Raw genomic sequence first — 65157 nt, 5'->3', positions numbered from 1 at the left:
AGCCCCGAGCACTCTCTCCTGGATACGCCCTTTCTTGGTCCTCGGGGAACCGAGTGCTCAGGGGCCACTGTTCACGGCCCCGAGCACTCTCTCCCGAAACTGACTGTTTGGGGTCCTCGGGGAACCGAGTGCTCGGGGGCCACTGTTCACGGCCCCGAGCACTCTCTCCCGGAACTGGCTGATCGGGTCCTCGGGGAACCGAGTGCTCGGGGGCCGCTGTTCACGGCCCCGAGCACTCTCTCCCGGAATTGACTTCCCTCGGGTCCTTGGGGGACTCGGGTGCTCGGGGGCCACTGTTCGCAGCCCCGAGCACCCTCTTTCCGGTACTTGGCTTTTCTTATCATTGGGGAACTTGGGTGCTCGGGGGCCACTGTTCACGGCCCCGAGCACCCTCTTCCCGGTACTTGGTCTTCTCGGGTCATCGGATAACTCGGGTACTCGGGGACCACTGTACATGGCCCCGAGCACCCTCTCCCGGAACTTGGTCTTCTCGAACCTCGGGAAGATAATCCCCGAGGGAGGGCGCCACGTGGCACTCTGCTGTTCTGACCTCGGGACTCGGGGACCCCCGGTTCCTGTGTCACCGACAATGGGTCTGTAGTGAGAAACAAAGCTAGACTTGTGACCCAGAGTTTCACTCAAATAGAGGGAGATAGAATTTGAAAAGACCTTTGCACCAGTAGCTAGACTAGAAGCTATTAGGATCCTCATAGCATTTGCGGTATCCTAAGGGTTCAAGTTATATCAAATGGATATCAAAATTACTTTCCTAAATGGTTCCATAGAAGAAGATGTCTATGTTAAGCAAATCCAGGTTTCGAGCACTTCAAATATCCACATAGAGTATACAAGCATCAGAAAATTTTATATGGGCTTAAGCAGGTACCAAGGGCTTGGTATGATTGACTTAAATCTTTCTTGCTAGATCATGGATACGTGATGGGGTCGGTGGATAAAACTTTGTTCACTTTTAGGTATGTCAATAATTTCCTTCTTGTTTAAATATACGTGGATGGTATCATTTTTTTGGCTCTTCTCTTGCACTTGTGGCCCAGTTTGCATATACTATGAGCAAGGAATTTAAAATGTTGATGATGGGTAAGCTCAATTCCTTCCTTGGGTTGCAAATCAAGTCATGCAAGCAAGATACATACGTGCATCAAATGAAGTACACCAAGGATTTGCTGAAGAAGGTCGACATGAGCGTTGCGAAGCCAATGGTGACAACGATGGCTACCTCGATCGTGCTTGATCTAGATGAAGATGGTGAGAAGGTAGACCAGCGAGAGTATAAGAGCATGATTGATTCTCTCCTGTACCTGATGGCGACAAGACCTGATATCCACTTCACCGTTTGTTTGTGTGCCCGCTTCCAAGCATCACCAATGACTTCTCACCGCTAAGCGGTGAAGCGCATATTGAGGTATCTCAAACACACTCTTGATTATGGTTTTTAGTTTTATGTATCTTCTTCTCTCTCTTCGTGGTTTTTCGGATGCGAATTTTTCTAGTTGTAGAATTGACAGGAAGAGTACTTCTGGTACTTATCATTTCTTGGGTATCTCTCTTGTTTGTTGGCCTTCTCGTAAATAGTCTAGTGTTGTACAGTCAACTGTTGAAGCTGAATATGTTACTGTCGCTAGCTATTATTCTCAAATGTTGTGGATGGTTGCTACCTTGAGGGATTTTAGTTTAGATTTTAAGAGAGTGCTACTTTTGTATGACAATACCAGTGCCATCAACTTAGCCAATAACTCAATCCAATACTCGAGAATCAAACATATAGATGTGAGACTCCACTTCTTGAGAGATCACAATGAAGAGAGACATTGACTTGAGATACATTGATACCCAACACTAGCTTACCGATATTTTCACCAAGCCTCTAGATGCAATAAGATTGCTTATTTAAGGGAAGAGCTTAGAATGTGACATCCCTATGGTATTGTGGGAGTTGGAGTTTTAATTGTACATGCTCTATTTTACTTTTGTTGTATTTGTATGGCATCCCATGTTGTAAGATAATCATAGTAGTTGAGCTTTGACGTGCATGTCTTTAACATTTTTGATTGCTAGACTTGAATTTGAACTAAGTTGAATAGTTGTATGGAGTAATGTTTTAATCTTAGTCTCCTCTTGATGCTCTGACATTAAATATTTCAAGAAAGCTAGCTTTTCTTAAGATGAAATTTGGCAACTTTATAAATCATGTGGACTATGAAATGCTAAATACCTGATCACCATATTCGTAATTGCTTTGGCTTAGTCAATACTTGTATTAAGGCTAGTTTGATGAATATCTTGTTCTAGACTTCTTAATTTAAGATAGTGGACTGGAAAATATTGCACTATATTTTCTACCTTTGTCAAATATTTAGCTCATGATAGAACCTTAGGGGAATATGTTCCTTGTATCGCAAAGGTACTACTTGACTTGATCATGTGAAAACTTGATCATGTATGCAAATTAGAACAATTTTGAGAAATCTAGTTTCTTATGCTAAAATATGATCCAATACGGTTGTCTTGATGCTTCATGTGGTTTGCCAAAGAAGTGAATCCATGATTGCTAAAGTCAATTTGAGGATTAAATAAATTAAAAGAAATATGCGTGAATGTTTAATTTTTATTAAAACAATTGATCTAACTAAGTCTTGGTTTCGTATGTTAGCGTTTGCAAAGCCTACTCTTATGAATGCTCATTTGCCTAGGTTGAGATTGAAGTTTGCTAGTCCTTAATGCTTGTATTGCCTCTGCACGAGTGGATGCTTATGTGGTGATCATTTTTATCATGATTCGGCTATGTGAACTTAAGTAAGACATTAATTCTTCAGTTTAGCTTATCGCGCTTCATATTCTTATGACACTGTATCTTTTTAGCCTTTGTGTGATTGTAAGCTCCGCTTTCTACTCTTCATAGTCATTTGATGCTTCTAGCTCTTGTAAATGATTTATGGTATACTTGTGAAACCTCATTAGGATTGCATGTTTATGCATTGCATGATATTTTATCCTTGATATTTGTATTGCCAAAAGAGGAGAAAAAATATGCACTAAATCACAAAGAAGAATCTTGCATAATGAAATGTGAAGAAAATCTAAAAATATGTGAAAAATGTGTATTCATCAAGGGGAGCATTTTGTGCATTTTTTAGTTTTTGAGGTTCTTGGCTAAGTCTTTACCTCTTTTCGTGTTTTTGCATTCCTTATATTGCTAAGTGATATTTTTTTTTCTTTCTTAAGTCTTTGGTCACTTGGATGAGCTTCTCTCATTGAATTTTATCAAACCAAAATCTTTGTGCTTTGAAGGTTGTCAATGGAGAGATTGAGAAAACAAGTTGAAATGTGCCTTAGTTTATTTGTGATAAGTGATTGACAAGATTGTAGTATTGTTTTGATGAGTTTTGGGTTGCATGAGCATGTCTATATGTTACAAATATAATCATGTTTGATTAAAGGTGAGAAGGAAATGGAGTTTGTGTTTTTATATCTGATTCTAGGGAAACTGTAGTCACCGGAATGGTCCAGTGTGTAAAAATTAATACGCAATGGATAGTCCAATGATTAGAGGCAGTGCACACCGAAGCTTTTTCTATATATAGGCAAAACTGGGACTGCGCACCGAATGGTCCAGTGTTCAAGGGATGTGGACACCGGAGTATTTTATAGAGAGGTACGTTTTTGGTGCCAGGTGGAGTCTAACCTACCAGATGGTCCGGTGATGAAGCTCAGTACACATCCGATAATTTTCTAGAGAAGCCTGTTTTGCTAACAGAGAGAATATGTACTCATCGGATAATTCGCCAATAAGCAGAGTGAACACCGAAGGGTACATCGGACCATTTATTAGAGAGGTTGCAAAATGAGGTGTGATGCAAAAACACTCACCAGATAATTCAGTGGTAGGCTTGGTATACACCGGAGGTTTTATCAGAGGGTTTTCTAGAAGATTTTCAGCAGAGAAATCAGTGCACACACCGGATGATCCGATGTTCATAGACGGATACACACCAGAACATTCGGTGTTCATGATTTTTCATTGATTTGATCCTTCAACAAGGATTTTGATGTTGGGCTAATTGGAGATGTTTTTGGTGGTTTGAAGAAATATGTTTGCTTGTCTAATGTTGTGCATGTGATGGATGCAACTTGACTGTCGACGGTGGAATGATCAGGGCCAAGTGGGGAGTTTAGTGCCGGATGATCAAGGAGGCCGGACAGAGTCAAGAGTGATCCTAGCTGTGTACATGGAAGTCAAACAAAGCATAGAAGGAAGGATAAAGACGACATGATGACAAAGTCAAGCGAATGGGATGCCGGTGCAAGTGACAAGATGACCTAAGGGATCGGGAGTGGGAGAGACTTACCGACGGTCAAGATCGCAGGACGGAGTACACATGTCGACATCGGGATGATTGCTTGGGGTCAAAGTAAGTAGGAGTGAGTCACGCTTTGAGAAGCGTATAAGACGGTTTCGATGTTTGACCTCAAAATCATGGAGGGATAGAGTGCACGTGGTATCATCACGAAGCAAGCGTCGAGGCAAAGCTAAGTCGTGAAGGTAATACGACTGTTTGATGAGCGAAGCGAAAAATAGAATAAAATACCTCGATAGTAGGTAGGAGACCATTAGAATATATGGGTATTTTAAGAACAAGTAAACTTAAAGGCTAAGCTGCTTCTCTAGGCTTATAAATAGAGTGATATGACTGTTGGGATAGTGTAAGCCAGCCATTTTAGAGTCTAGTGATAGGTTTTAGAGAAGATGAGATGATATGTTTAGCCTTTGTAATTGGTTAGAGTTTTTGTGAGAAAAAATATTTTGTAATTTGTTAAAATAGGGCTGATCTCTGTGTTTAATGGAGTTAATTTTCTTGTATGAGTTTGCTTTCATCTTCTTCTAGTCTAATTCTTTTGGTTTCCTTGCTTCTTTTGTAAGTTTTTTTTTCGGTTTTGATTTTCGTTTTACTTTTTGAGCAACAGTTTTTTCACCCTTGTGAAGTTGATTTCTTTGTTAATATGGCATAAAATGTGCGTACAACATTACAAATTTTGGTCTCGCATTCCCTTTCCTCCAAGTCATCAAATTGGAGAGTTTCTTCAACCGGTAATCATCTTCTTCAAATTTTTTTAAAGTTACGGACTTTTTGTGACTAGGGTTATGAAATAGTATTAAATAGAACCTTGTGCTTATATCACATCCATAGAATCAAATGTTATCGATTCTTTTTTTATTTCTTTCTATTTATTTTAATTTAAATTTTTATATACGTTGAGTGAAATAAAAGAAAAGACCATCCAATTAATTTTTTTGATAAATCAACTATTCACCCTTTTTATTCTCCAATGTCGATCGTATATACCGGGACCGGACGGCACTAACAATCCCACGACGACTTATCGGATGATCGGAACATGTCTTCCAAGCCTAAAACGACGACCGGTCCGCGCCGCAGTTGGGGCACAGAGAAAGATCCTACGCATTACGCAGTCTAATTTCCTGTTCACTAAATACTGCAGCGCGACTAGTATTCCTATCATCTCCGTCTGCCATCCTGTCCTCCTCGATTTCTCTCTAGACCAGATACAGAGGCAGGCCGGCCGGCCGCCGCCGAGAGAAGAATACTTCTAACGACGCCGGCCGCGCGGCCGGCCCAAGTTTAACCGAAAGTTGCCCCATGTAATTAAGGAAAATAATTCTCATATAAAGGGTCTATATGCGATGGTTGTTAGACTAAAAGATTAAGAATTATAGAGTTGATCGAAACACCCTCTCCTGTTCCTTCCATCGTTACAAATTCGTATGTCCATTATGGATTAACCCAAAGGCTAATCGATACTCTAGTACATATATTAAAGCATTGTGTGTAAATCAAAAGGTTCAAAAGTGTATGCACGTGAGCTGTAGGTGTAGCCAAAATATATGTGCATATATGTGGCAAAGAAATCAGCATGCATGCACTGATGGATTTGCATTCAGCTTTAAGACGGGCGGCACATTGCGTGAAAGGAACTGAATGCATTAAGCATTTGTGACCAGCTGCATGCACGCATGCACTAATGGATGCTTGAAGTGGATGTTAATTGCTTCAGTTAGCGATGTTCATTAACGCATTGCCGGTTCACTTCAAGTGCTGTGTGAACGTAAAGGCTCGTGGAGTACCTATTCATTGGGTATATATAGGACTCCTGGACAGAGGTGATAGCACGCAAGCAAGAGAGAAAAGAAAATAAAAACACACATGAGAGTACTTCTCTGGTCATCAAAGAGCAAATATATATATATATATATATATATATATATATATACGGGTAAGTTTTGTATGATGTAACACATAAATAGTTGAGTTAGGAGAGATGTGCACGTAAAGTCTGCTTTGTTATATTCAATTGAATCAATTTGTGCTAGTATGACTTGTATAGCTTCCAGCACCCTGACTGAACTGGCCAGCTCCGGCGTCTGTAGCCAACTCGTCTCCCTGGCGCACTGGCACACATGCAGAGCTGCAGAGCCTTGCTGTGCTCTACTGACTGGCCGCGTGGCTGCTCACGAGCCAGACGAGTCAAGTAAGATGGCCCGGCATCCCAGCAGTCAAACATAGCCCAACATGCAACAGCCAACGCACGTTTGCACTAGTATATATATATATTTAGCGCAGCAAGTACATATATTTGTTTTTCTACATTTACAATGTTGCAGGTTAAATGCATACACTGAACTAAACCCATTAACTCGTTCACTTGGGCATGAGAAGTTGAGACTCGGGAGTAGAGAGATGGATCAATAAGAGGTTCAAGGAGTGCTTAATTATCTATTTCACCTTTTTGGCTTATATCTAATTTTCATATTATGTGTAATATCAATATGTTATGCCATGTCGGTGGACATGCAACGCAGTGACGCCTCTATTTAGAACTTGGAATATTTGAGCTGTTTTCTAAATGTTTAATTTCATGTTTGAGCTATTTAGAACATATAATATTTTTGCTAGTTAGAAATTGCAGTGTTTGAGGTTTTCAAGTGTTGAGCTCATGAGCCTAATGAGCTAGCTCGAGTTTATAAGTATAATCAGGCCAGATTTTTAGCTCGATATCTTTAATGGACCAAGCCAACCCAGCTCGACATCCCATACTATGTGTGTAGTCTGAGACCCATCTCGAAGTAAAGCTGACCAACTAAATTGTACCTACTGGACCAATACAAAGCTTGTTACTGTAGGCATGGCTCAACCCTACTACACCGTCTTGTTAGCGTCGATCTGTCGCCCTGCCCTGCCGTCACTATCCCACCATCGCCGTCCACCTAGCCGCAATCGTGCCTATCGTGCCACGGACCGGCACGATATGATCCGACCTTAAATAGATCGTCCCTGAACCAAAAGCTCGGCACGCGGACCAGCACAATATAACCCACTTTACAAACGGGTATAACCGAGCCGTATCTAAACAGATCAGATTATACCGTATCAAGCTGCCTATTTAACCAGATCTATCTCGAAGTAACCGGTCAGGACCTAGCCCAGAGGAAAGGTAGGAAATCCTGGGATCGACCGGAATCGAACCCGGACCGTTGGCTGGCAAGACCCGAGCTCAAGCACTGTGCTGTCACTCTGCTACACGGCACGTAGCTTTTGTTCGGCCCATCCGAAACTACATTTTTTTTAATGCTGCATATGCACATTTTTAAAAAAACAAGAGCCGCCTGTTATATTGATAAGAAGAGGTGTTCGAAACAATACAGCGAAAAGAGGAAAAAATGCTGCATATGCACATACATGAATGTACAGGTTTCAGGAACAGAATTATACCAAAAGCCGAAGACGACACAAAAGTAGAAACAAAACAGAAAAAAGAACCTGAACCCGGCCCACTTTGCAATTCATGTCGGCCCTACACGGCCCAATATCAAACTATCCCCTCGAAATCGAAATCAATTCTTTCCCCTTCCTTTTGCTCTCAATCGCATCCAAATCCGTCGAAGGGAACAACGCGAGCAGGAGCAGGAGCGGAGCGGAGCAGAGGCAGCACACAAGCTGGCGCAGAAAGCCCAGCCCTTTATTGTTTCCAATCACCAAGTCGATTCGGGAGAAGCGGCGGCGGCGATGGCGGCGGAGAAGCCGGCTCCGGTGCGGGTGCTCTACTGCGGCGTCTGCGGCCTCCCCGCCGAATACTGCGAGTTTGGCCCCGACTTCGAGCGCTGCAAGCCCTGGCTCCGCGCCCACGCGCCCGGCGTCTACCCCGACGAACTCATCGCCTCCTCCTCCGGTCCGCTGTCTTCCTCCCCCTTGCCGCTCTCCGCCGTCTCGGCTGCTGTCTAATCTTAATCTGTGTTTGATCTGGTCGGCCGCGCAGGCGGCGGCGGCGACAAGGACGTCGAGAAGGTCGGCGAGCGCCTCCAGGGCGTCGGGATCTCGGACGGCTCCACTAGCTCCGCAGGTTCGCGTCACCTCGTGCCCGTCTTGTGTTGTTAATTACTTGAGATTTTCTTAATGAGTAGGGGCTAGAGAGAATGATGGATGCCAACCTTCGATCTGTGATGCTATCGGAGGAAAAAAAATTGATCTCTGTGTGCTGCTCTGTGGTTTCAGGGGGTGCTTCCGCATCTAAGCAGGAAGAGATGAAACGCCTGCCGGGTGGTAAGATCAAGAAAAAGGTTGGTTCCCTCGTGCACTTCCCACAATTCACTTGGTTTGAATTGAACTACTGTCATTTACATTTTATTACTAGGTGTCTCAATTTACAATTACACTCTAGTATGAAATTAAGAGGTTGCACGTGATGACTTGTAATTTGGTAACCTATTTGGCTATTGTGGTAGTTAGTTTGGCTTGCAATGTGCTCATTTTACGATGAACTGCTATTGTACTAATGTATTCTGATCTGAGATTAAGCCAAATGAAGTATCTGCTTAGAGCACTTTCCATTTTTTTATGGATAAAATTTCATTGATGACAGCGTTCCCTTTTTACATGCAGGAGAAGCAAGAGGTTGTGATCGAGAAGATTGTCCGCAACAAACGAAAATGTGTTACTGTGGTGAAAGGCCTTGAATTGTTTGGTGAGGGGTGTTCTGATAAATCTTTATGAGTGAAATGATTGCATAGAAACACTGTAGTAGGGTTGTTATGTGGATGTTGAATCTAGGCTTAAAACGATATTGCCTTTGAAGTTTCATAATGGCAGCTGTTTACCACATAATGTTGTTATAATATGTTATTTCCTTAACCTTTAGGTGTAAAGCTGAGTGACGCTTCAAAGAAGCTTGGGAAGAAGTTTGCAACTGGAGCATCTGTTGTGAAGGTACCTTATTTTTCATGATGTTACTGTGGCTTTTGATTTTAAGCATTGTTGAGACACCTCTTCTTTAATCTGTTCCTCAGGGCCCAACTGAGAAGGAGCAAATTGACGTGCAAGGGGACATATCATATGATATTGTGGAGTTTATTACAGATACATGGCCTGATGTAATTTGCCCATCATCTCTGCATTTTATTATGGTTTACATGTTTTATTTTTATTCATGTATGGTAGTTTTGTGTACTTTATTCTCTTTATAATTCATTTGGTTTCAGAACAATATGTGGAAATACATCCACTACATATTTAATTTAACAATTATATTTGCATTGAGGAGTGAAACAAATTAAGTTCGATAATATACTTCTAGACTGATAAATTGGAATAGTATTACTTGCTGCTCACCTAATTCATTAGGTGATCTTGTTTTCTGAAATTGGTTAAATGGGGGTGCTGGATACAATGAGGTTGGCCTATGGATTGTTTGTTCATGTTGTCATTTTCTATCAGAAGGTTTAAGGTAGGAAGTAGGAACGTCTCTTATCGTTTAACTCATGTTCCCATGCACAAACACTGCAAGTTTTCCTTCCATAAATCCAACCTGGTTCCTCTTTTTAAGGAAAGCATACGTATGTTGTTCATGCAAAATAGTGTTATTATCTTGAATGCCGATCATGAGCACTCCTTTTCTTAGACTAATAAGGAGTAGATTCTGATGGTAGTGTTGTGTTCTCTAGTGAACTATTGCTCAAGTATGACCAGATATAACAATTTGCTGAGTAAAACTACTGATTTTTGAGGATTTCGTCAGCATAATATGATTGTTCTAGTCACTACATGCTGGAAAAGGTTAAGAATATTTTATTACTGAGTTATCATTGCTTTTGTTCTTTTCAGGTACCTGAGTCGGCCATTTTTTTCATTGAAGACGGAAGGAAGGTTGCTGCTGCTTGATGTTATATGGTTTACAAGGCACAACACCAGTGGATTTACAAATATAATAGAGATAAGGCAAGAGCATGGCTGTTAAGGCATGCATCTCCCATGAGTTGTTCATCTCTGGTCCAAAATCATCATCTGTTGTTTGAATTTCTAGGCTCAGATCACAAGTGGTGTTTTATTTACCACTGGCACCTTGTTTCCATGTATCAACTTTATATAATACCTAATTTCCTGTAAGTGAGTGATAATCATTGCATTGTCTTTACGTTGCCTGCAAATCTACTGGTATTTGCATCCTCTATCTTAGATTCCCGGAAATCACAATTGTAATGCAGCTGCTACTTTACAAGTAATTCGCCATTTTATTATTGTTTCCACTCGAATATAGATTATTAGCTTCTTGTTCAGTATAATCAAAGAAGGTCGTGCAAGTACTAGTTGATTGCACGGTGGCATAGCAGTTGTGCTGTTTATTCAGAGCTGGTGTAAAAATATCTGATTCGCACCCTCTTGCATAGACCAGGTATCTTCTGCAGAATAGCTTATGTTGGGAGGACACAGCTGCCATCTTATGCGTTGGAAGTGCCTCTAGCTAGGAGTGCACAGGGACTGCGTTGGAATTGCCCGTCTCCAGGTTCAAACGTAGCACTGATGGTGATCAGGCGCTCAACTTTGATGCTCTGCCCCTCCAAGTAAACATTCCAAAATCACTTTAGCACATAGACGTCTTTCATTCTCGTAAGCAGTAACAAGAACAGTAAGATAAATACGTCCGCTTTCCCAACAAACATTACAAGATCACAGGAGTTTCCCCTCTACAAGCACGAAATATATAAATGCTACAGAGGACAAAAAATATTCTAGGCTGCAAATGTGCTGTGAGGGGTGAATGCTTCCTAATGGATAAGCCATCCTGTCCCTTCAGTGTACATCCGAGCGTGGAGAGTGCAGGGGAGCACGGGGGCACAGGATATGTTTTCCAACTTGGTCTGTAAGGCTGGTATCTTTACTATTACTATTACTATCTTATAAAAAATTAGAGTCGGTGGCTAGGATGATGGTGCTTGGAGCATGTTTGGTTTGCTTCCCACCTCTACCCTACTAAATTTTGGCATGCCTTTAATAGGTAGTGTTTGGTTTGGCTCCAATGCACAAAAAATTGGCAACTCTATTAGGCCACTCTGTGTGCACAGTGTCTATGCTTATTTCTTCGAGGTGAGAGAGTGCATAAATTAATGTGTAGAAAAAACAACCTAATGCATAGTGTCTATATGTGATGTGTAGAAAAAACATCCCAATGCATAGTGTCTATATGTGATGTCTATGTGACTTCTCATGATCATTCGTAAGCATGAATATGTGACTTATTTTGGCCATACGATAGGGTGGCTTATTGGTGACAATTGAGTGAATTGAGAAAGCGATAGCTGTATGGAGTAGAAATGATTTGAGTTACAAGCCAAATTATTTTGTTGATATACTAGTTTGACTGTGTTGTCAAATTGTGAGTATTTTGTAAAAATACTTGTGTGTACATATGTACACTAATATCGTTTGCTAGGTACACCCATGGGATCAGGAACATGTTCAGGGGTTGGAAGCGTTCGATATCTTGCCTTCTAGGTGAGGACTGCATGCTTTTGTCTTTCGACGGTCATTCTAATATAGTTCTATCTAAAAATTGTGAACGAGGTCAGTATTAGATTTTTAATGCATTTTTGTGTAAATTAGAGAATCTACAGTGGTTTTTATCATAATTGGATTTGTCTGAAGTACTACGTGTTTGTTTGGTCTGGCTAAGACTACATGATCTACTTTGATACCTGCTGAGTGCAAGATAGTGATGAGCACATGGGAAAGAACTTGAAGCTTGTAATGAGCTTCTGGAGCCAAACCATTTTGAACCAGGCTACTTTATTATCCCCTCTAGTCTCAAATACTTAACTTTTTGGACAAGGTTCAGTCAAACCTTTAAAGCTTTGACTCTCAATAAATTTTAAAATATTTAGTGTGGAAACATAAAAATCATTTGCGTAGATTTGTCCTGAAAAATACTTTCATAATATCATAAAATTATTGGATTAATATATTCTATTAAAAAATATTGGTCAAATATCTACATTGAAAATCGTGTCATGTTTAAAACATCAAGTATTTTTGACGGGAGGGAGTAACCCTTTACACCATTTAGGCTACTCCTAGTGCAGGGTATCATGCCTGTAAATGAGGTGTCATGTATGATTTCTTGTTGATGTGTTAAATAATTAAAGAAGAGAGAGGAGATGTCAATATCTTATAGAAGATATAGCTCTGGCACGATATCATAGATGTTATCCTAATCCCCTAGGCAGATTGTGAGGGAGGAGTATTTATTAGATGAGCCAGCTACAGAAACAATGCACTAGGTGATGAGTGTTTACTGCTATGTCAACATGATGTGGTACTATAAGAAACCGTGTTAGAGCTTTAGCATTGAGAGTAATCTTATATGCTCATCATGGTATCCATTGTCCATAGGCGTAGAGAACTAGGCTCAGTGTCTATACCTGGCCTAAATAGGCTAGTGAAAAACTATTTAATTTCACAATGCATACCTCCAGGGCTATTGATTATTTTGCTTCCTAATCCGTATGAAAATTAAACGTTTAATTTTTCGTTATTTTCTACTTTGAATTTTAGCTATCGATTAATTGTATTTTACATAGACTCTTTATTTAGCTATTTTCTCCCTAATTTGTATGGAAACCAAACTACTAATTTTTTATATTTTTAATTCCAAATTTAATCTAGACCGTAAGATGCAGGGGCGGAGGGGGCTCAAGGCCCCCTGCCCCTCAGCGCACCTGGCAGCTCTCTCCTTTTAATTTTTTTTGTATGGAAGAAGAAAAAGAAGAGAATAAGAGGAGGAGAAGGTGAAGGAAAAAGAGGAAGAGCCCTCCTACTGAGTGATCTTGCATCTGCCACTGGTTAGATGATGATAACAATTAATAGTGTAGATCTTTTTCTTTTCTTTTTGATTAATATGGCAATTTCTCCTTCAAAACGAACGTGGTGCTTTTTTTATTGGTCATTTATTAAAATAATAGATTGAACCCAAAAGGTGAAAAATGAAACAAGAAATATCAGGAGGTGATTAAGCCAAGCATTCGCTGCTAAGGACATCTCCAGTGGAGGAGGCTTCCGCGCTCCGCATCCCTGTGCCTGACACAATTGCCGATCGCAGCTGCCGCAAACAGCTCCAACGAAATCCACAAACTAGCTTTTTCAAAGCTACAGAGATACGGCATGCAGCTGGAGTTCGGCATATTTGCCGCAGGATACGGCATCCCTAACACTGTTCACAGCGTATGCACGTGGGCCTGAGGGGAGGAGGAGAGTAATGGAAGGTAGGAAATAGGATAACTGCTGGAGATGAAAAAATAAGGAATACTGTAATAGTATTAGGGATGCTGTAATAGTGTTATAGGGGATGAATTTTTAGAGTATATGTTGAAAATAATCTAACAGCCTAAGCTTAGCATCACGTAAGGCCATATGATTCATATATAAATCAAGACCCAACCAGTACCGTTGGAACGAAGCTCCTTTTGCTTGGTCAGCATGTACGGGTATGAACAGGTATCAAATGACCAGGAGACAGGCTTCTTAATCACAGAGAGGAACTGCTGGAAAAGAAAGATTTAATTTACAAGTAATAAGGTGGCGGCATCGACAAGCCAACGTTTGGCGCAGCTCCAGTAGCTCGTCATTTTCAGAGCGATTTCTTGTTTACGGAGGAAATGGGAACACAAATGACTGGGGCAGTGTCCTGCAGGATCCCAGTAGTAGTTACAAAACAAAAGCATGAGCTATCTTAGGAGCTATATATTAGTACCGTCTCTTCATTCTACATCAGTGGATCGAGTTGTATATGTGCCTGCAGAAACTGAAGCCTTGAGCCATCAACTGACCAAATGTTTGCTGTCCCATTCTGTTTACAACATATGTAGCTAAATGATTGAGTAACGCGGAGCGGAAAGGTATGGGATTCACACAGCTTAAATTTGTTGCAGTATCTGCCAGTGAAGGGTCGCAAGCAAACTTCCACAGAAATGACGATTAGATCGGCGAACACAACGAATTGACGTTAATGTTGCACACTTTCTAAATTTTAGACTCTGAAATTTAAGAAGTGTTTTCAGGCAATGAATTTTGGCGGCCGACGGCGGGGTTAAGGTTAGAGGTTTCAAGATTTAGGTTCTTCTATAGCTGCTAGACCTAGAGGAGGTTAGGGAAACAAATCGGCCTGACGAAGGAGACGGACGTAGAGGTAGAGCGATGGTTCCCACCGTCGGCCACGGGCTGCAAAGGATGACTGGCGAGTGGCAACGAGAGGTTAATGAGGGAGGGACGGCGGGACCACCGTCGGAGACAGCCAGAGGACGGTGGAGATGGGAGAGCGAGCTAGCGTCGGGCACAGGTGGCGTGTGATTGAAGATGGCTACGAGCTGTTGGATGCCCATCCATTGGTTCGCGGTCGTCGCCTGAAAAAAAAAAGTACCCCCTTAATGTTGAGTCGGGTGTGGTTCTCTTCAGTCTTTTACGCAAGTAGGGCACGGGCACAGCTGGACTGCAGGGGACGTTGTGCCAGCAAGAACCCTAGCCAATACGTAATCCGATCGACCCCCACAATGCATACAAGCGTGCGATAATGGAGGCAACAAATTTAAGCAAGCACCAATGTTCTTCCCGGATCGCTGTCGCTGTCGCTTCAGTGGTTAGCGTGACGTCGAGAGCTTGCGAGGAGGAGGAAGCCAACAGCCCCGGCTGGGCCAGATGGGTTCGTCCACAGCTCAAGACATCTCTCCACCACCACCAGCTCAGCTCAAGACGAAGCACTGTCCTTGCTGGTGCAACGCCAACTCTGGTGTGGACACCAAACACGGAGCACATCACTACCATTGAGAAACAAGACATACCCGGTCACAATTTAAGGTGCTTTCTGACGTGAGATTAGGCTTTGGCTTTTATTTCCGTGGTTGTTTTTTGGGCTCCCGGCTGCGACTTGTACTTGTAGCTTGTTAGACTCTTCTCGTTTCTTAATATATAACATGTAGCTCTCCTGTTGGTTACGTTTCAAAAAAGACATACCCAGTCACCATGCATCGTGTGATTGGGTGACAATAGCATGCCGGCCAGGCAGGGCGGTGGACCAGATCATCAAGCAAAGGCTTTGCATCGTCGCCCACGGATCGGAGCCAGTCGCATGAAATTGTACTCGACAAGTTCATGCAATTCATGGGAGCATGGGACCAGAGCAGTAGCGTAGTCAGGAATTCAAGTGACCCGAGCCAAACTTTAATATTCAAATATTGGACGTACCGTAATTAAACATCAAACATAAATAATCAAGGGATGAAGTTTTCCTACCTTGATCGAACAAATAGGAAATAAAACAAAAAAAGATTCATATGAAGTACCAATTAGGAGTCAAGGATGAAGTACGCCTTCCTGTATTGACATTAGGAATAATATTTGAACGAATTTAGGAGGTAAAAAAATGCTTGCTGAGTCATATGTGGTGCCTTACTGATGCATTGCCCACTGTTCGCCGTTCCTGTCCATTGCCCGCCACTTTCACGCCGCATGGACGCATCGCCCTGACCTGGATGCGCCCTCAAATTTCCAGTCCCTAGTTAACGAGCCAACGATGGTAAGTGAAATGTGTTGCAGTAAATAAACTGGACGAACCCAAGAGTTAGCTAAGTTGGCCTTTGTTAATCTTGGGATCAGACAGCGTTTCCGACCTTAATTAGCTTCGTTGCATCAACAACGGCCGCCATCAAGACTTACTAATCTCTTGCTAACTCTGGCGGCATGGGATTAGTTTGTTCTTCCATTGATTCAGACTCCACTCAACTACCCCTTCGACACTGAATATATCAAGTAGGACACTGAATATATCAAGTAGAGTACCACCAGCTAGTAGGAGGGACGTACTGTTTTTTTTTTCAAAAAGAAAAATATTTGTGCCCATGATTGACGAAGTTTATTAATTACAGCTATCCAAAATATGCGGAGTGAGCATACCCTAAATCATATCTGTCGTGAAGTTAACAATGAGATTGTATGTGCTCACTGAATTCAACACTTATATATTCAGGCAGTAACTAGAGTTAGCTAGCGTCGTTCCTTGTTTGCTTGATCCAAATCATGAGCATCATCCGAAGAAAAATGGTGGATTCTGTAAGCATGCTTCCAGGCTTCCAGCTCCAGGAGAGAGGAGGAGGGGTCGGCGAGGCGATGCACGAGACGCACGGGCACGGCCCCCTGCCTGAACAGATCGATCGAGAGGGCACGGAGCCCTAGCGACTTCAGCTCCCAAACTGAGCATGCACCCGTAGACTCGCAATTTGTTTTGTTAATTGCAATCTTGATCCCAAAAAACCCTGCCTGAACAGACCCAAATCACATGTCGATACTGTTACGATCCCTTCAACGTTCACGAATGGGACTGTTAGTTTAGCTCCACATGGAGTTTTATTAGCCTTTTTCGCTCAGCAGGTCAAATGGAGCAGCCAGGGACTTGGAGTTCTGCTGCTAAGTAAGCTTTGGAGCCAATTGGAGGGGAAGATGCAGCTCACTAGTCACTACTTGTAGGGTTCAGCTGAAACACTAGCACCGGCGTCAAGTCTTATTCCTTGAGAACTTCATTTATCGAAAGCAATTCTGCAGCTCTTGTTACCTACTGAACTCTCTGAGTTGGGACATGAAAATGCACCACTTTGGCAGCTTGATCAAGTGTAAGCAGGTGACATCGATATGTACTTAGACAGAATGTGCTTTACTAAGCAAAATATGGCAAACAAAATGGTGAGCGTGGCAAAGTTAGTCAAAAACAAGTTCAATGGTCAGGTGAGATGGCAAAAACAGTGTGGCAAGACACAATTCTGACAATATGAAACTAAAATCAGCCATGACAATGTGAAACCAGACACTTCTTAAGTAATAGTTGGCCAATAACGCTTCACGTAAGGAGAATTTTTGCCGAACACTTATTCTAAGACGAGTTTTACCAAACTTTTTTTTTTCTGACGATATTTTACCCAACCCTTGACAGGGCGATGAATCAGCATTGACTTGACTAACCCAACTGACCTTGATCCAGCAGAGTACACAAGTTAAGCTGCAAATACCAGTTTAAGCAACGCTCGAAACAGAAAAATTCCCGGGAAAATCACTTGCTACCAATCAGGAGGTGAGGAAAGGAAAAGCAGCAGCATCAAATGATTTGGTGAGGTCGAACCATCCGTGAGGTGAGGTGCACCGACCCTTTTCCCTCACCTTCTCTCCTGCTCCACCTCACTTCACCTATAGATCTCTCCTCCATTACACCTCACCGCCAAGCTCACGGAGTCCAAGCGACACCGCGCCAAGAACCACACGCGCGCCACCCCCTAGCTCGTGCTCGACCCCTGCGGCGCGCGCGCGGAGCGGCAATGTCTTCCAACGGCAAGCCCACCCCGCAGCCCCCCGCCGCCGGCAACGGCGCCGGCGGCCCGCCCAAGATGTACCAGCGGCCCATCTACCGCCCGCAGCAGGCGCCCGCCAAGCGCCGCCGCGGCCGCTCGTGCCCGTTCAGCTGCTGCTGCTGCTTCTTCTGGGCGGTCCTCGTCATTCTCCTCCTCGCCTTCCTCGCCGCCGTCGCCGGCGGCGCCTTCTACATCCTCTACCACCCGCACCGCCCGGTCTTCACTCTCTCCGCCGCGCGCGTCGCCAAGCTCAGCCTCTCCTCCTCCGCCACCGTGCCCGCGCTCACCTCTGCCATCGACGTCACTCTCATCGCCAAGAACCCCAACAAGAAGCTCGTCTACCTCTACGACGACTTCACCGTCACGGCCGCCACCGCTGCCAACGCCGTCCCGCTCGGGGAGGCCTCCGTCCCCGGGTTCACGCATGAGGCCGCTAACATCACCGTCGTCAAGGCCACCGTCTCCGCCTCCGCCCTCGGGGTCGACCCCACCGCCGCCAGCTCCGACATCAAAAGGTCCGGCGACTTCCCCATCACCCTAGACCTGGAGACCAACGCAGGCGTCAAGGTCGGCGGCCTCAAGACCAAGAAGATTGGCATCCAGGTGCACTGCGAGGGCGTCAAGGTGGCCGCGCCCGCGCCGCCGCCCGCACCCGCGAAGAAGAAGAAGCTAGCGAAGGCCGCGCCATCGCCGGTGGCCGTCGACGACGTGCCGCCCGCGGCGGTGACCACCGTCGCGCGCGTGTGCCAGGTCAGGATCCGAGTCAAGATCTGGAAGTGGACCTTCTAGTCACATCGCCAACCTCCTAGGAGCCGCATTGCAAAATTTTCGGGTAAAAAAGGTTGCTTTCCTTATCGCATTGATTGAACTCCAGTAGGAAACCAAAACAGAATCAACCGTCGGTCGCTGTAAATTTGTTTTCTGTTTGAATTTTACGAAATTTCGCCGGGGGGGGGGGGGGGGGGAGCGAAGCCAAGAAGTGATGTGGTATCAAGGGAAATTTTACGAAATCATCATGCAGTGTGAGGCTTGAAAGATTTCTTCATTTTACCCATTTCTTTTTTGTAGTATTATTTTTTATTATTATTTTCTTGTTGTTAGTGCAAGTACGATTTGGGGATTTTTTACATTTAACTATGTAATCCAAATTATCTGGATGTATAATTGGTAGTGACATGCAATGCAGTGGTACTGTTCTGTCACATTACTCTCCCTTTTTTGTGTGTTTTTGTTCCTCCAGATTAACTGAACAAGGCTGTGTTCTATGTTTTCAACTTGCCTGATGCTGATTTACACACACAAAGAAAAGTTGCCTGATGTTAAGACTCCATGAGCAAATTCCATCTTATAGAAGAAAAATGCTCATGAGCAGAGCAAGTGGTAATGTGACGAGAGAATTCAATTGAAGGGATGTCGGTGAGCCGGATCCCGCCGGTGTTTGACTAATTTTGTTCTAATAAAAGGAGAAATTATCAAATCATGGGGTTGCTTTTTCCATGTAAAGGACACTGAGGAGGCGTTGCAACTTTGAGCACTCCCTCCTGCCATAAATACATCTTTTTTAAATAAGATATAATCATCAATATATAATTTTTATTTTTATTTTTTATTAAAATCTATTGAATTTATGGTACTATAAAATTATTTTAAAGCAAATCTGTGTATATAATTTTAAATATTTTAAAAGTTAGTATTAGTTAAAATTTTAAAAGTTTGATCGAAATTTTTCTAAAAGACATATACTATGACCCAAGTAATAATTCTGTGCATCATCGAATGACGTGACTTGTGGGGAGGGAGACACATATACTGTAGTTCTTCTAGAAACACTAGCCATGTTTAAAAAAAAAAAAAGAGGCATCCCTATAGGTTTAAGGCTCATTATGATTTGTGAAGAGGCATGATGAGAGGAGGGTTGTTAACTTTACTGGAGATTAGTGAGTCCTTAATTAGAGGTCAACACAATCAACGCCACCAAAAGAAAAAAGCATTTTATTATACCAGTGGCCACTGACATATAAGCATAAGTCCAATGCTAATCGTTGCGTTGAGTAACATGAGATATTTAGTGTTACATAGATACGGATATAGTGTTAGAATCCGGGTTGGATGGATACCACTGGCAAAAAACAAAAAAAAAAAAACCACACACACACACCGGAGATGCTTAGAATGATGTCTCGCCATACTTGGACAGCAACTGCACCCACCGGCACAGGGTCCCTCCGGCCACCAAAAGAAAAAGGCGGTTTATTATACCTGTGGCCACTGATATAAGATCATTCTCAATCATATTTTTTCTATTTTATTTTCTTCTTAATTTTTTTTCTCATTCTTACTTCTTTTATTTTCTCTTATCTCCAACAGCTTCACTTCGAAGAGATTTGTAAAGGGAAATAAGAGATAATCCGGTCTTGAATGGAATGATCTTGAAAATTTCTTTGTGACGGGAACCATGAAGTAAAACTGTTGGAGCGCTGAAATGAACGAAAATCTCTTCGTGAAAAGATTTTAGGCCCTGACGAAAATCGATTGGGAATGATCTAAGTATAAGTCCAGTGCTAATCATACTGGGTTGATGACATGAGATGCTTAGTGTTACGTGGCCACGAATATATGTGTTAGAATCCGATTCGGTAGAGAAAATTTAGAGATAAATTAGAACTTGATATATGCATTAGAATTCAACTAGGATTTAGGAGGTCTGATTCAGAAAAAAAATAAATGGACACATGGTGTCCGGTAGCGGTAGCATTGAACTTATCTACAAAAGCTTCCTTTCGAAGTGATTCGTAAAGTGAAAATAGAGATAATCTCATCTTGAAAAGGAATGATCTTGGAATCCTTTCGTGACGAAAACTGTGAAGGGAAATACTATATTCTTATTACTATTTAAAAAATTCAAAACAATATCAAAATAGTTATAAAAATTCTGAAAAAATGTATTTCATAGGGAATACTATGATCTAGCTATAAAAAATCAGACAAAACTATAATTTGTACAATGAGAAAAAAGACAAATTTTAATGAAATTTATCTTTTTGTTTCTCATTATACAAGTTATTGTTTGAGTTAAATTTTTTTAAGATAGATTATGTAATCCTCTACAACATATTTTTTTTCAGAATTTTTCATGATAATTTCGATATTTTTTGAATTTTGAAGCAATGTAACATATTATTTTTTTTATTTTTTAAAGGTGTCGTTCGTTGAATGGATGACACCTTTATTTTTTAAAGTTAGTGTTGTTCATCCAACGAGCTACGGTAGTCTAGATGTGTAATATTTTTAAATGGTCATGTATTTTACAAATATTAGAATATAAAAATAAAGAAAATTCTAGGGAGCGCGGTCTCCTCACTCGTCAACAATTTGTGCTAACTGACTGTACAAACTTTTGGGCTGCCGTTTTTACGTGGAAGAATCGTACAAGCCAATGCTGGCATGCAATGACCGCTCAATCCGTGGACACGTTACACACATTGACACATCGCATATCGTTGAGCTGACGATTGTTGGTTGAATTCTTGGGAAGTTTTCGCGTTTCTTCCGGGCCTCAGATCCGTTTCACTTGCATGTATTCTGCACAAGAAGGTGGTTTGGTGCATCAAAGGTGACCGGCGGTGCGTTTCATGCTAGAAACCAAACCAGACCAGACCAGCAATAACTTAAGGCATGTTTGGTTTTCTTATCCACTAGTTTTGTTAGAGTAAGAGAGCTAGTCATAGCTTACTTAAATTCAAACTAAATAAATGAATCAAACATATTTACTTGTTCTCTAAACTGCTCAACTAAATATATCCTTATTTACCTGGCCTGACATAAAATGACAAAATAGCTACGAGTTATACCAGTATTTCTTAAGAAAAAAAGTGCCCAACTGGCACGCACGACACGACACGACACACCACAAAGGTCACCCTGGTCAAGAGCACTCGCGGGACTTCCCTTGTCGGCTCTCTCTGGCGAGCGGGCCCCGTCGACGCGCGGATTTCCAAAGCGCGCTTACGCGCCACGGCGCCAGCAGACAAGGTGGGGCCCCGGCCCCCTGCGCGTCCGATGCCCCACGTCCCGCGTCGAGATGACCGGCCCCGGATGCGCGCCTCCGCGGATCCGACGGCACGGAGCGCGCCGCCTGCGGCTATATGTACGCGCGGTCGTGGCCATGGCCAGCGCCGGCCCCAACCGCTCTCGCTCTCGCCGGTTTCGTGCGTGCGTGCGTGAGATGGCGGAGGAGGCCGGCGTGCGGAAGCGGAAGCGCGACGGCGGTGAGGTGGAGGCGGAGGGCGGCGTGTACGAGAAGCACTTGCTGGAGGGTGAGGGGTGCTGCGAGGGCATCGCGGAGGAGGCCGTGGAGGAGGTGATGCGGTGGCTGGAGGCGGAGATCTCGGACGCGCCGCTGGCGGAGTCGGACGCGGGGTTCGTGACCATCAACGGCAACGAGGAGAGCTGCGGGCCGTCCTTCTCCGCGGCGGCGTCCACGGTCATGGCCTCCGTTGACACGCGCGCCGGGGCGCCGCCCCTGCCGGCCGTGCCCTGGCCGTGGCCGTTCCCCGAGGCGACGCACGACCCAGAGCAAGAGGTGGACGCGGAGACGTGCGACGCCGACGAGGAGTGGCTGGTGCAGCTGCTGACCTGCGTGCCCGCGCTGGAGGTGGAAGGGGTTCTTTAGCTCAGCGTGGCGGGGGCGTTGCGTTGGTTCGCGTTAGCCTTTTTTGGACTGTTGTACAGTGGGAATGGGACACGGGGTGGTTCGTTTTGGCGCGGCTCCATCGCTTCCCTATGGCCCTCCTGCAGTATCAGCACCGCATGGGCAGGGCAGGTCGTCTTGTTTCACAACTGGAAATGGAATGCAGAAATGATTTGGCGGGCTCATCATGTCAGGTTGCTCCTCTTTTGTAACGTCCCGGGGCCACCGTAAGCTCTAGCGATACCTCCTGGTGCTTGGCCGAGAAAGGTTCTCAGCTTTATAGCAGTTTGTGCTATTTGTCAGCAGCTTAATGGATTGTACACTCGTTGAAGGTTTGGGAGTGAAGTTAAAAGCTTTTACTTGAAAGTCTGTATGGTTGGCTTGTCTCGTTTGCCTCGAGGGAACGATGTCTTTTAGATTGTGGCAGACAGACTTGTTAAATACATATTTTCTTTTCGTTGAAGACAACCGGTTCGCATTGTTTGTTTCCTTGTTATCATGGAAGTGGTGAAAATTGCATGATGTGTTAAAATCAATTGTTTCATACCGGGACTTTAGCAGAGTTTGTATAATATCTTAGGCACGAAAATCTCGTATAGCACGATTTTCCATATAACGGAGACTTTTGAATGCATGTTTCGTGCATGTATTCTATCTTGAAAGGGCTATTGGGAGGACCATCAAGTATGTGTATGAGCTTTGGTGGAATCAATCTGAGCAAGTTGCAACCTGTGAACTTAATGATCAAATGCGAAAGTCATACCCTGAGCTCTTCTAGGCTTTGCCAGTGCTAAGTGTAGGTTATCGTTGTATGTTTGCTACATCGTCCTTGCCTTCAGTAGGCTTGTAGTGTCACATAATATTATTTTGTTTTTAAATTTGTTGTGCGTACTTTCAAGTGTCCCGACCACGGGTCTAAATTGCAAACCAGTGATAAAATCTCTACTATCTCTTTCAGTCATAAATACTTGACATTTTAATCAATATTCAATCAAACTTTTATAACTTTACCCAACAATATCTTCTAAAATATTTAGTTTAGAAACATAAAAATCATACGTGTAGATTTATTTTGAAAATACTTTCACAATATTATATTTTTATAATATATTATAAATACATTATAATATAAACACACTAATCAAAGTTGCACATCGAAAATCATAAAAAGTCAAAAAACGTTATATATTTTTGACCAAAAGGAGTATATAAAATAAGAGTTGGTTTGTTACCTCTCCCCCTTTCTCTGCTCATATGTAATAAAACCTTCTAAAATTCGATTTACCAACCTTTGGTATCCACCTTCATACTTTAGATTCTCCATCTCATTACCGGCTACAGATATGTGACTTGTTTTATTAATAAAAAATAAATAAACAAATCAGGAGGGAAATGAGTAGACAATCTACTCATTTTCTAGATCTAATCTGGAATTAAACTATGGTATCGCTCTCGATATATTGATCTGACGGTCTTCCCATGATGCATCTATATCTCCATACCTTAAGTTTATGTTTGATGTTACTCATTTAATATTTATATTTTTATTGCAATGCATAACCACTTAGCTAGAGCATTTCAAAAATCAGAGATGAAGCTAAGCAAAATGTATGAGTCAGATACCAACATGAGTTGGCGTTGCACCCTAAAGACGTTCAAATAGGTCGTGCTTACTGGGCCGACCCACGGCCTGAGGCGAGCCGAGTCGGGCCAGTATGGCACGAGGCCATGGGTCGTGCCTGGGCTGAGTGTGCGGCATGGCGTGCCGACATGGCATGGCCTGACTAAGATGGGCCAGCACGAGTGTAAGACCCCGAACCTAGGATCTCCTGTACTTCCTATATCAGTCCCTAGATCTAGTAGCTGATACGCACAATATAACAATAGTAGTATCACAGTCAAACTTTGTACATAAGTATTATGTTTCAGAGTACAAAAGGTTTACAAACCATATTGTATATTACAAACCTGGCCGAGGGTCTAACAAAACACATCGGAAAGCAAAAGTTCAAACCACAAGCAGCTTAGGGTGCGGTCGCGACTTCTAAGACTATTCTTCATCATTGCTTTCACCTCCGACAAAGTCAACATTGACTTCCTCATCTGAATGACAACAAGAATGAGTACGAAAGGTAATCAGCAAACCCTATACTACTTCAAGAGTTTGATAGATGCATAAAGGGGTGATTCAAGGATAAGTCTTTATGGTTTAATTTTAAGTGTAAAGTAGTTTATGCAGGTATTCAATTGTATCATTTATGATTGACTTTAAAATAATTTAAATAGTTTAAAACCAGGTAACAAGCTATATCTGGGGATTTCTCGGTCTTGGGAAGGACTACACCTTACTCTGCAGTATCTTTCATCACATTTGTTGTACCTCTAGTACCACACAGATCTTAGTGGATTTAGCCAGCAACCTCATCACACAGACATCTAGGCTACATACTTACTCATCAAGACACGCACTAGTGTCTAGTCAAAAAGGTTCTACCTTCGCATGTCCATGACCGTGGACACGGCTGTTCAAATAGTTTTATACTCTGCAGTGGTTGTACAGTTTTACCCACATGATATGTTCACCCTCCAACTGTTACAAGCAGAGAGGCGAATCATACAGAGACTCTCCAAACACCTTTCCTTTCGGACTTTTCTACGAGATTTATCCCCAAGCGCCAGAGTCCATGTACTGAAAGCTAGTCCCCTTTCTAAGCCTAGGTCGGTACTAGCAACCTCCAAACAGAGGGATAGATGGTCACTTGACTGCTCGCTGCTTCTAGCCTCTGAGTATGATACCCAACTCAGTCTGGTGAAAGAGAAGTCAAGTCCTGCCCATTCAGGATGCATGGTTGCACGGGGGATTGATAAGGCATGGCCACGAAATGACTGGGTCCTTAAACGGCCAGGGCAGTTATCTTGTAGCAATGAATACCGTGAAGGTAACTCAAGCCCCCAAGAGCATCCTCGTCCAGAGTACTACTCTACTACCGTATCCCACACGACATCAAGGGTTTCACAACAATCACGGAATTCACAATCATCAAGGATTCATGGTATATGATTTAACATTAACAATGATGAAAAGATATCTCCGAAGAGATGTATTTCCAAAAGTGACGTCTCCGAGGAAACATATTCAATCCTAAGCATGCTAGATATCAAGGCGTCATCCGACTTTAATATAGATAACGACAGGTAATCCTAGGGTGATATGTATTCTGGATGATGACATTGTAAGGCATGACAATTGTTTGATAGGGTTAACTACTACAAGTAGTTTTGAAAGAAAACGCAATACATAACATATGCGATATTAAACCCAGTTTTAAGTTGATCATGTAGATTATTTGAAAATATAGGGTCAATATGATCGAGGATATATGACTTGCTTTCTCCGGAGTTTTCTTTGAATTCTTGGTTGTCGTCAGGATCCTCCTCGCTCCTGACACTTCCCGCGCAGCACTCGCAGAATTCTCGTAATTCTGCAATGGTGACTACAATCAACAACTGGCTACACTAGAGAAGAATCAAATAACACCAAATGGAAAGTAAAATGAGCCGTAATAGATATCACAATGTGATAGATGAGTAGATCTTGATTTTAGATGAATTTTGGCGAAAGAATCGCAAAATTGGAGTCGGAACGGAGAAGTTATGGCTCCTGAAAGATTTAGTCAAAAATTAAATTAGGAAATTACGAAATAGTACTATTCATTGATGGGGCCCATAGGTGGGACCAACTGACTAGTAACTTTGGCCCACATAAATAGTGACTCGATGGGACCCACATGAACGGTAACTAGTTGGGCCGAATTAGGCTCGGATTGGGCCAGGTCTGGGCCTAGATGGGCTGGGCTGGGCTTGAGCTGCATAGTACTGGACTATACAATACTAGCCCACTCAGGTTGGGTTGGCCGTTTAATTGGCTTGGAAGCGAGGCTAGCCCATGGGGCGCGGACATTGGGCGACCTGGCCGACCAGCTGAGCCAGCCAACCATCGGGCCAAGCTGAGCTACGGCCCGTTGGCCGGTCCGCGTGAGCACGCAGGTGCGCATGTGCGGGAGCAGCGGAGGGGAGGGAGAAATAGCCGACAGCGAGGAATCCACGGCGATGCGCACGGAGGAGTTCATCGGAGACATGCCTCGCTAGAGTTCTTCAACGGGAAGCTCACGCCGTCGACCTAGGCACTACAGGGAACACGTATAGGGACTCATCGACAGCGGCTGGTGGCGAGAACAGCACCAGACGGTGGCCGAAGGAGAGGGCAGCGATACGAGTAAAATGGGCAGCACCACCCTTGCACTGGGAGGTGCCAACTTGCAAAGAATGGGGTCTGAAGCCCCTAGAAAACACGGCACGAAGGCCGTCCATACAAATGGAGCACCAGCACACCGGTGATGAGCAAAAGCACAGCAGCGGAAGGCAACACATGGCGGCGCATGACAACCAGCCAAGAAAGGACTCGGGGCGGCAACATGCTATCTATGCAGACGCACGAGGGTACTGGGAGGCTCACCGAGTGCAAGAACGGCGATGGGCGGGGTGGCGGTTGGTGATCCGTCGAAGAGGCGGTGGCGTCGTTGTTCGGCTACTGGCGTGGGCGGGCTCCAGTCGGGCTTCCGGTGAATGGACGACAACATAGGGACGACGGCAAAGTCTTGAGGCTCCTCTGCAACCCGTGGTGTCATGTCGGCGACAGTGGAGTTGCAGCGGAGAGAATAGCGTGGTGGCGTGAGCTGTGGTGGAGATTTAGGGAAATGTAGAGAGAGAGGCCGAACAACTCTATTTCTAGAGGGAGAGGGGGCTGCAGAGAGGCAATGCATGCATGATGTCGGGCGGACGTTTGCGGGCAGCGTGGCAATGAGGTGGCGAAGCGGCACCCACCATATTTCCCACGGTGTGGGCGCTTTGCGCCGTCCACGCACGGGCGGGGCGCGAAAGTCACGCAGCGTCAGGCCCTCACGCTGCGAGAGAGAGAGAGAGAGAGCAGAGAGGGAGAGAAAGAGCAGAGAGCGCGGCGGTATGGGAGAGAGCGAGAAAGTGGCTCGTCGGTCGTCACGGTGGCAAGAGACAGTGAGGTGCGGCATCGCGCTGGACGAGGAAGGAGAGAGCACGGCGGGTAAGCGGTCGGATGTGCAACACGTGGATGATCGAGAGACGCACGACGCGAGAGCGCGTGTGGGGGCTGGCCGGCGCAGGAGCGGGGCCGAGCGCTCGCGAGAGGAAACGGTCGGCTGGGCCCGGCTGGCGCTTGGGCTAAAACAAAGAGGGAGAGAAGAATCCAGCCCGGGGAAGAAAAAAAGGAAAAGAAAATTGGTTCTTGGATTAAATTCAACTGAGAGATTTGAATTTTAATTTGACTTTGGATTAGGATCATTTCAAATAAATATATTTGAATTATGATTTGAACTTGAATCTTGAGCTTCCTAAGATGATTTGAATCAAGGGATTTGAATTTGAATTGGATTTAAGCTGAATAGAATCTAAGAGTAGATTTGAATTCAAGATACATTAAAATTCAAAACTCCACACAAAGAACCATAAAGATCTCATATCAAAGCATATGAACCAATTTAAAGTAGGGATTAATTCAGAAATTGCCTTGGAGTTATTTGGAATTCTTAGCCTAAATAATATATTTGAATATATACATACGAGTATATATATACTTCAAATATATATTTCTTGGTTTAAATAATTAGAATTTTTTTTTTAATTTGGAGTGAATTTTGAAATTATTTTACATGCTAAAACTCATGATGTTACAACAGACAAGGCCTAGCCCGGGTAAACACGGGCACGGCACACCCAGGCACGGCATGACCTGGCACGCCTTGGCTCGGCTAGGCCCAGCTTGGTATGGCACGTCTCGGCCCGGCTAGGCATGAACGGCCTTGTCTAGGCATGGCATGGCACGACCCGCCTTGGCCAAAAGCCGTTGCGCGTGGGGCCGACGTGGCTAGGCATGAGCGGCATGAGAGGGCACGCGGGGGCATGCCCGGGTTAACGGGTTAAACGGGTCAAGTCGTTATTGGCTCGTTTAACTCGTTAACCCGTTATCCGGCATGGTCCGCCTTTCTTGTTACATCAACGTTGTGCTTGTCATATTATCAATCTTATTTTAAAATCCGATTTAAATAGGTTGTCGTAATACCTAGACGATTTTTATACTGTAGTATCTTTTGTGAACTCCTCTAACCAATGAATTATAGCATAAAAATAGTATTGTATTGCAATGGGTGTGCATCCACGTAAATTTGTTGTGGAGATACCAGTAAGATGGAACTCTACTTAGTAGTGCATAATATTATTAAAAATTTTACTCATTTAAATAGCTATGAAAATGACAATCTTCTAAGAGATTGTGTAGTTCATATGAAATATAAATTTTTAAAGTATTAAAAAGAAATTTATTTATTGTACGCATTTGCCTTTATTTTAGATCCTAGAGCTAAAATTGTAGTTTTCTGTAGAGTTCTCGCAATTCTAGATGATGCTCTTAGCTATGTTTATTCTGATTATTATACTAATATTCTTTCTAAGTTATTCAAAATTTATAGTAAATATGAAATAAAGTACGACGGAGTTCGCCTACAACGACTTCCATTAGCACCCGTAACAATTAAGAATATGAAAACATGAGAGAAAAATATTCAGTGCAGGTTCTTCATCAAGAAGTTCAGACTTTTCATCACGATCATCTACGAGCGCCGAAGTTTTAACATCTAAAAGGGAGCTAACTACCTTCATTCACAACGACGTTATCAGCCATGAAAAAAAACTTCAACATACTGCAATGGTGGCATGAGCACATGACAAATTACCCAGTGTTTTCACTGTTAGCACGGGATTTATTAACGGTTCTCATATCTACAGTTTCTTCTGAGGCTGACTTCAATCTTATTGGAAGGATAATTGAAGAGAAAAGAACAAATTTGTCAAGTGACATGGTTGAGATACTCACCATAGTAAAAAGATTAGAAACAAGCTGAAGCACGAATACAACATACTGCAGAGAATACTGAGCTTGAAGATTCATTCAAAAATTGTATCTAAATGTTGATGAGAACGTGTAATTTCTAATTTTCTGGGCTAGGTTATACTTTTTTTTCCTTTGCTAGGAATATTTTTAATGAGTCAACCTATCGATAAAGCTTATTTTTAGAATTAATTATGTGTCCATATTATTTCTAAGTTTTTTATTTTATTAATATTTTTTTTATTTTTTTTCAAAACGACCCATCACCCGTCTCTCGTTGGCCTATAAATACCATCTCAAACTCACTGTGATCCCATCGGCCACCCATCTATCTTTTTCTACTTGCTAGCCAGTAGCCAGTTGCCCACTTTAATAAATCAATTCTATATTTCCATTCATGGATCAAGACGTCACGAACTCGCGTGCATAGTTATGTGTGTGGCAATATTTTGAAAAGTTCTTTAGATAAATTAACGAGGAACATGTAAGATTTGTTAAATGTAATATATGCAGCAATGAATTAGGTGCTAGATCTTCAAATAGAACGGGACACTTGAGTAAACATATTAAATATTGCAAGCAAAATTCTGGTGTTTGTAGTGAAATTATGTAATTTTCAGAGTATAACCATAGGTTGTACTCTTTTTTTCCTAGTAGAAAGGTTTTTTAGCGAGTTAACCAATCAATAAAGCTCATTTTTATTTATTTTCTATATTTTTTTGTTTTTTTAATTTAATGTATTATGTATTATTTTTTCTATTTTCGAATGCTGTCGAGCTGAGCGTGGCTCCACCGTGCTCGCCGGCCTGATCGTACGCCGCTGGCCCACCATTCCACCAAGCCACCGTGCTAGTGGATTGCCATCGTGCCCATCGGGCGCTGTCGTGTCGCCAAGCCCCTTTTGCAGTCGGACCCTACCGTGCCGTCAAGCCCATCATGTCGGCTGTGCCGCCGTGCTAGAATCATACTCAGGCCAGCCTAGCATGGCACGGTGGAAGATGGGTTGTGCCATGAGCCAAGGGCGCAGCACACGGATCAGTACGGTACGGCTTGTTACAGTAGTGAGGCATATCGGGCCGTGCTGTAGCTAGGGGTCGATTTGAGTAGTTCATTTGATCATCTCTGTTGCACGCCTAGGGAAGCTCAGGGAAGAGAAAATTTTATAATATGGTGTGAACATATTCTCTATTATTTACGTTAAGATTTATACTAATATTGTATAAAAAATATAAGATAAAAAAATCTATAGACTAGAGATAGAAGGTGCTGCCCACCGTTTTACGGAGTTGCCTTTCCCGAAAGCTCAGCGTCAGCGACCACGACCGTCGACTAACGTACGTACGTACGCACCCGATCCGTCAGCGTCATTCGGCATCGTGTCGTGTCGTGCCGCGCTCGGTGATTCTCCAACCCGCGTGCGCGTGGTCCTGTTCCTGCCCTCGCCACGCCGGACCCGGACGCGTCTCTCGAATACGAACTGGGTATCACTATCTATGAGATCGATGGATTCGACTTTCGAGGGTGTCCCTGACACCGAGGCACGCACGTACGTACGTGATACGGTTTTCCGCGTGCGATAACGTAGCAGTACTGCGGCTTAGATTTTTTTATCATGCATCCATGAATTATATGCACCGCGTTTTTGTTTTTTTAACCGTAGCATGAGCTCTGCCTTTCAATGAAAGGAACTAGGTATCCACGTTAATAGCATAATTAACCTCATTATAATATTTTATCATAATAATATTTTATTAATTATATTTTATCAGCACTATTTATTCAAGTATTTGATTTTTATAGTAATTTATGTTTTTTCTAAGACTATATTTGATAAGGATCTTTCTTCTTGTACCTCTAATCTGAATTTAAATTATTATTTATTTTATTTTATTTGGACTTTTTATTTAGATATTTTGCTTCTCAAACCATATGCAAATTTCATAATTTTTACTTCCGAATTTATCTAATTATTAATGATATTTGATATAGACTCTTGGTTCAATCTAGACTGCTAGATGTTCGTAATAATGAGTGATTTAATTTTTAAAAAAATTAACATATTAATTTTGTGATTTTGAGAGTAAATGTTGTGACTCTTTTTTATTTCTTAAATATTAAGATAATAGATAGATAAAATCTATAAAACAAGAACGGATATGAAAATCCACTGAAAACATCGCAACAAAACAAAACGAGCTAGAGACACCGCATTCTTTCACATGATATAGAGTAACTATCGGGTTGAAGGACCGTCGTTGTTCTTTTGGCTTGCTCCTTGCCGCAACTTCCCACCATTCCCCAATAGATTGGAGGCGAAGAGGTTGGGCGTTCGACGCAAGGGCGATGTGCTCCCAGGACAAAATCTGAGCTCACAGGTCCTGAGCTTTTCCTACGTTCTCCCTTCAATCCAAACAGGGCCTTAAAGCCTTAAATGGCAATGCATGCATAGAGTGTAGTCCAGTAGTTTCTTGCAGGCCATTGCACAGGATGTAGAAGGTCCGACCCATCGATTATTTTAATTTTAATTTTTTAATATTTACAAAAATACATTTTTATTTTAAAATATTACGCATCTAAACTACCGTCGTTCACCAACGGATGACACTTAAAAAAATTAAATAAATAAAAAACACTACGTTCTATTGTAAATTATACTATGATCTAGCTTTTTAAAAAAAATAGACAAAATATGTTTTGTCCAATGAGAAAAAAACAAATTTTATTGTACACAGTCTGACAGATTATGTATAATAAAAATTATCTTTTGTGTTTCTCATTGTAAAAATAATTGTTTGAGTTGATTTTTTTGAGAGATAAATTGTAGCATCCTCTACAATATATTTTTTTTAAAAAATATTACTATTTTGACAGTGTTTCAAATTTTGGGAGCAATAGAACTAGTGTTTTATTTTTTATTTTTTAAGCTATCGTTTCTTGGAAGGCGACATCTTTATTCTTTATTTTTTAAAAAGTGTCACCGTTGAGAGGTGACACAATAAATAATGGTAGTTTAGATATATAATATTTTAAAATAAACATGCATTTTTGTAAATGTTGAAAAAATAAAAATATCCATCCACCGCCTGCACGCACAGTGATAGCTGGGCAGGGCACTGGCGCGGCTACAGAAAAGGCATACTGCAGACTAAAGGGTACACAGACATACTGCAGACTGCAGCTCATGCGAGTCGATCATCACTCATGGATGCAGATCCAGTGCAGGTTCTTTATTCTGGTTCATGCAGTATATCATTCCGAGACACGGAATGCCCATCCGCTAGCGACAGGAAATTGACACTAGGGCGGAATGCTTTGGCCAAAGGATTAGGCTTAGCTCTAGAATAATCGTACTAAAGCGGTGGAGGGCGACGACATCTCGAGTCTGACTAGCTACTAGCTACTAGCTACGTACGAAAGGAAAGCGTTCTCTTTTCTGTTTCAGTCTTTCAGAGTAGAATATACAGGCAGTCACGAGACTCACCTACTCCTTCGTCCTTCTTAGCATAGCACAGCAGCGCGCACCTCAATTCTCTTCCTGAAACTGTCAGCAGGCTCATCCGCATCGGCCTGCTGCTCCACAGTCCACAGGCCTTGTTAGACCAACTCCACTGTAGAACTGGAAATCGATCTCCGGTATCTACCCCATCTAGTGCTACAGTGCCAAACAGTGACGCTACAGTGTTGCGGAGAGAGCTACTGTAGCAGTACTGTTCACAGAGGCCGACAGCGGGACCGAAGGGAGAGAAAGAGGAGTAGAAGGTAGGAAATGGAGTGACGGTTGGAGATGAAAAAATAAAGGATACTGTAATATTATTTTTGAAGATAGAAATTTAAGATAACTGCTGAAAATAGCATTACTCCTGCCACCATTTTACAGATTTGCGACGTCTCCATAACGAAATGAACAGTTCAGATGCCACAGTATTACTTTCCTGAATCTGTCAGCATTGGTGAAACTAAAATACATGCACCCATTCCCTGCATCGTAAGCCAAAACTTGTCTGCGGTGTGAAGAGAAAAAGAGAAAAAACAGGTCTGGATTGCGAAAGTTTAGCAGTCCCGTTACGGCTTTACCACTCACTCCACCCGTTTGACAACAATTTCAGCCTTCAGAACTCGGAGCAGTCAGACGATTTTGCACGCGTGGGCCGCGCCGATCTGTTTGTCATATTGTCATGTAACGCGCCCTGTGCCCTTGATTGGGCCTGTACGGGCTTCAGTTTACCAGGACTCATAACCCGTTCGATCTTTAGGCAGACAAATGAAAAACTGACAGCACCAGACTTTCAGATTACTAGTGCAAGAACACGTTTCAGAAACAAAGACCTACTGCCTCTTGTAGCACAGGAAAAACAACTCAAAGCTGCAGTCATCCGGTGCCTTTTTCCTCGAGCTAATCAAACTTAGATCATCTTCAACTATATTCTCTTCATTTTATTCTTTTTTTTACTCTTTTCGTTCTCATTCTCTTTATTTTCTTTTATCTCCAACGGTTTTCTTTTGAAAAGTTTCGTGAAGAGAAAGTAGAGATAATCACATTCTGAAGGGAATGATCTTGAGAATTTTTTCGTGACGTGAATCATAAAAAGAAGCGTTAGAACGCTGAAAACAACAAAAATCACTTCACGAAAGAATTCTCATTCGGAAAAGGATTCCCTTGGATAGCTTACGGTCTATTTTAGAATGGCGTGCAGACGGGATACTCATCAAAAGACTGAAGCGAAACATGAGCCATGATGATTCACCTGCGTGATCGTGAATCATGTCCCAACCCTCGTCGGAGAAGGTGCAAAAGCACAATTATTTGGCCTGGCCTGCTAGGCGGTTGCTGCTGCTGCTAATACCATTATATCCAAGCGGTCATCGAGCCAAGATAGCTTCAAAGAACAAAATGAATAATTCAGATCAACATACGTAGTAGTATAGAAGAGCAAAAGAAAAGATAAAAATGGACAAAGATGAACCTCTCAAACCTTTTTCAAAACTGCTTTGTTCTAACAAACTGTTCTTTAGTTTGTCTTCTTCTGCGGAAAGAAAAGAGAATAGAAACTTCCTGGTCAAGCCCCCTTTGAGTTCAGGATCAGTCGCTGTCTGTTGCTATTGGCATCTACCATTCAACCAATGCATCATTGATCATCCATCATCCTGAGCTGAGACTGATGACTGAAGTGAGAGGGGTAGAATTGTGAGCCAAGGCAAGGCACAGCAAAGCGAAGCAATGATCGTTTGTTCCTTGTTTCTTTTGGGGGGCAAAAGGAAAAGTTGCTGCCGCTTTGCTTTGGGCGCTGATTGCTGGAGGCAAAGAGACGTGCTGCGTGCCTCGCTCACATGCGCTGCTTTAGGTTGCATTGCAGTGCATGCACCACTGCAGAACTGCTCTGCATCTGCATGCCTGCACTGCCGCAGGATTCATCAGTCACTTTTCTGGTAGGCCGGCCGGCCTGCTTGGTCCAACTCTCCTCCACAGATCAGATCAGATCATTTCTTCACCGAGGGCATGTTTGGTTTACAGTCCCAAGCCGCCCAGCCAATTTTTTAGCGTTGACCCACGCCTGTACGTGCCTTTAGGGTGTTTGATTGGTTGCTCGGCATGGATGTATACGACTCGGTGGATGCATATGATCTTAGGGAGATACGTATTTAGTTGATTTTATGTACTGTTTTAATTTATTTCGACGGATACAAATATATGTCTATAACCTGGTCCGACGGATACAGTCTTCTACATCTATTTATACAGGCGAGTCACAGAATCATTTATATGTGAGCAACCAATCATAGTTTCGATTCTTGCATCTGCTCACGCGACCTCACATTCGAGCAACCAAATAAAAACTCAACTTAACATGTCCAAACAGATACAACTAAACAAACACTCTTTTTTTTAATAAATATGACTTCACTTAGTCTGTTTCTCCTGAGCCTATATATAGAGTCTATGTGAGCAAAACTCATGAACAATCAATCACACCTTGCTGATCAAATCGTTGGCGCACCCACGCCAGCGTTGACATGCTAGTTCATTTTCTCGCCGATGCCAAACGAACCGCAGGCGGTAAAAAGCTATGCTAAATATTTGGCGAGCCTACGTTTTGGTCGGACGAGCTACGGTGAAAACCAAACAGGCCCTAAGGCCTTGGTGGTGGATGCAGAAGCATATATGCTTTTCGTGACCCATGCCAATCTTACAGATGAAATGCAGTTCAGAATATAATTTCCCCTGCATTCATGCAATGGCAGCCAGCAGAATGGTTACTCTGAAACTGCACCGTTAGCTGGTTCAAAGAATCAAAGTGCGACATCTTGCTCCTCACAAACCACCCATTCTTTCCTAATGTTTGTTCACGTTCGTGCCTGTCCTTAATTTCGCCACTGGTAGTGGTAGCAGTTGTAGCATTGCGATCTTGTCATGATCTCGCACGTGTTGGCGAAAGGAGGGAGATGGCAGGCACTGCGTCGCGTGGTGGAACCTCGGCACATGCGGCGAATGCTTGCCTGCCCTGCCCTGCTCTGCTCTTTTCCGCTTTACAGCAGCACAGGCACACAGCGCACGGCCATTTGTGCTGCTTGCTTTGTCTATTTCTTCTATCCACTAAGACCATCGTAGTCTCATTTGAATGCCAGAGATTATTCGTGAGTTCATCCAAACAACATCGACAAGCCGCTCGTCTGGGTTTTATAACGATGACAAAGGCTTCAGTTGATCAGTTCCAAGGACGCGCTGATTGAATAATGGCACGCAGGATTTGTGGAACAGAAACAGTTTTATATGGTTCGTGTGACACGAAAAACGAAGCAATGATGAAAGATACTAACAACAACGTGCCTAGTATTTTGATCACGGCCTTAGGAAATCACACAATCCAAATTCTAATGATCATCAAACTGGCTTTTGGGCTCCGAATATACAGATTGCTAGTACTACGAATGCAACGTGCTTCCAGAAATTGCATGCGATATTCCATGATGCCACTTGTCAGGCCAATCAAATATCTGTGAGAATTGTCCTATCCATACACCTAGCACACTCCAAACCACAAATTTTGTACACTCTTAATTCCTCTATTGTTCATCTTCTCTACAGATTCATAGTACTAAGGTAGGTATAAGCACTACATGTGAGCCGAACTGGCTTGATGGCTGCTTGTCATACAGTTACGTCCACTGCAACAGTGCAACTGGCTCCAGAATACAGAGCCGAACAAACTGGTTATTGCCTGGTTCTTCCATTGATTTCTCCAGCATCAGCAGCTAGCACTTTACATGTAAATGACAACACGAGCTAGCACTTTACATCTACGTACATGATATATCCGAATGGGAAGCAAACTAATTACTGTAAGAAAAGTAGTTTGATTCCCATAAGAGATGTTAGGGTTTAGCGTAAGCACACTGAGATCTTAGAAGCCAAATGCAATATTAACACACAAACACGCTGTTTTTTAACGACTTTCAGTCATCTTACTTGCATTATTGGGTATGACTATGGTCACTCCTCCTCATATTCATTTGTTTGTTGTTCTATGATTACATAGGTAGTGCTCAATATTTATAGATCCAAAAAATAGGAGTCCGACTACAACTCTATTTCTAATCTTATCTAATTACAACTCAAATCCACCTATAACCAAATCTTACACATATTCAACACATATCCAACAAGAGAATATGAGCATGCATGCATGTGCATAAAGTTGATCTATCAACGTGGATGCATCATTCGTTCTCATGTCTTGAAGAAGCAAAAGTGCATGCAAGAGATGATGCATACTAGTATATATCAGTTGTTTTGGAGGGCAAGTAACCCCTTTGGATTTCTTGCCGACTACAATTGGAGTATTCAACTGGTAGAACGTCCTTGTGCTGTACAAAGGTTGCCGTGCTCTTTGCATTGCAAGTTGGTGCCAAAATGGCTTTGATAGATACGTCCATGGTGATTTTGATGGCCAGGACGAACAGGGCTCGGCAAAATGCTCAGTCTAGGAGGCAAGAACAAGTTGGCGCTGCTTGTTTATTGTCTGTACCTGGTCCGGTCTTTTAACTCTAGTTGAAGAACATAGAGTTGGGCCCGGTAATTGGACTGGGCAAAGCCCCATTTGGAACGGATTAACGACGACAAAATGTGGTTTTTACTAAACAAAAATTCTACTTTCCCAGTATAACATTGTGAAAAATTAAAAGGGTAATGTGTATCCACGTAGACGCATGGCAACTTGGCAAGCAAAGGTGGAACTAGTAACTTTGAATGCTGTCACGCAATCTCACGACACCGGTTGCCATCGATCCGATGATAACGTAGCAGCAGCAGCAGCAGCAGGTCAAGCGACCATGACAGATGGACGTACACATGTACGTACAGTGTTTTTTTTTGCTGTAGTATGTCGCAAGCGTTGTACGGCGTAAGGCTACAGCAGGCAGCACCCCGGTCTCGATCTCGCCATGCCTGGCTCTTGTCACGTCCCAAGCCTTCGCTGCAAGCTTGCAAGTTAGCAGTCCGTGTCACTGACCGCGACGCCACACCCACAACCTCGCCTCCCTCCCGACCAAACGCACACCGCCGATGCACAGCCCGCGCACAGCGACCAGGGGCCAAGATCGCGCGAGGTGCAGACGTCTCGGATACAAACGCCGCGGAGGCGCGGAATCCGATGGCGCCGTGACCCGGCACTGCTCATTTATTACGCGGCCGCGCACGGGACGGCCAGCCGGACAGGAGTAGTAGTAAATCGCGTCGCGCGCCCGTGATCAACCGACAGCCGGGTCGCGCGCGCTGCCGTGACACGGAGGGACGCCGGAGCGAGTTTCAGCGCTCGTGCTCCGGCGGATCCATGCATCCATACGCGCCCGTCCAACCCAGGAGAGCAGAGCAGCAGTAACGCGCTGGACTAATCCCTGACCAGGCTGGAAAGGCTCACCTGGCCCGATCCCTACCTCCCGACGCAGCAGTAGCACCAACGAAAGCCCCCACACCTGCGGGCCAAGAATCTACAGCGAGAGGGACAGAGGGAGTACGAATGCAAGTGGTGGCATTATCCTCGGGTTAATTGCCCAAAGATTGCATCTTTCTATGCCAGTACAATTGCATTATTACACGGCTACACCCAACCAAGATTCTCTCTCTCGCTCGTCCCTTCATCCGTGACCGTGAGATTAGTTATTGATCGAGCATGTGGTCTGGACTTTGGAGGATGAGAGGTGGAAGCAAGGAATGTTTAGTTTACTGTTTCTTGCGGCCCCTGGATTGGCTTCTTGTTTCTTCAATCAAAGTTTTCTCCTTTTTTTCATTTTCTTCTGTTGTTAGGGTGCTAATTTATCCCTAATACTACCGCACCTTTTCCCCTGTAACTACTGCTGCTGCTCTACTGGTACTTGTACCGGCGGCGGCGGCGGCGGTGTCTTGGCCTCCTGGGCAGTGGGCACCTTCCCCTCTTCCTCCTCCGGTCCTCCCCTCCTCCCACTGCTCTGCCTCCCCATCCTTCCCTTCACATGGGTTTGGTGCTGTCCATGGAGTGGTGCCAAAATGGCAGTCAGGCTCCGTCGTCTTCCTGCGCTTCAGGGGCTTCTTGCGTCTGTGGGAGGAGCGGCGCCGCGCCTGAGCCGACATGGTTGTGATCCGTGGCGGCATTGACGACTGCTGCTGAGCTTGCTGTCCCTACTGTGCGCCTGTGAGGAGCAAGATGCGGCCTCTTGCGCTTGCGATGGTTCTTCTTGCTTCGGTTCTTGGATCCAGAGGTGAGGAGAGTTCCACACATTGCCAAAGCTTTTTTCAGTTTTCCCCCTTTCTTGTTGCTTCTTGGGGCAGTATATGGGATCGACTGACTTGTACATGATGGCGTAGCAACGTGGAGGCCTGGTTGCTTCTCCATGTTTTTTTTTCTTTCCAGGTCTCAATTGAGCATTCTTAGAAGAGCATTGCGTGATTTGTTTGGGTAACTTGTAGGTTCAAGAATTTTCTCTGCAATGCACATGTTGGTTAACTGATCTGTGGTGAGAAACAGCAGTTCTGTGCGTTTACTTCAAAATTTGAGCAAATTGTGAGGAGATGTTCTGAAGTTTGCTAGGATTAAATAAGATTTCTGTTTCTGAATTCCAATTAAGATGGACAGTGCAATGTCGGTGGCTTGGCATTTCTACTTTCCTGTGTTGGCTTGTACTAGCTTTCTAACTGAAATGCTTGGGGTGACTGAATATTTCTTTCCCTTTGCATAAATATGCTGGGCATTTCCATGTCGCATACTTGCATCATCATTGCACTTGTTCTGCATTTCTGTCATTTCATATGGTGACACAACACTGTTAATTTTACTCTAATAGTAACCTGATGATTGTAAACTTCGATCTTAGTAATCGCAGAGTAGAGTATATATTCGTAGTCCTTGACATGTACTTGTGTTCTTTACTTTGCTGTAGGTACTACTCTGGCTCTTCCTCCTGCTGTTACTGATTCTCCTGCAGATCAAGGACAAGCTTCTAGTCCTCCTGAACCTGCGTTTGCTCTTGGTCCAGTAACTCTTCCAACAGGTAGCTCTGAATTTCTAATACAGTGTGCCATTATGTTCTCAGACCATAATCAACATCTTTTTTGAGAGACCAGAATCAACATTTGAGTGTAGCCACGTACATTGCTTTGTTTCAGCACTGTCTACTCCGTCAGTAAGCCCTTCCCCAGAGAAGGGAGCTGTTAGCCCTGCTGCACCCACCGAGCCGCAAAATGCTCCGAGTCCAGTAATTCCCCCTAAAGGTAGCTCATCCTCCTTCAATTTTGTTGCTGGCCCTGCAGTTAGTTATGATATTCCAAACTTAATGGGTGCATCGCTAACTTTCTATTATGTAGAATATAATGCACCTCCTCCAATTGAGGTTGCACCCCCTGATCCCACTGATGAGGTTCCTCCATCAGTAGCTCCTCCACAAGCTGCAGTTGAAAATCCCACTCCAATACTTCCTGGAACACCTGCATTGCTACCTTCTGTTCAGGCTCCTGCTCCATCTGTTGGCCTCAAGCCTAATCCACCAGTTGTGCCACCTTCCTCTGTGAACAATCAACCAAACAGGCCTGTTCGATCAGGTATACGTTCTGACTGATAGTAAAGATTGAACTCGTTAATTTCATGGATTCTTTCTGTAGAAAAACTCACTTCACTTGTGAACATTGTAGTCCCTCATTATCCACTCCCTGCATTCCCCCCTCCGGGTAATGACGTTCCACCATACGCACCTACAGGAAGTTTTCCTGCCATTCCTCCTTCCGCTTCAGGTAATTTTTTTTCCTGGAAAGTAGATCAAATTACCCGCGTTCCACATCTCTTACCATTTCCCCATTTTTTGAAAAGCAGTTTCACATGTAAAACCTCCGATCTTATCGCCTGTTATTGCACAAGCACCACGACAGCAGGCAAAGGCTCCAAGTAGTGAGCATAAGAATGGTGAGGATAAAATTACCCGATTCAATCGATATGATTGTGTTTCTTAAGTTCTTCTGTTCTTAAATATTCGACTTTATGTTAATATTTAGGAAACACGGTGCCCCGGGCAAATAGATCCCCTCCTGCAAGTCTCAAGAACCATCATGTTCCACGTGCATCTCCTCCAAAGGAATCCAGTGGTCAAACTGTCCCAGTTCATAAATCACCAAATGCAGGTAATCTCAGTGAAAAAAAGTTAGGCTTCACCAGCTTGTATATGACAATGTAGCTTGACAACGAAAATTCCTTGTTTCAGGATCCACGCCTGCAACAAGTCCTTTGCCCCAGAACACAAACATGCCTTCAATTCCGAGGAATGCACCATCAGTTTCACATGCCCAACCACCACCAAGTGTAGCTCCTAAATCAACACCCACTAGATCTCATGCTCGGGGATGGAAGTCCAATAATCCCAAGAATGGAGCAAATCCTTCATTTGCCCCATCTCACCCACCATCTCATGCTCAAGGTTTGATAAAATACTTCAACCTGCAGCCTAAATGTTGTCAATTCTGACCATTGATCTAAAAGTTATGCATTGTAGGGCCCAGGGTCTCACGAGCTCCAAGGCACAGTGGGACTAAAAGGCAAAATCACCATGCACCTCCACCAATGCCTCAAGGTAAAATATTCCTATTTAAACACATTCAATTCATTTTCAGCGCTGACAACTTTCATGTATTTTTTTCCTGTCCAGGGCATCCAAACTTTCATGTACAGTCCCCATCACCTTCATCAGTGTCATCAAGGGGTCCCACTAATGGTGAAAAAAGTACTTTCAAGGCCTTGTTTCTTTGCCTCACTTGCTATTCCTTTTCCTCGTGTCAATTTTTCAAAACTGCTGGCTTTTTCAGGGCATCATATTTCTCCTACTCTTCCACTGACCCCTCCCCATCCAGAGCCAAAAGCACCGTCAGCTCATCCTATTTGGGCATTACCTCCACCACCACCTAATTCTGGTACATCCTTCTTTATGTGCTCTCATAAATTTTTAATTTCAAAACATACATATTGGATCTAATAATATTTGCATGGTGTGAGATATTAATGATTGCTTACCTTGCGAAACGCAGATTGCAATGCATTAGCATGCCCAGAGCCCCTAACAGATCCACCTGCGGGAGCCCCATGTGCTTGTGTTCTACCAATCAAAGTTGGAATTCGTCTAAGTGTTGACCTTTATTCATTCTTTCCGTTGGTCTCTGATTTTGCTAAAGAGGTATCGTCTGGGGTAAACATGGCCGTGAGGCAGGTTCGCGTTATGGGTGCAAATGTGGCTGGTGATCAGCCTGACAAGACAGTGGTTCTTGTTGATCTGGTACCAATGCAAGTGAAATTTGACAATGCCACAGTGCTTTCAGCATTTGAAAGCTTGTGGAGCAATAAAGTTTCCCTAAAACCATCAGTCTTTGGGGACTACAAGATTCTCTATGTTGTATATCCAGGTCTGTGGTCTTGCTAGTGCTCCTGACTCCTTTCGTATTTGGTTGTTTTGTTCCTGATCAGTACATCCATCTATTGTCAATCTACTATTGCCATTTGATCAACCACATGATCATCAATGGACAATTCAGTGCCAACCATGAAGTTATCCTTGATATGCACTATCTCACTGAACATTATTGAATATGTAGAAATTCTGTACCACTAGTTTTCACCAAGAAGTATGAATTTTGTGCAGGGCTTCCTCCTTCTCCACCTTCAGCTCCGGAAAGTGTTGGCGACGGGGCATTTGGCAACAACCGAAATGCAAGAGCAGTGAAGCCTCTCGGGGTTGACGTTGGCAGGCCCAAAAGAAAAATTAATGGCAGCCTAGTTGCTATTGCTGTCTTGTCTTCTGTTATAGCATTGATTATTTGCTCTCTGGCTGCATGGTTGCTGATACTCGGATTCAGGGGTTCGGGTGACATGGCTCAAAGATTTCCACATAGTGTGCTTCCTAAATTTTCCAGGTCATCTGGTACGTGTAACTAGCCTACTATTTTTCTGATAAACTGCACCATACCGTGATGTCATTTGCATTCTGTTTGATAGATGCCAGAACAAATTATTCTTTTTCAGTGAAGTGATGCCAATGTGCTATTGAAATTCACTACGAACTTATAGTCAACAGGCAACTATTATCCAGCAGTGGCCTCCTAAGAAAATTAGTTCTCTTCTTTGAACATATAGCTGAGAAATTAATTTGCTTATTTGAACATTATCTAAAAAAGTTTGCTTATTCGAACATATATCTGAGAAAAATTGTTTGCTTATTTGAAATGCTAACAACTAGTGCTTGCAATACCTTTTCAACCAGGACTTTCTCTATAGTTTCCACATCCTGTCACATGTCTTTGTTAGAGTATATTTTGTACACTTCTGTCATTACTAGTTTTCCTTCTGAAACATCTCGGATGATTGCAGGGACAGCTCACACACTTTTAGCTGGTCGCTATAGTTCACCTTCAGGTCCATCTGGATCACTAGGCTCAAGCATCGCAACATATGCAGGACAGGCAAAAACATTCAAATTTGTTGAGATTGACAAGGCCACAAATGGCTTTGATGATTCAAAAGTACTTGGAGAAGGTGGCTTTGGATGTGTCTACCAGGGCACACTTGAAGATGGAACAAGGGTTGCAGTAAAGGTTCTGAAGAGATACGATGACCAGGGTGAGCGAGAGTTCTTGGCTGAGGTTGAGATGCTGGGACGTTTGCATCACCGGAATTTGGTTAAGTTATTAGGCATCTGCGCAGAGGAGAATGCACGGTGTCTGGTATACGAGCTTATTCCAAATGGCAGTGTAGAATTCCATTTGCATGGTAAGTATTTGCATATTTAAGTCCACGTGTAGAAATTTCAGGAATTGACTAAAAGCAATGCCTTTGTGTGTTTTTCTATTTGCTCATTGTAGGAGCAGACTGCGAGACAGCTCCGCTTGATTGGAATGCCCGTATGAAGATAGCCCTGGGGGCAGCGCGGGCACTTGCATATCTACATGAAGATTCAAGCCCTTGTGTGATTCATCGCGATTTCAAGTCAAGCAACATTCTTCTGGAGCATGATTTCACACCAAAAGTGTCAGACTTTGGACTAGCCAGGACTGCAAGGGGGGAGGGGAACCAGCACATCTCCACTCGTGTCATGGGAACATTCGGGTATGAACAATATCCTCCTCTCTGATTTAATGGAACTTTTATAGACAAAAATATGATATCTTGGTTTTCTTCTCAGCTATGTTGCACCGGAGTACGCCATGACGGGGCATCTCCTTGTAAAGAGTGATGTATACAGTTATGGAGTTGTGTTGCTTGAGCTCCTCACTGGTAGGAAGCCTGTGGACATGTCTCGTTCTGCAGGGCAAGAAAACCTAGTCGCGTGGGCTCGGCCCCTTCTAACAAATGTGGTGAGCCTACGCCAAGCTGTCGATCCACTTCTTGGGCCTAATGTACCACTGGACAATGTAGCAAAAGCAGCTGCCATCGCTTCAATGTGCGTGCAACCTGAGGTCGCACACCGCCCCAGCATGGGCGAAGTAGTGCAGGCCTTGAAACTTGTCTGCAGTGAGGGTGATGACGGTCTTGGATCGGGAAGATTTAGCCAAGAGTTGCCAGCTCAAACTACAGCAGTTTATGACGTAACTGGCATGGAAGCGGAGAGGGTGCTATTATCTGAGATATTTGGCTCGACACCTGTCTTCACTCCAGCTGCCGATTCAGGTTCTTTCCGCAAGCAGTCCAGCTCAGGCCCCCTGATGACAGGCAAGAACAGGAAGTTCTGGCAGAGGTTGCGAAGCTTGTCAAGGGGGAGCATGAGTGAGCATGGTGTCTCACCAGATTATGAGACGCGCTCACAATATAGCGGTAGGTGAGTGTTTTTTGTTCAGCTTCCAATCTTGAGAAGACGGGTATTCAGTTGATTGGAAATAAAAGAGTTTCAGGCTGAGCTCGTGTAAATTATGCATTTGGAGATAAAAGCCATAGTTCAGGATCATCAGAGTACCAGAGTGGAGCTTCGGTTGTGATATTGGAGGTTTGATCTCTGCTCAGATGTGATTCTACCTTTGGATCGATCAGTTACGTACTGCATATGTGACCATACTCCTGAAAGCCTGATACCCCCTCGTCCCTCTACAGCTTGCTAGTTTGAGTTATTTGAGTTCTGTTGTTTAGTTATTTTTTTTATTTGTGCCTATATTTTGTTTGATCAGCTGTGGTCGGTAGGATTGTTGATGTATAGATTCAGACTACATTTCTTTTGGCCTTGTGAATCTGAGTAACATTTGCTGGAATGAGGATGGTAGCTTCTTGGTTTTGACTTCTGAGTAGTTGTTACCACTTCTGATTAATTCCATCTGTTTGCAGAAAAAGGTTATAAATATATGTCATTTTGGAAAAGGTTTGGTCAAACTTTTAAAACTTTGATTAATAATAGCTTTCAAAATATTTTGTTTGGAAACTTTAAAATTATATATGTAGATTTGTCTTGAAAAATATTTTTATAATATCACAAATACAATTAATTTATAAATATATTCTAATATAAAATAATAGTCAAAGTTATGCTCTGTTAACCGTGTCTTATATGAAACGACATGTATTTATGACAAGATAGAGTGCTAAGAATAATGCATAGTGAACAGAATTCTGTGATTCTGCATGCTAGGAGTTCTGAACATTCCCTAGCACAAGTCGTTCTATACCTGCAGACTTGTTCTTGAAAAATATAGCATGAGAACTGGCAGCTGGCCTATCTGCTAAAGTTATTGCGTGACAGCAATTTGAGTTAGTTCTAAGCCCACTCTACCTGTCTCTTCTTTTCCCGAAAATTTCACTGTGTTTATCAGTCGGGGGATCAAAAGTTTCGCCTTTTGATGTAGCAAGTTTCCTACTTCCCCCCCACCCCCCCACTCTATGTCACGTTTTTGCTTTGTAGGCGCCAAATAGCTATCATGGCACTATGATTGCAGAATCATGTCTTCTTAGTCCTGAAATCCCCAGAAATATCAAGTAGAATCAAAAAACTGATTTTTTTCGTCTGAAAGAAGCATCAAATGGACACACTGAAACATGAAAGTATAAAAGGATGAGAAGGGAGAGGGGAGACACATCTACATATGATTCCTCTGGGGTTTCGTGGTGCTGTACCTCATCTAATGGATAATTGTCTCTCCATTTTACAATACGCAGATGATATTATATTTTTTATAGAACAAGATTTAAAACAGGGAAAAAAATATGAAACTCATGCTATGTGCATTTGAGTAATTGTCTGGTCTTTTTATCAATTTTCATAAGAATGAATTATTCTACTATGGAGAGACAAAAAAACTATGAAGATGAGTACACACGGTTGTTTGGTTGTACAATAGGGGAATATCCTTGTAGGTATCTGGGAATAAAGATGCATCATAGGAAGATTAGCAACAAAGATTAGAAAGTAATTGAAGAGTGTTTTTAAAAAAAAATTGAATAGTTGGAAGGGCAAGCATCTGTCATATGGTAGGAGGCTAGTACTGATTAATTCTGTTCTTAGCAGTCTAGCTATGTTTATGTTATCCTACTTACAAAAGGGGTTCTAAAGAAACTAGACTACTACCGCTCCAGGTTCTTCTGGCAAGAGGATGATCATAAGAAAAAGTATAGACTAGCTAAATGGAACATCGTGTGTAGACCAAAGAAAGGAGCCTTGAGAATCCAAGATCTAGGAATCCAAAATAAATACCTACTAAGTAAATGGTTATTCACACTGATAAATGAGGATGGCCCATGGCAACAATTGCTTAGAAAGAAATATCTAGGCAACAAAACGATAATTCAAGTGGAGAAAAAATCAGGTGATTCACAATTCTGGAATGGTTTAATGAATGTCAAAGATTTGTTCCTTTCTTATGGAAATTTTAGATCACATAATGGTACACAAATTCGGTTTTGGAAGGATAAAATGGTTAGGTTCTACTACTCCGAGTGAGCATTTTCCCACCTTATACAATGTTGTTACCACAAAAAATGCTAGTGTGGCTGATCTCCTTAGCTATAATTCAATTAATATTTCCTTTCACTGACACTTAGTGGGTAATAGATTAGAAGCATGGAACCGTTTGATAGCTAGGATTGGAAATATTGAGCTAGATGATGAACCAGATAGTTTTAGCTAGTCTTTACACTAGAGTGGACTTTTTTCAGTACAAATAATATACAAGGTTGTACTAAATGATAACATTACACTAAATAACATATTGCTTTGGAACTTGCGCCTTCCTTTAAAAAATTAAGATCTTCCTATGGTTTTTACTTCGGGGGGTGATTCTTACTAAAGACAAATTACTTAAGAGAAATTGTATAGAAAAAAAAAGATGTTTCTGTAATTGTAATGGGACGATACAACATCTTTTCTTTGATTGTTTTTTTTCAAAGTCTATATGGAGAACTGTTCAAGTTTCTTTTGGTCTTCAACCTCTAACCAATGTTACTAGCAAGTTCGGGACTTGGCTTGGGGGAACAGAGAAAGGGCTTAAGAAACAAATCTTGGTTGGAGCTGACGCTCTTTGTTGGTCTATATGGATCAGCCGAAATGAATTGTTATTTGACAAGGTACTGAAATATACTCTCATGCAGGTCATATATAGGAGTATGTACTGGATATGACTATGGGCGCTTTTCTAGAAAGAGCAAGGCCGGGACCGAATGAGGGCGTCATGTTGTCGTATGGAGACCACCATGATGGATATATTCACCAAGTTTGGATAGAGGTTCAGTAATAGATTATATGTTTGAGATGAACATACCTGTTTGTGTAGATTTACCATTCCATCATGTGGTGTGTTGGCTCATAGATAGCCGGAGTCTATGCCTGAGTTTGAACTTTTGTAATAATGAACGGTAAGATATATCATTTAATATAGAGATTAGGATACTTTCATTTACTTAATGAAATAAGCTCCCTTTATCTAAAAAATTATATTCCCAGTTGTGAGCCTAAAAAGAAAGAACAGGAACAACAAAGCATTTCAGGTCGTGATAGGCTGCTAAGAAGTACAATCTGTTTAGGACAAACTAGAAAGTGGCACTCTAATAGTAAGGTAGGCACGCTGTAATATTTTGTTACGATAAATTTTAATTAAAAATTAGTTTTTTTATCATTAATTTTATTTTATTTCAACTCTTTGTTTAGATATTTTGCTTATGGGAATCGAACTATAATTTTTCATAATTTTTAATTTCAAATTTAGGTATTTATTAATCATAATTTATATAGATTTTTTATTTAATCTAAACCGTTAGATGTTTATAAGGATAAATTATTATTTTTTAATTAACGTGATAATTTTATGATCGGGAGAGCTAACCTGATTATTCTTTTTAACCTTAAATAATACTAATATAATAGGAGAACAGAGCAAGCGGGGAGCGATAAAGCAGAAAGAGACGGTCCCTAAACGCCCAACCTTCCACGCAGACAGGCCTTAAAAACCTCTACAGCGACCTCCACAGGCAACAACAGAGTCTCGCCCGTCGCGAGCATAGGCGAACGAGGGGCCACAGCACGCAGAGTAACCAGCCGGCGCCGACGCTATGAACCTAGACCCGAAGGAATCTGCCACGAAGATAGCGACGGCACAACCATGACAGAGAGGCAGCTCGGCTCCGATATAGAAATCGGGAGATCGGACAAGGAGGGAAGAGCGACTATGCGACCATGGCAGAGCTTAGAAGACTCGACTGTAGCGGGGCCATCGACTTGACGGCCAGACAGAGACGAAGAACAGCAGCGAGGTGAGGGAAGAGCAGCGACGAGAGAGAGAGAGAGAGAGAGAGAGAGAGAGCAGGTAGTCGACGAATCTAGCCATCACGAGCTCGACAGAGAGCCAGAGAACGGTGGTGCCACACCCGGGTTTGACGACGCGGCTCATGCGTGATGCAGTGTCCTCGGGAGCGGCGAGCTGGGACGCGGTGTGCTTGAGGCTGCTTGGCGTGGCACGCTCGCAACGGTACGGTGAGCTTGGAGGTGGCGCGAGCAGTGTGCTCGAACGTGACGCATCAGGGGCTGCTTGATGTGGCGCTCGGGGACGATGAGCTCCAGGAGAGGGAAGATGTGCCATCGAGCTTCAATAGCTCCATCCTGTTGCTAACTTGCTATTCTCTTTGCTAGAGAGAGAAGATTAAAATAAGGCCTCCTTGAAATTGAGGATTGTCACAGGATTTTTTAAAGATTTTACTTCCTAAGGAATTTTTCCTATAGTCCCCTTCGGAACATAGGAAAAGAAAGAAAGAATTCCCATGTAATACTATCCTGCAACCCAATTTCACAGAAAAACTAGCAAGATGTCAAATTTCTTGGAAAGATTCCTGGCAGGGAGAAAAAAGCGTGCTCACGCATCGCTCGCTCCTTTTTGCTCCACTCTTTAGCCCATGTCGCTTCGTTTTCTGGAAGAGCAATGAAAAGAGGAAAGTAAAGACATGCACCCATCTCCACAAGCAGCGAAGATAAACAGCGAGACCTCTTTCCCACCTCTTGCCACACGAGTCTTTTCCGAGCAACTATTCATACGCCACAACTGCATGGTGAAGGCACCGTGGGCTTCTTACCACGTTTAAGTAAGGTCGAGAATAATGATCAAAGCGGATGGACAGATGTTTCATAATTTTTTTAAAATAAATGATTTTTTTTATTTTATCACCTAACGCACATAAAAAACTGAAAGCGGAAGCAAATCAGAAAAGAATCAAATTACTATGAAAATCTCTAGAAAAACACATAGCTATTGTGCATGTCTATAAACACTAGTTTCTATTAAAACTCATCTCATAGGTCGTCGCAACAAAAGATATCAACTTAAAGAAAGAAGCTTTCGAATCAACGAAAAGATCACTGGAATAAGAGATTCTTCAAGTTAATGATCTAAAGGTAAGAAAATTTAAGACTCACTTGTATATATTAGTATGTGAATTCTATGTTTCTAGCAATAAGAACAACTTCTCAATATGAGAACAATTTAGCTCAACAAACAAAACAAAAATCGCAACCAGAAAGGAAAAAACTCGAAACAAAAACAAATGAGCCAATAGAGAAAACTAGACGGAGATGAGTACAAGCACAATGGAGAAAAAAACTTTATTCGTTCAGGGGATAGTCCTATTGTTGGTAGAATTACAAGGTAGTTTTCTCAAAAAAACTCTCACATATTACAAAGACTAAGATCTCATCTCTCATTTTCTCTAAAATCTATCATTCAAAGCTCAAATGGCTAGCTCACCTCTCACACATAACCCTACCCCTCTATTTATATGCTAAGGAGGTAACTTAACCCTTAAGTTTCCTTATTCCTAAAATACTCTTATCTTCTAATGATAATGTACCTACCTACGGGGTATTTTAGACTATTTTTCGCTCCGTCTATTAAACGGTCGTGGCTTCTTCATGACTTAGCTTCACCTAGCTTCATGATGATACCACATACACTCCATTCATCCATGGCTTTGAGATCAAACCACGAAACCACCTTGCACGCTTATCAAAATGTGACTCACTACCACTTGCTTAAGCCTTAAGGAAGCATCCCAATATCAACGCGTGTACTCTGTCTTGCGATCTTGACCACCGGTAAGTCTCTCCCGCTCTCGATCCCTCAGACCACCTTATCATTTGCACCGATATCACATTCATTTGACTTTATCAATACACCGTCTTCATCATACTTCTCACCCTTTTCTTGATCTCCATATGCACATCTTAGGACCACCCTTGATTCCACCTGACCTACTCGATCGTCTGACACCCCGCTTGACCCCGATCATTTCGTCATACTTCTCACCCTTTTCTTGATCATCCATCAGCTGCACAATGCATATATGAGATAAGAAAACACATTGTCAAGAACTTAATTGCAGCACAAATACATGCTTATACAATCCAAAAACCAAAATAACAACATTATCAATCACTTATCATATATAAATCAAGACATATTTTAACTTGATTTCTCATAATCATTTTTCCCCATCTTCCAAGTACCCATATGATCTACCAGCTTTTCTTTTTCTTTTCCCTGAGAATCGATAACTTCTTTTGCTCTGATTTGGGAAGATCAGCCTTCTATTGGTGTGACATGTTTAATTAGGAATTAATTTAACTAGGCCAAATCTTTAGTCTGGGGTGTTAGGTTCTTTTGCTTAATGAGTAATCTAGACTAATTTTTTTCTTAACAACACCATACATCTTGATTTTAGTACTGTTTTGTACTACGAATTTACCAGTTTATTTTCACTTGATTTTTTTAGCAAGAGTACTATATACCTCATTCCTCTCTAATGCAGGTTGTATTGTTTTCCCATGGAAGTGATGCCGTGCAGAAGTTCGGCTAAGATGAATATGGTTGATCAACACAATTTGTCCGAGCGACGTGGCCATCGCCCGCAGTCAAAAGGGCTTGTTGATGGTGAAGGATATGTGCATTAGAGCTAGAGTATTTTTGTGAATCAGATAGCTTGTGCTGTAATGAGATGCAATGTAACTTGTTGCTTTGAATGGAAAATTACTTAGTTCGAATTCAAAATGGTGTGCAATTTTTAGATTCCCGTATTTTTTTCTACGTGCTACAAAAGGGCTTCTCTTCTGCATTCCTATGTTTTCAATTCCCATAGATTTGAAGAGGCATGTCATCTCAAATCCTATGATTTTCCTATATGTGTGTTTTTCCTATCCTGTGTTCCAAAGAGACCTAATAGAGGATGGATACAAAGGTAAATGATTCCCAAACGAACTCTAAAAGCATTTTTCTTTACTGCTATTAGCTTTTGTGTTACCCAAATGTTTTTTATTTGATTCACAGTTCTTTTGTTTCAAGTCATCTCAAGAACTTTATTTTTTCCTCACACAATTCTGCAAAAATTGCCATATGAATAGTCTATTATGAGGTGGTTTGTTTTTCTTAAGCTTAAATCACATTCTTATCCAGTCAAACAACATGCTACTCTCCATGCAAATTCAATGGTCACATAAAGCCACTTAAATGTAAGAAAATCAGAAGACTACCTTAAAAAGCTAATTATGTTCTCTAGAAGCTTTGTCAACTAGGAAACAGTTCAAACCATTCTTCTAGAAAAGACAATTTTGTCCAAAAATACAAATTTTATGAATTAGGTAACTTACAAAATAGGAAAAAAAAACCTCTTTCCCTCGATCTCTGCCGAAGCTTCATACCAGGTCTCCTAGCTATCGCCAGAGGCGGAGAGGGGGAGGAGGCGAGTGGATCATGGATGCATATGTAGAGGAGAGGAGGAGGAGCACACTGGACACAAGGAGAGGCAAGTGCAACCGTGCGCTCTGCTTGCGCCACCGGCCTCGGCTCGCCAGCGGTGGTAACGACAACTAACAAGAAGAGGAGCCTTGGGCACGAGAGAGAGAGAGAGAGAGAGAGAGAGAGAGAGAGAGAGAGAGAGAGAGAGAGAGAGCAACAAGCATAGCATGTGCAAATGATGCATTAATTTGTAAAAAGTTATGTCGGGAATAATAACCATGCTCTAAAAGGCATATCATGTTAATATGTCGAGGGTTAGTCTAATGATTCCGGGGTGTACTTGTTGATGAACGTGTGAACAACGCTTGCGGTGTGCATGTATTTGTGATGGACTCAAGAATACAGGGGTTATCCAGATTCAAGCCTCTCGAAGGATAACAACATACATCCTGTTTATTGTGAGTGTTTGTGAACTGGTTACAGATGAGTCCCTTTCTTAATGCTAGACTCATTCTCATCTTTATATACAAGAGAAGAAGAATTTTCAAATGGACCCAAAAGCAGTCGACCCCTCCCCTCTAAACCTTCCACCCTCAGACAATTATAACAGGCGGTGGATGTGCCCCTTTTGCTCTGATGAAGTTGACGAACCCATCCCATCAGTTGGACACATCAACGCTTATCTCACCCCTGTCAAACTGGTCTGCTCTGTCCCATCATTTGTCTCACACGCGCGCCTATGAAGCAGCCTGACACGCCTGCGCGTCCGTCTTATAGCGTTTAATGCTACGCGACGAGGAATGACACCTCTACACCGGCCACGACCTGTCCGATGGGAAGGAGTGCCTATGGAAGAAAAACACTTGGGTGGAAAGTATTTAATGAGAATGGACTGGTTTGGTGAGTACCTGTCCCGCGACAAGCAAAGGCTGGTTGCGAGATCTCCTTATGTGGTAACAACCCTAGTCCAAAAAAATCTTTTTCCAACTAGTATTGGTTAGTGTGGGCCCTTAGAATGGGGTACCCCTATTCTATACACTGATAGTAGCCCCTAAGCTCCCCCCACAGATGTGGTGGTCTGAGCGATTTGCCACGTGGTCGTGGGTGGACCTGGTCGTATCACATGGGCCCCAAGTCAACACGAGTTCACTTTAGGAGTGGCCATCGACGCAATCCACTTTCCTGGTAGGCCCATAAAATCACATCCCAAGGAGAGGTTTTTAATTTCTAGAGAGAGAGAGAGAGAGAGAGAGAAACATCGTGGGAGATAAATACATTGATTTTCGCTAGATCTGAGGGAATTTAAGCCCAAAAAGTGCTTCCTTTCGAATTTTGAGACACCTAAGCTCCGCGCGACAGTTGGGATATTGCGTTGGCCCTATAAATTGAAAAGCCAAATCTTGCCCATGCAGCCTTTCGTCATCCCTCACAACCTCCAAGTCCTTGCGTTTAGAGCTCATCATCTCCATCTCCACCCATATCCCTGCAGCCACCCCTGCTGCCCCCAAATGGAGTCGTGCACAGGTAAAGTGCCAGATTTTCCCAAGTCCAAGTGCACTACGACGAATCTGAAGCAGTTGTACGAAAACCGTCTGCTCCCTCACTGCCTTTCTTCAGGGTACCACCCGAGGGAGGAAGAGTGTGATCATGATGTTTGCCTCTTTCTTTTTGGCCGGCCTTGTACCGTCCGTTTTCAAATTCTTCACCACCATCATCTCCTTCTACGATATCTGTCACCTCCACCTCCACCTCAATCCCAATTCCATCATCTTGTTGTGCGTCTTTGCTCACATGTGCAAGAACTTTATCGGGGTCGAGCCATGTCTCAATCTCTTTAGGTATTTTTACATGGCTAGGTTCCAGATCGGGCTGGCCATCGGGAGCTGTGGATTTCGCCTTCGCGATGACATCACAGGCTTCTACCTTGAGATGTGTCTTAAGTCATCGTAGTTAGGCTGGAGGGAAGAATGGTTCTATCTCAAGATGGAGAATTTCTTGGACAACATCCGCGTGCCGAACCGATCGACACAGGTCTTTAAGAGCTGGGGAACTCCCCTGAGACCACTCCGGAGCTGTTGAGCCTCGTAACCTAGGTCAAGAATCTTGCGAACGCTAGGCTGACATGATCAGATGTTGCCCGTGACTTCATCAAGCGCCGGTTGTGTCCTTTGTGGAAGAGAGCACATCTGACATATATGTATACTGATAGTTACGACATCACCAGGGAGAGGTCTTTAGGTAATATTGCAACCGTTTCCATGACGTTCTTTGTTTATCCGTACGGTGTCTTAAGTATCCCTCTTATGTAGATCTCTTTGCCAAGGCTGTTGAGTCACGGGTCAAATTCTCATGGCAGTAGCCCTGAGGAAGGATAGCCTCCCATGAGGTACTCCTCCATTGTACGACCTCTCCTCATCGGAGAGGGTTTGGCTCAGATTAGTATGTTTGGCCATTTCTAGGAACTTCCATCTTCAAGCCTTCTCTTGGGTTAGGGTTTCATTGTTTGCGTTGCTACAAGGTTTTCCTGAGATCAATGTCTTGCGTTTGATAATCGACGAGATCACAGAGACCATCTGAGAAGTTGATCTTGCTACTAGCATGCCTTCTCCGCCACCCACCGCCACTCCGGTCGGCCGCCCATCTAGTCATGATGTCGGCCCAGCAGGTCAAGGAGGTGACTAGACTTCTTAGAGTCGAGTAGCGACCGCAGGCGATGGTTCTATGAGTGACGCCGATCAATATAGGGTTGACCAACATCACTCCAACCAGACTCGCTCTGATCAGGAGCGCCCTGACCAGTCTTCGCCGACCTGGCTCGCCTTGACCAGACTGTCGGCCAAGCGCCGATGCAAGGGGGAAGAGACTGGCGGAGGCCATGTCTATCGCGGAGGCATCCAAACGTGCTTGTGGGACGCCAAGCATTGGTGGCTCGACTATCCTCCCCGACTAGTCGATCTAGTGGCTTTACGAGGTCCAAGCTTGTGCTTAGCACTTCGCTGTCGTGGTTAGATTTCCGGTTAGGCGCATATACCTCAAGTTTTCCTTCTTTTTCGAATTTCATAAATCTGTTGTCGCCTCAGGTCCTTGACCCTGCTCATGACCCCGGTTGTAACTCTTCCACCAGTACCTCAGCAATATGTTTCGGTCCCTCAGCCTGCAACAGTTCTAATCTCGGGAGCATTGATCGTGGCTCCCACGCCTACTGAGCTAGTCGTGGAGCCTGTTCTAACCTCCGACCTGCTCTCCATGGCCACCCGCTTTCCAGTCCTTATCCATAAGCTGATTGAATATAAGGAAGCTGCTGCCAGCAGGTGCCGGTGAACTGGAGAGGCAACTGGCTAAAGAAAAGGAGGCATGACTCGTGCTTCAGCAGAAGTGTGGTGAGATCCAACATGAAAAGCCGTGCTCATCGCCGAACACATCCAGCTTAGGGAGGACGAAAGCACCACTCGTAGCATTCTCCAAGATGCTTTTAAGGCACTTAAGGAGCCCTTGGAGAGCCTCGAGCTAGAGATTATCGAGCCGAAGGACCAGCACACAGCTCAAGCCAGGGCCTATGCTACCAAGGTTCTCTTGGGGAAGTTTTTGAGCTACCAGGTATTCTGGCGGCGAGGGGTGCTGGGGATGTGCCACAGGAGGTGAGGGATGTGGCAGGGTTGATCCTCTGGTGCTACCGCAACCGCGATTCCAACTTCAACCTCGACCTCATTCGGGAGGGGGTTGCGGTCGCTGGACCTGTAGACGAGGAAAGACTGCAGGAGGAGTGTCAAGGGGCAGTGGACTATGCAAGATCCATCTTCCGGGTGGAGGCCGTTGAGGAGTAAATATAAAACTATAATTTAGGTTCTATATTATATTTGGATGAAACTTTTTTATTTCTCTAATGGGTTTTGTTGTTGCCGTCATGATCGTAGAAACCCCGAAATGACTGAACCTCCCCCTCCCCCCGCTCGGAGCCCTCGATCGAACCTACCGACAATGCCAAAACCCAATGCCAGCTAGAAGTGGCACGACCAGTACTGGCCAACCCATCTGCTTGTACCGAACCCCTGACAATGAGTATTGAAGATTCCGTTGACTGATGTATCCGGGAAGCAATGGCCGAGTGTGAGCTAGAATTTGCGGTCGAGTGAGAGAACCTATAGGGTTATCTTGGAGGTTCATCGGTCCTACCACAACTTAGCCATGCATTAGTTCTAAGCTAGCTGAGTGAGACCCGATCGGCCGGCTTATGTGTGATTTGCGACCTATTTCATTGAGCAGCTTGTCGGGAGGAGCTGCTCGTGGCACGGAGAGACCTGGAGAAGATGACCAGAGAAAGCGACAAGTGATGAGAATATTTCTATGATCGCCTTAGCTGAGCTTTTACACCCTTCGACTAACTACTTCGATCCGCTAGTGTTTAGGTTCTCCCAACACCTAGAGACATCGTGACTAGTCACGTCGATTGGTTTTTGGCGGGCTCCGAGGAGGCAAGTGGCCTTGAGGATAGGCTACGTAAGACTGTGGATGACCACCTGCTGGATGTCAGAGCCATCGACGCCTGTCTTGCCGTAGCCTATGTTCACGAGCACCTTGCGGATACATACCTTATTCCAGCAGTCTCCGTAGGCTTTGTCAACGCCACGAAGATCACCGAGGAGCTCCATGAACTCGCAGACTTATATCTGCTCATTGTTCGCTCCCTTGTTTGGTTTGTCTGGTTCAATCCGCTACCATATGTTTTCGGGTCTCGTGTGTACTGAATAGATTGTTTAGAAACAGCGCCCGGTTGATCGCTTTGTAATGAAAGGGCCAGTCTTCATGTAAATTTTTCCTGTGTTCGAGTGATGAGTAGGTTCATGGTCCTCGCTAGCAAGGTTCCTGACGCTTAGGATGACCCTTAACATGATGAACCCTTTGGGTGCGACCAGCGCTCGACCCGATCTAGGATTTATGGCTTCGTGGTCGTCATCCCTCGGACACCCATACCTTTCACACCGCGTGAGTAGAAATTTTGACTTCCACCCCAACAATATGATCGATCATGTAGAAAAAAAATGGACGTTGCACAAAAACAAACTACATATCCTAAAAGCTATAGCCCTTGACCGTCTTGTCGGCTGAAAAACTACCGACCAAGCGGTCAAGACTATGAATCGAAAGAGCTTACCATTTGGTGAGACCGTGCATACCCAGGATATCCTGCAAAATAGAGTCTGTTTTGAATTTGAAAAAAACTTACAAGCCATGCTCTACGCTCGTCCAGAAGATCCTGCAAAATAGAAAATAGGCTCGTCTTCGAGCAACCCTACACATAGAACTTGTGTTCCACGAGTTTGTGTAATTTGTGGCCGGCCTCTTGCCAAGTCGATTGTGCTGGGTCAGGAAAGACAGACTACTTTGTAGGACCCCTCCCCCTTAGGGAGGAGCATATTATGACCTGTCCTATTCTTAGGCTCGTCTGAGATCGAGGTCATCTATGGCCAGTGTCCGCTTCCGCACCCTATGGTCGTGGTAATGCCTAAGACGTCGCTGGTATCAGGTTGTCCAAATTTTGAGCATGTTTGTAGGACTCTTCACTCGGGTTTGTATTATCCTCCCGCCGTGCTTCTTGGTTGTCGTGCGAGTAGTTGGTCATATGAGGCGACGTGCACTCTCCTACTAGTGAATTGAGTCATGTTTGTTCGTAATTATGTGGTTTAGACGGTCAAATCGTACTATCATTGCTCGTGTGAACTTAATCACTGTTGTGGTGGCGAATTTCCTGGCAGGATTGGCCCTAATCCTCTTTATTGAATTTGCTGACTGCCACGAACAGGAATTCAAGACCGCCTGGAGCTTTTAAAGAACGGTCGCATGATAACAAGCCCCTAGATAATGAAAGGATAAGAGAGTGGTATGATTTGTTGTGCTTGGACTAGCAGTTTGGTATGTCGGCCATGGTTCTGACATGACCCAACCATTTCACCGACTCGCAAGCATCCTAGAGGGTAGTGGGCCAATAGAATCCTGACCGAACTGCTCTACCGACCAGAGTGCGGTATGAAGCGCGGCCACCACATATGACTCTGAGAATGTAGGGGAACACTGTGCTCCCTCCTTTCTGAGTGATGTATTTCAGTAAAAGGTTGTTGCTCCTTTTGTGGTAGAGGTGTCCCTCTACCCAAGAGTATTTGTGGTCTTGCCACGTGACCCTTTTTGCTAACCCATCATCGTTAGAGGCTTCTTAATTCTGAAGGTAGTCCAAGATCTGATCCATCTAGGTCGTACCCGAATCGAGCATGATGATCACATGATGGTCACCCAAGGTCGACGACACTGAAGGAGGCGTTGCCTCCAAAGATGTTGCTTCTGGTGCTCTGTTTCCAAGCGGAGCATCCCTTCCACATTGGCCCAAGACCACGGTGGGTGGTCGTGTGAATATTTTGTTAAAGACTCCGACCGGAACAGGTGCGCAAGAAGAGGCTAGACGAGACTGCTCATCGACTAGAAGGTTGTCCTTGCGAGGGACGTGCTATACTTCAAAACCAAAGGAGTGTCGCTCTAGCTTTCTTACTTCGGAGATGTATGTCGCCATCGTCTTGTCCGAGCATAGGAAACCCTCCGCACTTTGTTTACGGCCAGTAGCGAGTCCCTCATCGCTAGTGCGCATTTTACCCCTCGTGCGGATGCTACTCATATTCTAGATAAGAGGCCCTCATACTCTGTAACACTGTTTGGTGGCTTAAAAATATAATTGAAATATGTACCTGAAGGTGTCGCTGGCTTATGGGGTTGAGATTGCTCCAGCTCCCAGCTCATTCAACGTGCACGACCTGTCGACATGTGTGGTCGTGTGCCTGTTCATCGCTGGTCGCAGAAAACCCTCACCGCTTGACAACCAGTTCCACTCCCGTGACCTGCAAGGGTAGTAGAAAAATAGGGCAATGACTCCTCGTCTAGTCGAGGAGTGGTCAATACAGGAGGAGAGAAGGGTCACCTGTTGAGATCCTGGAAGCCTGCCCTCGTTCCCAGTATCCGCCGGAAGCGATCGTTCTTTTTATCAGAAACTTGAAGAGAGGAAGACCATTTTTCCTGTCCCCAAGATGACCCTACCCAAAAAGGCCCTATACTCGATTAGTTTCAGGGTACCCTCTTACTTGTTTGGAGATCTTGCCTGGCTAATGGCTCCGGATGAGGTCACACAACCTGGCGCTAACGGCGAACCCTCCGGTACTGTTACCGATGGGTGGTTAAGAAGAATTCACACAGTCCACAGATTTTATGCAAGCGTCATGGCCTCATAGTCGAGCTACCAAGCGCGGAGTGGGGACATTGCGAGGAAGGGAGCCCCCGACATTTGTGCGGCATAACGGCCTTGGTGAGGCCGCCGCTAAAGACAGGGTCCTCTGCGGTAGCTCCTCCGGGCGACACTATGGTGGTTGGGGCTGTGCCAGAGCATCCCTGTGTCTGGCGCCGGTCTGGTTCCCCTTTGGGCGTGTGGCCTGGGGATCATTGCCGGCAACTGGAACACGGGAGCCTCCGACATCCCTTGTTGCATGAATTGTCATTCAAACTTCCCATTGAGTCTCGGAGCCTTCAGACTCCAATTTAGTGTCTCATACCTGGAGCACACGGGGCTCATCTGGGTCGTATCCCATGACGAATACCTCACGGTGATCGAGGTCCTCAGAACCGGACTCAGCAATTGCCGTGGATCCGACCGTAGGTAGCCCAATCTAATCTCCAACACTTACCGAAACCCAGAAATACGCCCCCTACCTGACGTGCCAACTATCGAGGGTTAGTCCCTGACAATGATTTCGGGATGTACCGGTTTATGGGCGTGTGAATAACGCTTGTGGTGTGCGTGTATTTGTGGTGAACTCAAGAACACAAGGCTTATCTAGGTTTAGGTCTCCTAAAGGATAACAACCCTACGTTATATGTATTTTTTTATCAATATTTGTGAACTGGTTACTGATGAGTCTCTTCCTTAATGCTAGACCTGTTCTACTCTTTTATATACAAGAGAAGGAAAACTTACAAATAGATCCAACAACAATCGACCCCTCCCCTCTAAACCTTCCACCTTTAGGCTATTATAATGAGTGACGCATGTGCCTCTTTTGCCCTGATGAAGCTGTCGAGCCCGTCCCATCTACTGGACACCTCCACGCTTAGCTCACCCCGGTCGGCCAGTCTGCCCTGTCCCATCATCGGTCTCGCACGCGCGCCTGTAAAGCAGTCTGACACGCATGCACGCTCGTCTCATAACATTCAATGCTACAGAACGGGACATGGCACCTCCACGTCGGCCATGACCTGTTCGCTAGAGATGAGTGCCTAGGGAAGGAATGACTAGGGAAGGAAAAAACACTTGAGTGGAAAGTATTTAATGAGAATGGACTGATTTGGTGAGTACCTGTCCTACGATCAGCGAAGGCTGGTCGTGGGATCTCCATATGTGGTAAGGATCCTTTTCGCAAAGGCGCAGACTGATCGCGTGGTGGGACCCTAGTCCAAAAAATCTTCTGCCAACTGATATTGACTGATGTGGACCCTCAGAACGGAGGACCCGCTATTCTATACAATGACATAATAGTTGTGTAAATGAGTCACTAATAATACTAATAATTGTATAGTATAATTGTTATTAATTAGATAATAAGTTTAGAAAACACAAATTAAGTATATAGTTTTCATGTAAGAAATACAAAAAATGGCTTACAATTAAGGATGCAAGTTTCATTGTCGTTGGATCGATCCATAACTTATTTAATTGAACTAAATATGTTATTGTCATAATTACTATATGAAAAGACATGAATTAAAATAGTGACAAACCTACCTATTTGATACTCATTTGTATCCATACTTGCAATTATCAAAATATTAATTAAGATCAGTGGACAATTTCAAATTTTTATGTTCTTATATTTTATAATAGAAATTTTATTAATTCTTATCGTTATATCAAACTATTATGCTAATACAATAGCATAATAGTCCACTACCAGCCTCTGCATGGCTCGAACGTATATATATAAAAAAAGAGAAAGTATAAAGAAACAAAATTACAGGAAACGTATTGTGAAAACAGGAAAAAGATTCGATACAAAGGCCATGGAGGGGATGCCAGCTCTAAGTGAAGGTAGTGCTCTCACGAACAGGTCCAATAACTTAAGTCCAAGGTTGTTCCGTAAAATAACTTATATTTTAATTAATCCTTTTATTTGTACAAATTTGATTGATACGATTAATCTCGTCGGGCAAATACACGGACCACTTACTATAGTTATCACAAAACCGCCCTTAAAAAATTGATGCGACCAAGAAAGGTACGCAATGCATATAGGGGCGACCAAACAGTCAACCTTACAAGCGTCTAAATCGACATACTGCGCGGATACCGAACCATTAGAAAATTTGGGACTACTCCAACTCAGTCAAAAACGGACAGCGAGCTACGGTAGACATGCTCTTCTTTTCACTCCTGAAAGTCGAAGCATCCGAGACAGAAATGGCTCGATCAGTAGGCTGCTAGCTCGATTTCCCATGTCAACGGCTGCAAAAGTTGACGCTTTTTGTGTCCTTGACCTCTGAATGGTCCGCACACATATGATCACTATGTTCTGTACTCCTCTCTCTCTCACACACACAATGCGTATACACATTCATCTAGGAAGTAGGAACACGAGACGGAGAGGAGAGGAGAGGAGAGGGATGTCAGAAGTGTGCATGCAATGCGGTGCAGTATGCGGCGTGGCGTAGAGCTGTAGTCTGTAGATGGAGAGCGTGTACAGTATGGGCTTGAGCTGAGCAAGGCAAGGGTGCAGTGGGGAGCCCCACGGAACAAGGGCGTCCTCGTGGTGGACGCCAACCACGCAAGGATGCGACCCCAAAAGAAAGCGTGCGAGAGAAAGAGGTTGAGGATTAGGCTTTGCTAGGTACGTACCTTGCGTCCCCATTGCCACGCAGATAGTTGCAGTCTCTCTCTCTCTCTCCCTTTCTCTCTGTCAGCTCCTCCATCATCCATGCCAATCCATCAAGTAAGTAATGACAGTGAGGCATGAATCCGAATGAATTCAGGCGTCTTTGTGAGTTTGTGTCATGCATGCTAGGCCAGCCATGGCATTGCTCTCTCTAATACAGTAGGTCGGATGATGGGAAATGACTGCATGTAAAAAGGCAGATGTGCGTACGTGCGTACGTACGGTAGGCAGCAGCTGCATGCATGTAACGGTACGCGCTTGTACGTACGTGTGTGTCGTGTTTTTGACCGAGAAGGAGCGTGCACTTGTCCTCATCACCACCACCCCCTGGCCCCGTTGACAACACGAGGCCACAAGTGGCTGCCTGCCTCCCCATATCGGCATCTGCAGCAGCCTGCTCCTGCATGCTCACACTCTCTCTCCCCTTTCAAATTTTGAAGATTTACAAAGAGTGCTGCAGCAACTAACATCTCTCTCCCAAACTTTGATGCATTTGTCGTGTAGCTCTTGGAGGCACTCTCAAAATTTGATGCGCAGAATATTTGATGTGGAAAGCGGGGCAGCAGTTGTCATGCGCAATTCCAAACTTACAAGCCTGCAGGTTACTGTATTTTTCTTTTCAGGCACAGTACCATCTTTCATTCATCCATGCTCACATGCGAACAGTGCCCGTCTCGACGGGGACTCTGCCGGTCCAGCCAAACGATAGCTGCTATAAACTTCAAACTTGCTAGCTAGATTTGAATGATGGGGAATTTTGAAACTTAGGAACATTTGTTCCTCCTGCTACAAAAGCTGTCATAAAATCATGGAGATTCCCCGAAACATGACAAAGAAAAAATGCAAACATCTATGATCACCAACGCAAGGCTAAAGGGAAAAGGAAGAACCTGTTCGAGTTCTGTGTGTGCAATGATGGTGTAGATAGAAAGAGAAACTTCAGCAGCAGCAAAAGGAAATGACTGACAAAACAATGTCTAGATACTGTACATCAGTACTTCTCTTCCATGTGTAATTAACCCGAACAGAAAATTATATACTAGTAGAAACTTTCACTGAGATTTGTACTTATGCAGCAGTGTATCATCCATTTTGTTAGGATGGAAGTCGATCGATCGCATCAGATGGGATATCTTTACATTACTGTTCTTGCTTCATAAAAGTGTAAGCTAGCTATGTATCAGTTAACATTTAAAAATACAAATGCCCATTCCTTGAACCTAGATAATATATTTATCTTTTATATTAAAAAGGACACTCTCTATGTGCCATGAAGCCATACTCACATGGAGCTACTGAAACAAAGATGTCTACATTTATATATTTTTCATAACAAGATGACTCATAGCAACTTAATTAATCTGACCTATTGTTGTTAAATGTCGCGGCTACCAGTAATAGAGCAGAAAATTAATACTAAGATGTGTGGAGAATTAATTTAAGAAGAAACAGGTACAGGGAAGGAATAATATTGTCAATGTAAATGTATAAAACTAAATTAATTTACCAGCTGCATTCGAGGTATCTTAAGCTTATCTAATCAAATGTTGCTATTCCTTCTATTTACAAAAATATGCCATATTGCATTCAATTCACTCTGGTTGTGAGCACTTCTTACACACACCAAACAATCTTGATGATCCACACGAAAATGTTACCAAATTTCTTTTTGTGAAACAATAAGTTCCAAAATACTGCAATCTTTTACGATGTTCTTAATACAGAATTATTAGAAAGATGGCAGTCAAATTTACATGTCTGAGACTATCCAAATTTTAATACATCATACATTTGTAAAAGAAAGTGGGAGTACATTAGTTTTGTTAAATGTGATAAGAAATGGATATGTACAATATTAAACCAATTAAGTAGGGATTTTTTTTTTAGCCAAGATATGAAACTTTCCGACTAAAAAGAGATTGTATTTGTCAATTTACACTGTTATGCCTGTCGATTAATAATGTCGGATACTGCTGCTACGGTTTAGTGTCGTTTCTTTTCGTGGCTATATACCGTGAAAACTCCATGATAATCAAATTCAATTCGAAGTCTATGGATTTTTTCTGAAAAAAATACCAGGCGTAGCTATAGATATATCTTTCATAAAATTTCACTTCTAGTGTATATCCTTCAATTTTTTGTGTAGTTTCGCATAATTCCAAACTTTATTACACTCGAAAGTTGAAGAAAACCTGAACGTCAACTTGATCATGCGCGGCCAACGACACCAATAGCATATCATAACGTTATCCAGCGTAACACTACTGATTACAAATGGATATATTCCAAATAATAACTTGAATTAACTATGATATATAGCATGAACATTTGCATGTCTTCCATATATAGCAAACTTGATCGAACAGCCCATACCCCCCAAATGAACATCAAAATATATAAGTGCCACGCAAACAAGCGAACTGGATATCGATCTAACCGACTTACCCAATATCGATCTCGACATGATCGAGCAATGTCCATGCATGCATGCCGCATCTTGTAGGATATGATTCATCCCTGGCGAGCTATGAAATTGAGTTGACTAGACATGCCACGGCTTGCTGCTCTGGTGCCCTTGCTCATACGCCGCCGCCGAGGTCGACGACATGCAGGGATCGAACCCGGCCATGCTAAGTATGTCGCCGTGGGAGAACGCCCGCAAACCCAAGAAGTCCCTGGTGAGGCCGTCGTTGCCGCCTACGGCATTGCCGCCGCTGCCTGCGTCTCGATCAGTCCTGGCCCTCTCGTCCGCTCCAAAGTGAGATGCCCCGAAGGCGAGGCCAGAGCCTGCGCCAGCGCCCGTGCTAGTCACATTGCTATTAGCAGCTGCTGCATTGGCAGTGCCAACATTGGTGGTACTGGTGCTGTAAGTGCTCGCCATCTGGCCTTGGCTCGACGGCCGGCTCAGCGTTGCACCCATCTGCGCCGCCTTCTGCAGCAGCGCGGTGGCCGACATGTGCGTCGAGGCCGTGCCAGCGGCGGACTGCGAGAATCCGAAGCTCAGGCCCGCCGGCTGCGCGGTGCTCTCCGGCGTGGAGCTGCCGATGTACTCCTGGTCAAGCCTCGCGGACCCGAACACGGATGCGTTGCCCGCGC

General features: G+C 43.5%; 5 protein-coding genes across 7 annotated transcripts in view; 4 read left to right on the top strand and 1 right to left on the bottom strand.

The window, feature by feature from the left end:
- Positions 1-7949: 7949 nt before the first annotated feature.
- On the top strand, positions 7950-10479 carry LOC133914120 (translation machinery-associated protein 22-like). Its single transcript, XM_062357300.1, has 7 exons — positions 7950-8265; positions 8353-8436; positions 8589-8653; positions 8976-9057; positions 9232-9299; positions 9380-9463; positions 10194-10479. Exons 1-7 carry the CDS (start codon positions 8103-8105, stop codon positions 10248-10250), a joined length of 603 nt encoding a protein of 200 aa, XP_062213284.1. The 5' UTR covers positions 7950-8102; the 3' UTR covers positions 10251-10479.
- A 6956-nt stretch (positions 10480-17435) lies between these two features.
- On the top strand, positions 17436-18951 carry LOC133914024 (NDR1/HIN1-like protein 26). The gene has a single exon (XM_062357214.1). It carries the CDS (start codon positions 17717-17719, stop codon positions 18536-18538), a length of 822 nt encoding a protein of 273 aa, XP_062213198.1. The 5' UTR covers positions 17436-17716; the 3' UTR covers positions 18539-18951.
- A 2948-nt stretch (positions 18952-21899) lies between these two features.
- LOC133913904 (uncharacterized) lies at positions 21900-22983 on the top strand. The gene has a single exon (XM_062357150.1). It carries the CDS (start codon positions 21915-21917, stop codon positions 22419-22421), a length of 507 nt encoding a protein of 168 aa, XP_062213134.1. The 5' UTR covers positions 21900-21914; the 3' UTR covers positions 22422-22983.
- Positions 22984-38144: 15161 nt separating this feature from the next.
- LOC133913687 (receptor-like serine/threonine-protein kinase ALE2) lies at positions 38145-45187 on the top strand. 3 transcript variants are annotated; one of them, XM_062357096.1, is made up of 16 exons: positions 38145-39150; positions 39829-39939; positions 40055-40159; positions 40253-40486; positions 40577-40675; positions 40755-40844; positions 40934-41059; positions 41140-41352; positions 41428-41505; positions 41581-41646; positions 41738-41842; positions 41957-42328; positions 42565-42843; positions 43290-43688; positions 43781-44024; positions 44101-45187. In XM_062357096.1, the coding sequence occupies exons 1-16, from the start codon at positions 39096-39098 to the stop codon at positions 44735-44737; spliced, it is 3213 nt and encodes a 1070-aa protein (XP_062213080.1). In that variant the 5' UTR covers positions 38145-39095; the 3' UTR covers positions 44738-45187. The 3 variants fall into 3 exon arrangements, with proteins under 3 accessions (XP_062213080.1, XP_062213006.1, XP_062212926.1); XM_062357022.1 differs by having other exon boundaries at positions 38146-39150; positions 41581-41655; positions 43787-44024; XM_062356942.1 differs by having other exon boundaries at positions 38146-39150; positions 41581-41655.
- Positions 45188-64159: 18972 nt separating this feature from the next.
- LOC133913601 (protein indeterminate-domain 7-like) overlaps positions 64160-65157 on the bottom strand; it is a 2722-nt gene continuing 1724 nt past the window's right edge. Inside the window, exon 3 of the mRNA XM_062356828.1 lies at positions 64160-65157. This exon is cut by the window's right edge and continues 275 nt beyond it. Within this exon, the coding sequence (XP_062212812.1) occupies positions 64604-65157 (554 nt within the window). The 3' untranslated portion in view covers positions 64160-64603.

Source organism: Phragmites australis, chromosome 1 (genome assembly GCF_958298935.1).
Source record: "Phragmites australis chromosome 1, lpPhrAust1.1, whole genome shotgun sequence".
Classification (NCBI taxonomy): Eukaryota; Viridiplantae; Streptophyta; class Magnoliopsida; order Poales; family Poaceae; genus Phragmites; species Phragmites australis.
Note: the sequence above shows the minus strand (reverse complement) of the source record. Positions and strands in the feature narration are given on the sequence as shown.

Coding starts and splice junctions, on each gene's coding strand:
- LOC133914120 (XM_062357300.1), top strand. CDS start 8,103: ATGGCGGCGGAGAAGCCGGCTCCGGTGCGGGTGCTCTACTGCGGCGTC. Junction 8,437..8,588: donor CGGCTCCACTAGCTCCGCAG/GTTCGCGTCACC, acceptor CTGTGGTTTCAG/GGGGTGCTTCCGCATCTAAG. Junction 9,464..10,193: donor TTACAGATACATGGCCTGAT/GTAATTTGCCCA, acceptor TGTTCTTTTCAG/GTACCTGAGTCGGCCATTTT.
- LOC133914024 (XM_062357214.1), top strand. CDS start 17,717: ATGTCTTCCAACGGCAAGCCCACCCCGCAGCCCCCCGCCGCCGGCAAC.
- LOC133913904 (XM_062357150.1), top strand. CDS start 21,915: ATGGCCAGCGCCGGCCCCAACCGCTCTCGCTCTCGCCGGTTTCGTGCG.
- LOC133913687 (XM_062356942.1), top strand. CDS start 39,096: ATGCGGCCTCTTGCGCTTGCGATGGTTCTTCTTGCTTCGGTTCTTGGA. Junction 39,151..39,828: donor TTCGGTTCTTGGATCCAGAG/GTGAGGAGAGTT, acceptor ACTTTGCTGTAG/GTACTACTCTGGCTCTTCCT. Junction 40,845..40,933: donor AAGTAGTGAGCATAAGAATG/GTGAGGATAAAA, acceptor GTTAATATTTAG/GAAACACGGTGCCCCGGGCA.